The sequence below is a fragment of the Zea mays genome, chromosome 5, assembly GCF_902167145.1.
Source record: "Zea mays cultivar B73 chromosome 5, Zm-B73-REFERENCE-NAM-5.0, whole genome shotgun sequence".
NCBI classification, from domain to species: domain Eukaryota; kingdom Viridiplantae; phylum Streptophyta; class Magnoliopsida; order Poales; family Poaceae; genus Zea; species Zea mays.
In genome coordinates this window covers 67888977-67960112 of record NC_050100.1, presented here as the reverse complement: position 1 = coordinate 67960112, position 71136 = coordinate 67888977, and the positions used below count along the sequence as shown (strand labels likewise).

The 71136-nt window shown below is 46.0% G+C and overlaps 3 protein-coding genes and 2 long non-coding RNA genes across 18 annotated transcripts in view; 2 read left to right on the top strand and 3 right to left on the bottom strand.

Annotated features, from left to right (window-relative positions):
- Nucleotides 1–21103: 21103 nt before the first annotated feature.
- LOC100281652 (uncharacterized) lies at nucleotides 21104–28596 on the top strand. 14 transcript variants are annotated; one of them, XM_035968011.1, is made up of 10 exons: nucleotides 21192–21372; nucleotides 22023–22123; nucleotides 22202–23442; nucleotides 24847–25014; nucleotides 25268–25433; nucleotides 25812–25922; nucleotides 26414–26601; nucleotides 27275–27432; nucleotides 27546–27711; nucleotides 27789–28358. In XM_035968011.1, the coding sequence occupies exons 3-10, from the start codon at nucleotides 22247–22249 to the stop codon at nucleotides 28054–28056; spliced, it is 2421 nt and encodes an 806-aa protein (XP_035823904.1). In that variant the 5' UTR covers nucleotides 21192–21372; nucleotides 22023–22123; nucleotides 22202–22246; the 3' UTR covers nucleotides 28057–28358. The 14 variants fall into 14 exon arrangements, with proteins under 14 accessions (XP_020408926.1, XP_035823902.1, XP_035823904.1 ...); XM_035968008.1 differs by having other exon boundaries at nucleotides 21224–21372; nucleotides 22043–22123; XM_008645410.4 differs by lacking the exon at nucleotides 21192–21372 and adding an exon at nucleotides 21597–21743 and having other exon boundaries at nucleotides 22225–23442; nucleotides 27789–28596.
- Nucleotides 28597–29240: 644 nt separating this feature from the next.
- On the bottom strand, nucleotides 29241–48536 carry LOC103626499 (uncharacterized). Its single transcript, XM_008646912.3, has 18 exons — nucleotides 47220–48536; nucleotides 43780–43851; nucleotides 43495–43699; nucleotides 43329–43413; nucleotides 43132–43230; nucleotides 42964–43045; nucleotides 42826–42885; nucleotides 42686–42738; nucleotides 42443–42609; nucleotides 33749–33959; nucleotides 33110–33167; nucleotides 32877–32933; nucleotides 32556–32801; nucleotides 30678–30742; nucleotides 30545–30601; nucleotides 30355–30448; nucleotides 29823–29963; nucleotides 29241–29727 (listed from the first exon to the last, which is right to left on the bottom strand). Exons 1-18 carry the CDS (start codon nucleotides 48072–48074, stop codon nucleotides 29641–29643), a joined length of 2694 nt encoding a protein of 897 aa, XP_008645134.1. The 5' UTR covers nucleotides 48075–48536; the 3' UTR covers nucleotides 29241–29640.
- An 11589-nt stretch (nucleotides 48537–60125) lies between these two features.
- Nucleotides 60126–60861, bottom strand: LOC103626498 (uncharacterized). Its single transcript, XR_552977.4, has 3 exons — nucleotides 60795–60861; nucleotides 60541–60694; nucleotides 60126–60450 (listed from the first exon to the last, which is right to left on the bottom strand). It is a non-coding gene; the product is annotated as an uncharacterized lncRNA (long non-coding RNA).
- Nucleotides 60862–63482: 2621 nt separating this feature from the next.
- On the top strand, nucleotides 63483–63876 carry LOC103626496 (uncharacterized). The gene is made up of 3 exons (XR_552975.3): nucleotides 63483–63584; nucleotides 63695–63758; nucleotides 63838–63876. It is a non-coding gene; the product is annotated as an uncharacterized lncRNA (long non-coding RNA).
- A 6765-nt stretch (nucleotides 63877–70641) lies between these two features.
- Nucleotides 70642–71136, bottom strand: part of LOC103628257 (uncharacterized) — an 880-nt gene continuing 385 nt past the window's right edge. The window contains exons 2-4 of the mRNA XM_020538005.1: nucleotides 71092–71136; nucleotides 70879–71022; nucleotides 70642–70802 (exon numbers count right to left, since the gene is read on the bottom strand). The exon at nucleotides 71092–71136 is cut by the window's right edge and continues 27 nt beyond it. Of these exons, the coding sequence (XP_020393594.1) occupies nucleotides 70642–70802; nucleotides 70879–71022; nucleotides 71092–71136 (350 nt within the window). The remainder of the gene's footprint in view (nucleotides 70803–70878; nucleotides 71023–71091) is intronic.

Here is a 71136-nt window from a genome sequence, read left to right as displayed (position 1 = left end):
TGAGATACTTAGTGAGACTTATGTGCTGTGAAACCTAATTTATGGTGTTGATGATAAACGTGTTGATTCTGTGATGTGAATGATATATAATGTGATGTGAATGATATATATCTTTTGTTTGTTTGGATGGAACAACAAAAACAAATAAAAAGGGACTTCCTGGTCACTTTGCCGAGTGTAACGCTCGGCAAAGAGTATTTTGCCGAGTGCTATGACCATGGCACTCGGTAAATAAGGATACCTAGGAATCGGTAAAGCCTTCTTTGCCGAGTGCTGTGGTCAAGGCACTCGGTAAAGAAGGATACCTGGGAACCGGTAAAGCCTTATTTGCCGAGTGTTGTGGTCAAGGCACTCGGCAAAGAGGCTGGCAAAGGGGCCCACTGGAGGACTCTTTGCCGAGAGCCCGTCCACTAGACACTCGGCAAAGAAGCCTCCTTTGCCGAGTGCCTACGAGAGCTCTCGGCACAGGGACTGGCGGTGGGGCCCACTGGAGCCGTCTTTGCCGAGTGCCAAAGGAAACACTCGGCAAAGGATCTGTCACCGTCACTTGGCACTGTGACGGTGACTTTTCTTTGCCGAGTGCCCGACAAAAAGTACTCGGCAAAGAGGCTGTTGCCGATGTATAGTTCGCCGAGCGGTCTTTGCCGAGTGTTACAAAGGAGCTGTGTCCGGTAGTGAATAACGGACACCGATAAACTCTCAGGTAAATATATCAAGTGGGATCTAGTTTTCAAGGTCGTCTAAAGTTAGCTGGTCATCAAAAGTTGCCAGTTTTGGTATAGTGTCACCACGAACGCAATTATGAATCAATTTTCAATTTTGATACTCGGTTTAGTATATATTAATTTTTTAAGTCAAATAATACATGCATGCTTCTTTTTTAGGGAGAGTAGCCGGATGCACGTGGGGAAGCGCAGTTGGGCTGCTGCTCGGTGCCAATCAAAAAAAGGACATATATATATATATATATATATATATATATATATATATATATATATATATATATATATATATATATATATATGCGTGATTCGATGTTTCATTTAAAAATCAATATCTACAAGTCGGTTGCTCGTGTATTGGGATGACTCACAACAATACCCACGTAAACTATTCACCAAAAAGATCTTAATTTTTTTTATTAATTGTCTCTGCTCTTCGTATAATATTTTTTTTATTTGACTACCTGATATTGTTGTTTACTCCAACCAATATGTCTTGGTACAACACGATCAATGAAGTGAGCGATTAGAAGAGAGTTCACAACGACTGACTGAACAAACAGAGATTATAGAATAACATAATTCCACCATACAGAGACCAAATAATAAAAAAGCTTGTGAGCTCAAGTTTCTAAAATAAGTCATACGAACTCAAACTTATAAAAAAGATAGATCAAAATATGGAGTGGTTGCAAAAGTCAGGTATCGATAAAAACTGATGTGCTCCATACAAATGATGGTACTTCGTAGCTGTTGACGCCTTTTCGGACCACCAAACACTCAACAAGAACCGTGGCGGTGCTCTCTGGTCAGGCGCGGACGGTCCGCGGCATGGGGCCGGACGGTCCGCGGCATGGGGCCGGACGGTCCGCGGCCTGGTGCGAGGCTAGGGTCCTCTGCCTGATGGCCGGACGGTCCGCGCGTACGTAGGGGCGGCGGAAGGTCGCCGGCGGCGGCCTGGATCTCGCTCCCGGGAGGGACCCCGTCGGGGAGGAGAGATCCTAGGAGTTGTCTAGGCTCGGGCCGGCCGACCTAGACTCCTCTAATCGACGTAGAGTCGAAGAGAAGCGAAGAATTTGGGGATCGAGAGGCTAAACTAGAACTACTCCTAATTGTACTGGAAATAAATGTGAAATAGAAGTTGTATTGATTCGATTGATGATTACAAATCGGCAGTATACCTCTCTATTTATAGAGGAGGGGGGCTGGACCCTTTACAAACAAACTTCCCGAGCTAATTCCGAGAATCTAGCCAACAAACACAGCAAAAAAACTCGGAACCCTAATCTGTTCTGCGCACGCGCGGACCGTCCGGGCCCACAGGCGCGGACCGTCCGGACCGCAGACCATCCGGACCACGGACCGTCCGGACCGCGGACCGTCCGGACCACGGACCGTCCGCCCTCTCTTTTTGGTGTCGAACATATACCCCCCTGCCTTTTGGTGGAGCTGAGCGAACCAAAAGCAACTAACTCAATGTATCACATCGGTTTTTTTAGGCATCTTGCCACTTACTAGGATGGTACGCAGTAGCCTTGGTCCTGATGGTTGACTCAACGGACGTGACCCCTTTAGCTTTGATCGAACTGTCAGTCCCAACACCGCCGAGCGTCATACTGGTCCTGACCAATCTGTCACCTTGCTTTCCTAATTTTCTAAATGTCCTGGCGTAGCCTCGTAGTCGACCAGGTCTTCTCCTTGCAGGTCGTCTTCCTCCTTGGTGTTGGTACGTCGTTGCAGGTGTCATGGTGTATTGCGGATGTTTCGGCCTCAGGGGTCGGACGGTCCGCGTCCTGTACGGTTGGTCCGGTCTTTATAGCCGGAGTGTCTACCATACCTGCAAAGAGCTGCACAGTTGTTGTTTTATTTTCTATCTTTGTGGCCGTTTGATTTTCCTCAATGTCCTTTGGTCTCCATCTCTTTTGCGGTGGTGGATACTGCGGATGCGTGTCATTGAATATTTTTTCCACCTCCTTCTCCTGATTCTCCTTTGCTCTAAGGCGCTGTAATTTTCGCTTTTGCGATCGTGTCAATCCCGATGGGCACCATCGGGGCATGGAGTATTTCGGATCGGCTGTTTTGTCGACAGTCGTTCCTTCTTTTTTGTTTGTGTTGGCCGATTCACCAAAAATCATCGGCCCTTCGTTATTTTGTTGTACGACGACACGTACTGTTGGAGGTTGTAGCTGTATGCCCCCCTGCCGGATTAGTCAGCCTTTGGGGCCGAGTTGTTCGGTAATCTTGCTGGGCCTGTGCTCGTGGACCAGATTGAGGGGCTCTCAATAGGTCTTGTACTGGAGGTGTCAACCTATTGAACACAGATGTTTGGGGTGCCCCCAAGCGGGGTACTGTGGCATCCTAAATGGGTATGGTGGCATGCCCCACATTTGATTTGGGACATATTGTGGAGGTATGTATGTGTATGGATATGGCATAGATGGATATGGTGGTGGAGGTGTCCATGCAGGTACGTTAGGTCTTAACTGAACATTATGACCTCCCGTCCTTTCCGATTGGTGTGGTGGTCCAATCGGCCTAACCTGCCATCGCACCTGGGTGGGTAAGTGTAACGCCCTAAATTTCGAGTTGAATTTTTTTTCTCTATCGCTCGCTAAATTCGGGCGTTACCCCTCTTTCCCATTTCTTTTCACTAAAACCTCATCCGTCTTCAAAACTTTAAGTTATGTGATAATAGTAAACCCTAGAGTTATTTTCTTTGATTTGCTGCACCATGCCGAACCACACATTTTTTTGATTGATTGAAAGTGTGAAAGCATTCATCTAGAAAAAATAGATAATAGAAAAAGAAAATCTTTTATTTTCTCTCCCCTCCCTCTCCTCCCCATTTTGGCCCAGCCGCCCCCCTTGGCGCGCGGCCCAACCGGCCTTGCCCCCTCCCCCCCTCGCGCCGTGGGCCGGCGGTGCCGCGGCCCACTCCCCCCCCCCCCACGCCCCCTCCCTCGTCCCCCGCGCGCGGCGCGGCGGTTACGCCCGCCGCCGCCCCTCCCCCTGCGGGCCCCGCCTGTCATCCCTCTCCCCCCCCAAATCTCTCTCTCCACCCCTGCCCAACCCGCCCGCTCGCCGAACCGCCGCCGCCACCGCCGATCCCCACCCGCGGTGAGCCCGACCTCCCTTCCCCTCTCCCCTCCCTCCCCCTTTCCCCACGCTCGTCGGCGCCCTCCCCGCGCCGCGGGCGTGCTCGCTCGCCGGCGTCCCGCCCCGGCGCGAGCGACCCCGCCCCTCACCTCGGCGTGGCCGGCCATGGCGGCCCGGCGCCCTCCCGCGGCGCGGCGAGCCCCGCCCCGCCCGCGCGCGCTCGCCCCTCAGCCCGCCCTCGGCTCGCCGGCCCCGCCGCCCCGGTGGCGCCCTGCGGCGCACTCGCCGGCCCCGCCCGCTCCCTCCCCGTGCCCGCGGTGGCGCGGCCTCGTCCGCCCGCGCTCGGCACGGCGGCGCCCGGCCATGGCGGCCCCTGCCCGCGCCCCCGCCCGTCCCGGCCCCGGCGCCCCGTGGCGCGGCGTGCCCCGCCCGCCCGGCCTCGGCCCCGCCCCGGCCATGGCGCGGCCATGGCCGCCCGCCGTGGTGCGCGGCCCGGCGCGCTCCCCCGCCCGGCGCGGCGTCCTCGCCCCGCCCAGCGTTCCGCCCCGCCCGCCCGGCCTCGCCGGCTATGGCGCACCCGCCCCGGCGTGCTCGTCCGCCCGCCCCGGTGTGTCCTGCTCGCGTCGTGATGGCCCCGACGCGGCCTCGAGCTTGGCCCAGCGTGCCTTTGGCGCGCGGCCCCGACGTGTGCACGGCTAGTTCGCGGTGCGTGTGTGCGGCCTTGCGCGCGTGCTCGCGTAGTGCGCGGTGCTTTGCCATGGCTCGCCGTGCCCTTGTCTACCCCTAGACGTGCCCGTCTACCCCCCCCCCCCCCCCGTATATTTTATGCGCGCTAATCACGTTGTTCATGTTAATGAAATAGGAAACTCAATTTAGAAATTGGTTACGTTAGTTAATTCATATAGTTAATTGTCTATCTCATTTAATGTTGATCAACTGAAAGTGGTTATGTTTCTATTAGTGCATGTAGCTAATCCTTTTTATTGGAGCTAAGTGGAACTAGAGCACGTAAAGTCTAGCTATTCGTCTACCCGTAATACGCCTCGAGCATAGGCTTTAACCCCTGCGAAACCTTCCCCCGTTTCTTTCTAACCATGGTAAATGTAATGTCGTATGTCATATTCTATGCATGTTTAATCTACTTGTTCTCTTGTATGGTGTACTGTTTGTTTCCTAATTTGAATGGATGGATGTATGTATGTCTGCACTCGCATAGAGAACGATCCGGTTGAAGAGCCCGAAGAACTCGCAGGAGAAGCCCCTAAGCAGCAGTCGGTTGGTGGAGGCAAGTGTCCCTTGACCTATCTCTGTCCTATACATACTTTAATTCACCTCCCGCATTACACATTTATACCTAAGGATTGACTAGCTTTTGTTATCCATGTCCTTGTTTACCTATTTGGGTTGGATTATTATTGTTTAGCTTTATGCTATTGCTCAACTCTAATCAATGAACATGATGAGAATGATCAATGATACGCTATTTTCCCTCTTCTTATTATGATGTTATAATTGTGGCCTTTAAGGGGGCTCGAGCGGTTTCTCGAGTGCCTCTCCGTAAGGACCTGTTCGTTGGATGACCGCCCGGGAAAACAGTGCAACCATGAGGGTGGAATGGGGTGCCCTTAGCTGAATAATTAGAGGATCCAGGGTTTAGTTCGCTTCGCCGTCGTGCCGTCAATGGGGCTCGGTGTATGCGGCTCGCTCTGCCAAGGTTGATTTGTCCCTTGGGGAGGAGTGCGGTACATTTAGGAAACATAACGGGCGGCTACAGCCTCGGGGAATCTTTGTAAAGGCTACGTAGTGAGACTCTGCCTACTCACCTTGGGAGTGTTCAAGGGTCCGTACAACCCGAGGCAAAAAGGGAATCACGGCTCATGGGTAAAGTGTGCAACCTCTGCAGACTGTTATGAAACTGATATATCAGCCGTGCTCACGGTTATGAGCGGCCAAGGGAGCTCCAGTGATTAGTGATATTTGATCAGGGATGTTCGGATTGCAGGTGACAATGAGACTGATGGTTCTTGGTTTTGACTCTAGTAATGGTAAGTGGTACTCTTTCCGTTTGGAAAGGAGTACGTTTGGGTTAATAACATGGGTTAACTCTAAAACTTGGCTTTCTCTACTAGTAATAATAATCTGACCAACTAAAAGCAACTGCTTGACTTCCCCCCACATAAAGCTAGTCCACTACAACCAGACAGGACACTTGCTGAGTATGTTGATGTGTACTCACCCTTGCTCTACACACCAACCCCCCAGGTTGTCCGCATTGCAGCCACTGCTCAGGAGAGGTCGAAGCCGTGGAAGGAGACTTCCAGGAGTTCCAGGACTACGATGAGTTCTAGGCGTGGGTTAGCGGCAACCCCCAGTCGGCTGCCTGTGAAGGCCGCGTTTATCTACGTTTCATTTTCGCACTTTGATTTATTGTAAAGACTATGTGGATGTCTCAGACATATGATGTAATCGACTACTATTTCCCTTTTTTAATACTATTTGAGCACTGTGTGATGATGTCCATGTTATGTAACTGCTATGTACGGGGATTGCTGATCCTGGCACGTACATGGTTCGCATTCGGTTTGCCTTCTAAAACCGGGTGTGACATAAGTGGTATCAAAGACGTGCTGACTGTAGGACCGCTAACCTAGAGTAGAATGGTCGTTCTAAGGATTATAGACCTCTGTCCCTGCCTTGACTTTGGTATCCCTTCAAAAGTTGGTCATATCAACCAAACCTATGTTCTACTATATATTATACCTTGCTGAAAATTGTGTTTTATTCTAATCCTTCATTTATTTATGGTCCATTACTTGCTCGTCATACTAGTTCTGTTCTCACTCTTTTGCTTGCGGTGTCTTTTGTAGATGGCTCGCCTTAGACACACCGCACAGAAGTCTGTCATCCCCTTCTTACCCTCTCGTCTCGCGGAGCGTCCGCTTCGCCGTCCCGTGGCCGGTCAGTCCAATCACTTGGAGAGGCTGCACCACCGCCTGCATGAGGAGCAGGAACGTCGACGACAGGAGCAGCAGTGCTCTTCTTTCTCGCTCCAGCAGGAGATAGAGTCTGTGAGGAGCTGTTCCCCCGTGCTTCCTCTGGAGGCGCCCCCTGCACCACCACTAGGCGCCCCAGCCTCTGGAGTAGCTGCTGGAGGAGACCCAGACGACGGAGGTGGCGACGACAGCTCGAGCCCCGACACTGACTTTTCTGCTGACCAGGAGCCGGAAGGATGGGTTGCTCGACCCATCACTCGCGACGCTGCTCGCGGGTGTCACTTCCACGATGGGCTCGACACCCTGCTACGTCGGGCACTTAACCGGCGTACTTGGTCTATCGAGTATCGCTGTGTGGTCTACCAGCATAGTCGCGGGGTCTACCCGGACCGCTGGGAGGCGACCTGCTTGGTGCGCCGTCCGGAGAACAGTCTCCAGGGTGCTGAGGCCTGCTCAGAGCACTATTCCATCTCTGAGCGGGACTCAGCTGAGGCGGCCATGCAAGATGCCGCACGGCGTGCGCTTTCGCACTACTGCTTAGTGCTCGGTGGGGTAGCTGACGGTCTTAACCTGAAGTATTACCCCCGTCGTCCATCTGGCAGCACAGGAGGCGTGATTGTTTCACCTGTCGGTGAGGACAATCCTAGGTTGAGCAGCACAGTCAACCTAGTCGCCGTGCTAAACACGGAGCTGGACCATGCATTAGACGAGTTGAGTAGGGCTCGTGCTAAGATCGCCCAGCTGCGGGCTGAGCGCGCGGAGCGTCGTCACCTGGATGATGGTTCCCCCGCTCCCGTCGGGACTCAGCACCCATACCGCTCACCTCGGCGTGGACACCAGCCTAATGGCAATCCCGACTGCAAGACCAAGATAGATTTAGAACCATAGATCGTCAGTGTTGAGTCTTGTAATAAATGCTTAATATAGAAGTTTTAGTCTTAGTCTTAGTCTCAGTCTTAGCGTTAGTCTCGCTCTTAGTTAGTCTTAGTTAGACAGGGTAGTTTGCTATATCCTGTGCATTTATGTTTGTCATAATGAACTATGATTGATTTGGATCTTTGTAATGACTGTTACCAGAGTGTGGGTATCCCCTGCATTTTGGTTTACCTGTTATGTTAATGGAGTTAGTCATCTAGTTGGGAAGCCTTTTATTCCACTTTCCTCCTTATCTGAGAAGCTATGTTGGTCTGTGTTGGAGATCAGTGAAGATGCTCATCTGTTTAGTGTTTTGGAGAATTCTATATTCTTTTCTTATGCTGCAAGACTTGCAAGGTCAGTTCTGATGTGTGTTTGCATTCTGCAGATGTCAGAGAACAGGCGCAGAGGAGGAAGGCGTGCTCAGCAGGAGCAAGCCGCTCAGCAGGAAGAGGTACCCCAGCAACAGCAGCTGCCACCCCCGCCCCCGATGTCCATCGAGCAGATGTTCCTGATGCAGACTCAGGCAGTTCAAGCCATCGGCCAGACTCTGGCCGCCATTCAGCAGCAGCAGCAGCAACAGCCACCACCTCAACCTCAGATGCCTCAGATGCCCAGGGACAAGCATGCTGAATTCATGAGAGGTCATCCCCCAACGTTTGCTCATTCTTCTGACCCCATGGATGCTGAAGACTGGCTGCACACTGTGGAGCGAGAGTTGCATACCGCTCAGTGTGATGACAGGGAGAAAGTCCTGCATGGTCCCCGTCTGTTGAGAGGAGCAGCCCAGTCATGGTGGGAGTCTTATCTCGCCACCCATGCCAACCCCGACACCATCACCTGGGAAGAGTTCAGAGGTAGCTTTCGTCAGTACCATGTTCCCGCAGGTCTGATGACAGTGAAGAAGGAGGAGTTCCTGGCCCTCAAGCAAGGGTCATCGTTTGTTAGCGAGTACCAGGACATGTTTCTGCAGCTGTCTCGCTATGCTCCTGAAGATGTCAACACCGACGCCAATAGACAGTACCGTTTCCTGAGAGGCTTGGTTGACCCTCTTCAGTATCAGCTGGTGAATCATACCTTCCCGACATTCTAGCACCTGATTGATAGAGCAATCATGACAGAGAGGAAGCGTAAGGAGATGGAGGATCGCAAGCGCAAGATCAGTGGACCCCAGCCTGGAAGCAGCAATCGTCCTCGTTTCTCAAGCAATCAACCTCAGCAGTTCAGGCAGAACCAGCGTCCACCTCAGCATCAGCAGTTCCAAAGGCAATATCCTCAGCACCAGTATCAAAATCGTTAGAACAATCAGTCAGGAGGAGGTCAGTTTCAAAGGCAGAATCAGCAGGCACCTCGTCTTCCTGCCCCAGCAAACCAACAGAACAGTCAGGCAGCACCAGCTCAGGTTGGAAACAGAGCATGTTTCCACTGTGGAGAGCAAGGCCATTGGGTGATGCAATGTCCGAAGAAGGCAACCCAACAGCAGTCAGGCCCCAATGCCCCAGCAAAGCAGAATGTGTCTCAGCCTGGAGCAGGCAACCGCCCTCAGCCATGCTATAACCATGGGAGACTGAACCGCTTGGAGGCTGAAGCAGTTCAGGAGACCCCCGGCATGATAGTAGGTATGTTCCCAGTCGACTCCCATATTGCAGAAGTGTTATTTGATACTGGAGCAACGCATTCATTCATTACTGCATCATGGGTAGAAGCACATAATCTTCCAATTACTACCATGTAAACTCCCATTCAAATTGACTCAGCCGGTGGTAGAATTCGAGCCAATAGCATTTGTTTGAATGTAAGTGTGGAAATGAGGGGGATAGCGTTTCCCGCTAACCTCATAGTAATGGGTACTCAGGGAATAGATGTTATCCTAAGGATGAATTGGCTAGATAAGTATCAGGCAGTTATCAGTTGTGATAAGAGGACAATCAAGTTGGTGTCCCCACTAGGAGAGGAAGTGGTGACCGAGTTAGTCCCGCCTGAACCAAGGAAAGGAAGTTGTTATCAAATGGCTGTTGATAGCAGTGAAGCAGACCCAATTGAGAGTATCAAGGTGGTGTCTGAGTTCCCAGATGTGTTTCCAAAGGACTTACCGGGTATGCCACCAGAGCAGAAAGTTGAGTTCGCTATAGAGCTTCTTCCTAGAACCGCCCCCATCTTTAAGAGAGCTTACAGAATATCCGGACCAGAGTTGGTTGAACTTAAGAAGCAGATTGATGAGCTGTCAGAGAAAGGTTACATTCGGCCAAGCACCTCGCCTTGGGCCGCCCCTGTCCTATTTGTGGAGAAGAAAGATGGCACCAAAAGGATGTGTATCGATTATTGAGCTCTGAATGAAGTCACAATCAAGAACAAGTACCCTTTGCCCAGAATTGAAGATCTGTTCGACCAGTTGAGAGGAGCCAGCGTGTTCTCCAAGATTGATCTGAGGTCAGGTTATCATCAGCTCAGGATCCGACCTTCAGACATTCCGAAGACGGCATTCATTACCAAGTATGGGCTGTATGAGTTCACTGTGATGTCTTTTGGTTTGACAAATGCATCGTCCTTCTTCATGAACTTGATGAACAATGTATTCATGGATTATCTTGATAAGTTTGTGGTGGTATTTATTGATGACATTCTGATATACTCTCAAAGCGAAGAAGAGCATGCATATCATTTGAGGATGGTATTGCAGAGATTGCGAGAGCACCAGCTGTATGCAAAGTTGAGAAAGTGTGAGTTATGGATCAGTGAAGTCCTGTTCTTGGGTCATATAATCAACAAAGAAGGATTGGTTGTGGATCCGAAGAAAGTGGCAGACATTCTGAACTGGAAAGCGCCAACAGATGCCCGAGGAATCAAGAGCTTCATTGGAATGGCCGGATACTATCGGCGATTCATTGAAGGGTTTTCAAAGATTGCGAAACCAATGACAACGTTGCTAGGCAACAAGGTCGAGTTCAAGTGGACACAGAAATGTCAAGAGGCCTTCGAAGCGCTGAAAGAGAAGTTGACTACAACGCCTGTCTTAGTCTTGCCTGATGTGCACAAGCCCTTCTCGGTGTATTGCGATGCTTGTTACACAGGTTTGGGATGTGTGTTGATGCAAGAGGGAAGAGTTGTGGCTTACTCGTCCCGACAGTTGAAGGTTCATGAGAAGAATTACCCAATCCATGACCTAGAGTTGGCAGCAGTGGTTCACGCATTGAAGACATGGAGGCACTACCTGTATGGACAGAAATGTGATGTTTACACAGACCACAAGAGTCTGAAGTACATATTCACTCAGTCAGAGCTGAATATGAGGCAACGAAGATGGTTAGAGCTGATCAAAGACTACGAATTAGAGATTCATTACCATCCAAGCAAAGCGAACGTAGTGGCAGATGCTTTGAGCAGAAAGAGTCAAGTCAATCTGATGGTCGCTCGTCCGATGCCTTATGAGTTGGCCAAAGAGTTTGACAGGTTGAGTCTCAGATTTCTGAACAACACGCGAGGAGTCACAATTGAGTTGGAACCTACCCTGGAGCGGGAAATCAAAGAAGCACAGAAGAATGATGAGAAGATCGGTGAGATCCGGCGACTGATTCTGGACGGCGGAGGCAAAGATTTTCGGGAAGATGCAGAAGGTGTGATATGGTTCAAAGACCGCTTGTGTGTTCCCAATGTCCAGTCTATTCGGGAGTTGATCCTCAAGGAAGCTCATGAGACAACCTATTCGATTCACCCCGGAAGTGAGAAGATGTATCAGGATCTGAAGAAGAAATTTTGGTGGTACGGAATGAAGAGGGAAATCGCAGAGCATGTGGCTATGTGTGATAGTTGTCGATGGATCAAGGCAGAGCACCAGAGACCAGCTGGATTGTTGCAACCGTTGCAAATTCCCCAGTGGAAATGGGATAAAATCGGTATGGATTTCATAGTCGAATTGCCTCGCACTCGAGCCGGCTACGATTCCATTTGGGTGGTGGTGGACTGCTTGACCAAGTCAGCCCACTTCATACCTGTCAAGACCAACTACAGTAGTGCAGTATTGGCAGAATTGTATATGTCTCAGATCATTTGTCTTCACGGTGTGCCAAAGAAGATAGTGTCAGATAGAGGAACGTAGTTCACCTCTCATTTCTGGCAGCAGTTGCATGAAGCCTTGGGCACACACCTGAATTTCAGTTCAGCTTATCATCCGCAGACAGATAGTCAGACCGAAAGGACCAATCAAATCCTTGAAGACATGTTGAGAGCTTGTGCGTTGCAAGATCAGTCCAGATGGGACAAGCGATTGCCCTATGCAGAGTTTTCCTATAACAACAGTTCCCAGGCCAGCTTGAAGATGTCACCATTTCAGGCACTCTATGGAAGGAGTTGTAGAACTCCGTTGCAATGGGATCAGCCTGGAGAAAAGCAAGTATTCGGGCCAGACATTTTGCTTGAGGCCGAAGAGAACATCAAGATGGTCCGAGAGAATCTGAAGGTAGCGCAATCAAGGCAGCAAAGCTATGCAGACACAAGAAGAAGAGAGCTGAGTTTCGAAGTCGGAGACTTTGTCTATCTGAAAGTGTCACCGATCAGAGGAGTCAGAAGGTTCGGAGTGAAAGGCAAGCTAGCACCCCGCTACATCGGTCCGTACCAGATTCTCGCAAGGCGTGGAGAAGTGGCCTATCAGCTCAGCCTACCAGAAAATTTGTCTGCTGTGCATGATGTCTTTCATGTGTCTCAATTGAAGAAGTGCTTGCGTGTGCCAGAAGAGCAATTGCCAGTTGAAGGTCTTGAAGTCCAGGAGGACTTGACCTACGTTGAGAAGCCAACGCAAATCCTTGAGACCGCAAACAGAGTCACCCGAAGGAAGACCATCAGAATGTGCAAAGTCAGGTGGAATCATCATTCAGAGGAAGAAGTAACCTGGGAGCGTGAAGATGATCTGATGGCCAAATACCCTAAGCTCTTTGCTAGCCAACCCTGAATCTCGAGGGCGAGATTCTTTTAAGGGGGATAGGTTTGTAACGCCCCGAATTTCGAGTTGAATTTTTTTCTTCTATCGCTCGCTAAATTCGGGCGTTACCCCTCTTTCCCATTTCTTTTCGCTAAAACCTCATCCGTCTTCAAAACTTTAAGTTATGTGATAATAGTAAACCCTAGAGTTATTTTCTTTGATTTGCTGCACCATGCCGAACCACGCATTTTTTTATTGATTGAAAGTGTGAAAGCATTCATCTAGAAAAAAATAGATAATAGAAAAAAGAAAATCTTTTCTTTTCTCTCCCCTCCCTCTCCTCCCCATTTTGGCCCAGCCCCCCCCCCCTTGGCGCGCGGCCCAGCCGGCCGGCCGGCCCAACCGGCCTTGCCCCCTCCCCCTTCCCCCCCCCTCGCGCCGTGGGCCGGCGGTGCCGCGGCCCACTCCCCCCCCCCCCCCCCCCCGCGCCCCCCTCCCGCGTCCCCCGCGCGCGGCGCGGCGGTTACGCCCACCGCCTTCCCTCCCCCTGCGGGCCCCGCCTGTCATCCCTCTCCCCTCCCCCCCCCCCCAAATCTCTCTCTCCTCCCTCGCCCAACCCGCCCGCTCCCCTGCTCGCTCGCCGAACCGCCGCCGCCGCTGCCGATCCCCGCCCACGGTGAGCCCGGCCTGCCTTCCCCTCTCCTCCTCCCTCCCCCTTTCCCCACGCTCGCCGGCGCCCTCCCCGCGCCGCAGGCGCGCTCGCCCGCCGGCCCCGTCCGCCCCTGCCTCGGCTCGCCGGCGTCCCGCCCCGGCGCGAGCGACCCCGCCCCTCCCCTCGGCGAGGCCGGCCATGGCGGCCCGGCGCCCTCACGCGGCGCGGTGAGCCACGCCCCGCCCGCGCGCGCTCGCCTTCCAGCCCGCCCTCGGCTCGCCGGCCCCGCCCGCCTCGCCTTCGGCGTCCGCGGCCCCGCCACCCCGGTGGCGCCCTGCGGCGCGCTCGCCGGCCCCGCCCGATCCCGCTCCCTCCCCATGCCCGCGGTGGCGCGGCCTCGTCCGCCCGCGCTCGGCACGGCGGCGCCCGGCCCGGCCATGGCGGCCCCTGCCCGCGCCCGCGCCCCCGCCTGTCCCGGCCCCGGCGCCCTGCGGCGCGGCGTGCCCCGCCCCGGTCATGGCGCGGCCATGGCGGCCCGCCGTGGTGCGCGGCCCGGCGCGCTCCCTCGCCCGGCGCGACGTCCTCGCCCCGCCCGGCGTTCCGCCTCGCCCGCCCGGCCTCGCCGGCTATGGCGCGTGACCATGGCGTGCCCGCCCCGGCGTGTCCTGCTCGCGTCGTGATGGCCCCGGCGCGGCCTCGAGCTCGGCCCAACGTGCCTTTGGCGTGCAGCCTTGAGCTCGGCCAGCGCGCGGCCCTGACGTGTGCACGGCTAGTTCGCGGCGCGTGTGTGTGGCCTTGCGCGCGTGCTCGCGTAGTGCGCGGTGCTTTGGCACGGCTCGCTGTGCCCTTGTCTACCCCTAGACGTGCCCGTCTACCCCCCCCCCCCCCCCCCCCGTATATTTTATGCGTGCTAATCATGTTGTTCATGTTAATGAAATAGGAAACTCAATTTAGAAATTGGTTACGTTAGTTAATTCATATAGTTAATCGTCTATCTCATTTAATGTTGATCAACTGAAAGTGGTTATGTTTCTATTAGTGCATGTAGCTAATCCTTTTTATTGGAGCTAAGTGGAACTAGAGCACGTAAAGTCTAGCTATTCGTCTACCCGTAATGCGCCTCGAGCATAGGCTTTAACCCCTGCGAAACCTTCCCCCGTTTATTTCTAACCATGGTAATTGTAATGTCGTATGTCATATTCTATGCATGTTTAATCTACTTGTTCTCTTGTATGGCGTACTGTTTGTTTCCTAATTTGAATAGATGGATGTATGTATGTCTGCACTCGCATAGAGAACGATCCGGTTGAAGAGCCCGAAGAACTCGCAGGAGAAGCCCCTGAGCAGCAGTCGGTTGGTGGAGGCAAGTGTCCCTTGACCTATCTCTGTCCTATACATACTTTAATTCACCTCCCGCATTACACATTTATACCTAAGGATTGACTAGCTTTTGTTATCCATGTCCTTGTTTACCTATTTGGGTTGGATTATTATTGTTTAGCTTTATGCTATTGCTCAACTCTAATCAATGAACATGATGAGAATGATCAATGATACGCTGTTTTCCCTCTTCTTATTATGATGTTATACTTGTGGCCTTTAAGGGGGCTCGAGCGATTTCTCGAGTGCCTCTCCGTAAGGACCTGTTCGTTGGATGACCGCCCGGGAAAACAGTGCAACCATGAGGGTGGAATGGGGTGCCCTTAGCTGAATAATTAGAGGATCCGGGGTGTAGTTCGCTTCGCCGTCATGCCATCAATGAGGCTCGATGTATGCGGCTCGCTCTGCCAAGGTTGATTTGTCCCTTGGGGAGGAGTGCGGTACATTTAGGAAACCTAACGGGCGGCTACAGCCTCGGGGAATCTTTGTAAAGGCTACGTAGTGAGACCCTGCCTACTCACCTTGGGAGTGTTCAAGGGTCCGTACAACCCGAGGCAAAAAGGGAATCACGGCTCATGGGTAAAGTGCGCAACCTCTGCAGAGTGTTATGAAACTGATATATCAGCTGTGCTCACGGTTATGAGCGGCCAAGGGAGCTCCAGTGGTTAGTGATATTTGATCAGGGATGTTCGGATTGCAGGTGACAATGAGACTGATGGTTCTTGGTTTTGACTCTGGTAATGGTAAGTGGTACTCTTTCCGTTTGGAAAGGAGTATGTTTGGGTTAATAACGTGGGTTAACTCTAAAACTTGGCTTTCTCTACTAGTAATAATAATCTGACCAACTAAAAGCAACTGCTTGACTTCTCCCCACATAAAGCTAGTCCACTACAACCAGACAGGACACTTGCTGAGTATGTTGATGTGTACTCACCCTTGCTCTACACACCAAACCCCCCCAGGTTGTCCGCATTGCAGCCACTGCTCAGGAGAGGACGAAGCCATGGAAGGAGACTTCCAGGAGTTCCAGGACTACGACGAGTTCTAGGCATGGGTTAGCGGCAACCCCCAGTCGGCTGCCTGTGAAGGCCACGTTTATCTACGTTTCGTTTTCGCACTTTGATTTATTGTAAAGACTATGTGGATGTCTCAGACATATGATGTAATCGACTACTATTCCCCTTTTTTAATACTATTTGAGCACTGTGTGATGATGTCCATGTTATGTAACTGCTATGTACGTGGATTGTTGATCCTGGCACATACATGGTTCGCATTCGGTTTGTCTTCTAAAACTGGGTGTGAAAGTAAGAGAGGTCGCTTTGGTGGCCGGTCGCTGGGGCCAGCCTTCTTTTTCACATATTTAGACAATAATTGATCAAAGGTCGGGCTAGATTTTACCAATCGACCAGTTGCCTTGAACGTGTTAGTTTTCCATGTACCTATTTCTGGTCGTCGTGGTTTGAAGGTACGTGGTCGCCTTGGTTCTTCGGTGTTGCCGAACCGTCCGCTGGAACACTCCGGACCGTCTGGCGATGTCACGGACCGTCCGCGCCTGGGCACCGGACCGTCCGCGATGCGTAGTATGGGTTCTTGCGTATGTCCCCTTGTCTGCACTTGCCCTCCAGTGCCGGAGTTTGTGATGGTCACCTTCAGTGTCTCCCCTCCATCAGGAGTCTTCTCAGCCACCACTTTCCTACAAGCAATTTTGTTGTTTCCATCGGCCTCCCGTGCGTTGCCGATGATGACTTCTTTGTCTTTGCCCTTATCGGATGTGCTGGGCCGAATTAGGACCTTTTTGCCATTGAAGTCGATCATATTCATTGGAAAGGGTTCTGTGTCCTCCTGAAATTTCAATCGTCCCTCATTAATGGCCAATTGGATTTGTCGTCGGAACACATTACAATCATTAGTGGCATGGGAAAATGAGTTGTGCCACTTGCAATATGCGCGACGCTTTAGTTCGTCAGCATGTGGAACGATATAATCAATCTTAATGTTACCATTTTTTAGTAATTCATCGAATATCTTATCACATTTGCCAACATTAAATGTAAACTTAATCTCCTCCTACCGTTTCTTTTGAACTAGCTGCAAGGAGGAGCAAGCCGAAGATTTGGCCTGCTCAGGCCAAACTATTTCGGCAGTGTAAATTTCCTTTGGTTCACCGTCCGAGCTACTTTGACTGTGTTCTACTATATGGACATTATGATGAACCGTTTTGACAAGTTCTTTGCTTCAGCTTTCACAAGCCGAAGCTCTCTGATGTAATTGTGCTAGCGTAAAGAACTGGATGCCTTCTAATTTCTCTTTTAAATAATAGTGCAATCCATCAAAGGCTATTCCCGCCAATTGTTTATCTGTTAAATGAATTTGAAAGCATCGGTTTCTCGTATCCCGTAATCTCCGGATGTAATCACTAACCGATTCATCCTTTTCTTGTCGTAGGGCTACTAAGTCTACTAAATCTAGCTCATAATCGCCAGAGAAGAAATGTTCATGAAATTTGTGTTCTAGATCTCCCCACGACAAAATGGAGTTAGGAGGGAGCGTGGCATACCATGTGAATGCAGTTCCTGTTAAAGATAATGAAAATAAACGTACACGGAATGCTTCGGTGTCGGCCAATTCTCCTAACTATGCTAAGAACTGATCTATGTGCTCACACGTGCTCTTTTCTTGGTCACCCAAAAACTTTGTGAATTCAGGTATTCTGATCCCTTGTGGGTATGGGAGCCGGTCAAACTGGCTATCATAAGGTCTCCGATATGACTGCCCCCCGGGGACTATACTAACTCCGAGCTTATCTCGGAACGCCCCAGCTATTTCCTCCCTTACTATATCGATGGCAGCCGGTGGGAGACCACCGGCTCTTTGATCCAATATGGGTGAGTTTGTTTGGATGTTGGTATGTTGTTTTCCTCCCCATTGGTTTGGGTTTTGCGGCGCGTTAATGCATGCCCTATGAGGTTCATAGGACTGGCCATTCCTTTCTGGCCTTCTAGGGGCCAGAAAGTACTCACTCTCACGGGTTTGATAGATTATATTATGGTGTTGGTGTGTCATATGGTGAGATGGGGAGTCTAGCTGGGACGGATACGGAGTTGGATATCCATCCTCCTTAAAAAACTCCGTGCCGGACCGTCCGACATTATATTCGGACTGTCTGGCGCCATACGCAGACGGTCCAAATGGGCTATCTAGGGTTTGCACGGCATGTGGCGGCTTGGGTGCAGGTCTCGGTAATTCGCTTCTAAAAATGGGATCGGCCGCCGCTGACCCGGACGGTCCGCGCCCACGTGCGGACGGTCCGGACATGCGCAGATCGGCAAATTTATCGCTGATGTGCGTGGGAGGCTGTCGTTGCCTAGGGTACATGTCCATCGGCATCCCATAAAGGGGTTGTGACTGGTCGTGACAACCTGTAGCCGATGAATTATGTGTGTACTCCCTCAATTCAACCTCGTGCGAAGGAAGATTTGACATAGTAGACTTATCAAGCACACGTACTAGCCTTTCATGATCATTTTGTATATCCCCTACGATACGTTGCAACTGTTCTCGTTGTTCGTCTATGTAAGCTTTAAGAGATTGGAGTTCGTTGGTGCTACTTACATTGGGGGTAATCGTAGTAGATCGGAGCGAAGCCAGATCTGTCGCCCGTTGCCGAATGACTTTGTTGTTCCTGTCCACTTTGAAGTCGGCCAGGAACTTCGCCTTTGCTTCTTGGATCAGCTGCTCCTGGCGCTCCTCGAACAGGAGCTATTTTTCAGCCGGCAAGTTTTCCCATGTCGGTGTGATGATATTGCTGGTGGAAACTTTAGAGCTATCCTTTGAACCGGCCATTGAGGGCCGATTTGATAGGTCTAGATGTGTTGTCCCCAGCGGAATCGCCAAAAAGTATGTTGACGCCTTTTCGGAGCGCCAAACACTCAACAAGAACCGTGGCGGTGCTCTCTGGTCAGGCACGGACGGTCCGCGGCCTGGTGCGAGGCTAGGGTCCTCTGCCTGATGGTCGGACGGTCCGCGCCCTGGGGGCCGGACGGTCCGCGCGTACGCAGGGGCGGCGGAAGGTCGCCGGCGGCGGCCTGAATCTCGCTCCCGGGAGGGACCCCGTCGGGGAGGAGAGATCCTAGGAGTTGTCTAGGCTCGGGCCAGCCGACCTAGACTCCTCTAATCGACGTAGAGTCGAAGAGAAGCGGAGAATTTGGGGATCGAGAGGCTAAACTAGAACTAGACTAGAACTACTCCTAATTGTACTGGAAATAAATGTGAAATAGAAGTTGTATTGATTCGATTGATGATTACAAATCGGCCGTATACCTCTCTATTTATAGAGGAGGGGGGCTGGACCCTTTACAAACAAACTTCCCGAGCTAATTCCGAGAATCTAGCCAACAAACACAATAAAAAAACTTGGAACCCTAATTTGTTCTACGCACGCGCGGACCGTCCGGCCCACAGGCGCGGACCGTCCGGACCGCGGACCGTCCGGCCCCAGGGCCGGACCGTCCGCCCTCTCTTTTTGGTGTCGAACAATAGCGATTACTAACGTTTAAAACCAACAAATAACATTTCCTTTTACTGTTAGAGTGACAAATCATTGTTGTTCCATCTAATCTAGCAACCTCAAACACCATGGAGTCCATTGCGCCAATGTGGTCTCAGAAATGACCTAATGCATGCAAGAGCCAAGAACACAAGGGACGAGCACCCTGTGGTAGTGCCCATATGGATCTTCAAATCCTAACATATATTTTGCAAGATCAATGAGCCATCATCAGAAGAACACAAACCACGTGCAGATAATATACATATGTACAATTTATATTCAATATTCAAAACAACTGAGCATGATGTTCTAGTGATTAGACGACTTCATCCAGTGTATCTCGCCATCAGGGCGTGGCTTCGAACCCCATCTCCTGCACCGCTTTTTAACATTTTACGCCGATTTAACTAAATGGTCCGACGGGCTAACGGGCCGGCCGACACGGTCAGCAGGCGTGTCATGCCTGAGCCAGAGCTGCGGCCCGCGAGCGTTGGGCTTAGCGGGCCCGTGCCAGGCCGCCCGTTTGCCCATCTATCTATGCGCCGAGGTGTGGTTTGGGACGTGAAGGTTGGTTGCAAGGAGGGGACGGGCGTGCAGTGGGTTAATTTGAAATAGATGTGAGAGATTATTTGTAAAAAGATGATGCGGACCGGTGAAACTGGTGCTTTAATATAGTAGAGATAGAGATAAAGACTAAACTAAGTTTCAAAACTAAAAATTAATTTCACCATTGTGTTCGTCGCTTGATATATTTATCTCTAGACCAGTCATTATATTTTTTAACAGTGTCAGTCATTATATTTATCAGGATCAATCATTCTATAAATACTCAGTCATTCCATCCTTTACTCTCAGATATTTATAATAATTATTGAGATAAGCAGCTATTTTATTATGGTTATTATAGTTATTAGGATCAATCATTCTATAAATAACCAGCCATTTATAAGAAATACTGAGATAATAAGCAACGGATGAGCGAAACGGGCGTGAGATGGGCATTAAGGTAATAAACTAGCTTTGGACTCGTTAAAAACCGAGCTATAGAATTAGCTTGACTTATTTCGTTTGTCAAGCTTATTTAGTTCACGAGCCAAAAAAACAATATACATATACTATCTAACAATATATTCAATTGCTAGTTAATTTCAGACCAATTTAATATTAGAAAAAGAATAATAATGCTCATAATTTCATATTTCAACACTAAATTAATATAATTCATTACTTATTAGTTCATTCAACATTAGTGTAGGTTTTGTTTGCTCATAAATGCTAGCTTATTTGAGCTAACGAGCTTGGCTCATTAACCGATCGAGATACTAGATCAGCTAATGACAAAATTGGAACGAGTCGAAACGATAGAACCAAACTGACTACGAATCGAACGAACTGGCGAGCCACGAGTATTTTGTTCAGCCCTTGGTTCAGATCAGGCCAGTAAAGCCACACAACCGACCTAGAGCGCCAAATTTAATTCTGGCCGATCAATAATAATACAAGGAAGAAAAAGAAGATTTATTTTTCAACGATGAGCATCGCACAATAATGCATTTATTTATTATAAGATGAACATGCATGCATGCGTGCATGAATATATTCCCCCACGCTAGCTAGCTGCTACCTGCTAGCTATGTCGACGACTTTTAGTTATTTATTAATTTGACAAATGGCTGCGGTGGACACGCATGGATTTGATTCGAGATGCTCGGCGGTGACTCGATCTTTCGTTAGCTAGCTTGAAGAAGCTACGAACCCTGAGGCGCCTTGTAGCTAGCTAGAGAAGCAAAAGCTACGTACCAAAAGCTCCAGCTAACAAAGGCAGGGTAAAAGTATTCGTGACCTAGTGGAAGAAATATTTCTTTGATCTTCTTCATGTGTATCCAGAAAAGAAAAAGATAGTAAAGCATATGCTTATATATATAGTAGATGCTTATGCATGCATGTCGGAGTACATATGTACTACTTACTTATAGCAGTAGCAAGCTACAAATGCATATGGTAGCTAGGTGTTGGATGCATGGATTGCTGCTGTTCCGGCGATCTTCCGGCCAGAGCATGAGATAGATCGATCGATCGAGAGTACTACCGGCCGGCCAGAGCATCTGCTACTGTTCCGGCGATCTTCCATCAGCGGATCAGCGGAGGTATGTAATTTACATACCCGGCAACCTGTAATCTACAGTTATTTGGAAGCCCAGGATATATATATATATGGATTTGTTTTTTAGGAAAAAAAAATTCTCATGCATTTTAGATAAATACAAAATACACACATTCTAGACTACGTACGCACGTAGATTATTTTCACTTTGCTCGTAAATCAATAAACAACTTTCCCATACCATGAGAATGAAGGCAGGCCCAGCCCAGCCCAGCCCAGTCCAGTCCAGTCCAACCCAAACCTCAACCGACACTCCCCGTGGGGGGCGGTGCCGTCGCCGGCGACTCGCCAATTTTGATTTGAAGAAAAGAAACCACCAGCCACCACGCCCGCGGCCGTCAGCCGGAGGTGAAGGTGAGGCAACCAATACCCGGATGGATTCCTCTATTAGCTACGTACTAGTCTGATTCCCCCACCGTCACTCCTCGGGCCGCCCCCAGTATTTTTCGATTCCATTACCTGAGGAATAATCTCATTAGTTAATTATTTGGGTTTGAACCAGATACGCATGCAATGCATGCAGGCAGGGTGTTCTGTTTCATCATTCTTTTTTTTTCTTCTCATCTCCGGCACGGGGACGGGGATCAGATTCACGCCACTTTATTATTTATTACTATGCTCACCACTTCTCAGCACGCAATTCATTACAAAAGGGTCCCCTGCCAAGATCCAACACTCATGAATTGCAACAATACGGATCGGAGACAGCGAGCAGATCTCGCGGACTTGCAATTGTAACTCATCTAATCCCTTATTACTTTCGTCGTTGTCGTCGTCGTCGTCGTCGTCGTCGTCATCATCATTTTGTGCAGCCTGTTTTATCTTCTTGCCGCAGCCCCTGCTGAGCTGTGAGCTGTATGCATGGCATGGCCACCCCTGTGGCGCCTCTTCTCCATGATGAGCCTCAAGCTGCTGGTATCTTACTCCCAGGGACAACCCAGCATTCAGATCAAACAAACTCTGACTCTAGAGTTGGAGAGCTTATACTGCCTAATGGGGATACTTATCGTGGCGCGTTATCGGGCAACACGCCACATGGCCCAGGTTGTTATATCTGGTCCGATGGTTGTGTTTATGAGGGTGATTGGAGGAGAGGCCTCAGGCATGGCCGAGGCAAGACGCTGTGGCCAACAGGGGCCACCTACACAGGTGACTACTCCGGTGGCTACATTTATGGTCAGGGAACGTATACCGCCGGGCTTAACAGTTACAGGGGAGGCTGGAAGCTGAATCTTAAGCATGGCCACCTTGGCCTACAGACATATCCCAACGGAGACACTTTTCAAGGTTCTTGGGTGCATGGGCAAATGCAGGGGCATGGCACCTATACCTGGGCAAATGGGAACACTTATGTTGGCGCCATGAAAGATGGGGTCATGTCAGGCAAAGGAATTCTCACATGGAACAATGGAGATTCATTTGAAGGGAACTGGTTAGATGGTGCCATGCATGGCTATGGAATCTACACATGGAAGGACTCTGGCTACTATGTAGGAACCTGGACAAGGGGGGTCAAGGACGGAAAAGGCACGTTCTATCCAAAATGCCGTGGGATTCCGGTTACCGACATCGACGATTTAAGAAACAGAGGTGTACTGCCTGGTGCTGAAAGCCAGACTCATGGTTCCCGTATCCTTCACTCTGCCTCATCGGACATGGCAGACATGGTGGCTAGCAGAAATCAGGACTCTGTAGGTATTTCATCTGTTAGAAGCTTGAATTTTGAGAAAACTCGCTCCACTAATGTGCTACTGGAAAGAAGGTGGAGCCTTGGAGTGGCTATTGAAAAATTCCTCGGTCGCGAAACCAATGAAAGTTCTGCAATTGAAAGATGTGAAAACAAGGCTGATTCCAACCTTCCTATACTGGAACGGGAATATATGCAAGGTGTTCTCATCAGCGAGGTCGTGGTGGATGCAAGCTTCTCGAATCCATTAAAAAGGGTATCACGCCGCCAGAAGAAAATAGTGAAGGACATAAAGAAACCTGGGCAGACAATAATTAAAGGACATAGGAGTTATGATCTGATGCTCAGTCTGCAGCTTGGAATCAGGTAATGAATACAATGAGACACCAGGAGGAACTGATATTTGAATGTCTTCACTTTCTATTTCGCTCCTTATCAATGTTCTCCATTATATGTTGTTAAATGCTTGAAATTGTATTAACCCATATGCAAGGTTCCAGAATGTATATCATATAAGCCACCTACTGTGCATGAACTGCATATATCTACCTCCATTTACCAAAATAGTTATGAATTATTTGTCTTTGCAGTGTCAACAAAATGCGAAGGAGAACTAGGTGGCGGCTTTCTGTCATCTAAAAGTAATTGTAGAGCATAACTGACCGGTTAGGAAATGACTTTCGGCTGGAGAACTAGGTCTTTCCATTGGGTGCTCCGTAAACCCATAACTTTTACTTAAGATTAGCAGTTGTGGAGTGAGAGGTATACACATGGAATGCGAACTTGATAGTTGATCAGAAGTTATGACTTCAGACATTTTTATCACAAACTTTAACAAAGCAAGTGCTACATAATACAAACCAGTGTCAATTATCTTGTTCATGTTTGCATTACAGAATGTAGTGGAAGAGCGAGTGTCATGATGGTGATGCAAATTGTAGCAAATGTGTGCATTTGTGGTCCTCATCTGGAGCCAAAGATCTCCAGGAGTTCCTTGTAAGGTTGCTTACTGTGGACATTTGATCCTCTGTTCTTTTTGGTAGTCTTTTATGGTCCCCTTCTTTGTTTGCTGGCTGATAGTCTGGTTCTGGTTGTGTTGGTTGTGTCATTGTGTGCCTTGGCCATTGGGTGTGTTGGATCCTTGGAGGCAGGGACGAAGGCGGTGGGGTGGCCAGGCTCGAGCCCCTCCTACCACTGCCGAGCCCATGGAGCCCCACTAGAACCTCCCCTAAGATTTTTAGTGTATACATATAATGTAGAAGGGGTTCCTATATTGCAGTGGTTTAGTTTAGTCCCTCATAAAATTTTTTCTGCCTCCGTCCCTACTTGGAGGTGTGTGTGTGTGGAGGGGGGTCTTTTCTTCCTCCCCTATGTACTTTCCCTTTCTAAGGAAATGATAACGCAGATCTCCTGTGTGTTTGAGACTTTGAGTAAAAAAAAAGCAGAAGAGCACTAAATTTCTGTAGTTCTTAAAGTGCAATGCTGTTCAAAATGTGATTTTTCATATGGAGTTCATAATAGGGAATTGGAGTGATGGTTAAGCATATAGTTGGTTATAGTAAGAGCAATTAAAGCACTAAGGGAAGCTCCAAGTCTTACAAAGTTTCACTGTTATTGACATTCTTTTTTTAACACAAACTGTTATTGACATTCTGGAGTTTGTTTCTTAATGGTATAGAAAAATGTACCAGAATGTTCTAGTATATCTACTATCAACAGGGCATTGTCTTATTGAAATATCCAACTGAATGATTATACATTTATACTCAGGTATACAGTTGGAAAGATTACACCTATTCAGAGACGTGAAGTGCGAGCTTCTGATTATGGTTCCAGAGCAAGTTTCTGGATGAACTTCCCCAAAAATGGTTCACGACTTACTCCTTCACATCATGCTGATAATTTTAAATGGAAAGACTACTGCCCAATGGTGTTCAGGTTTGTTGCGTAGTATCCCATTATCGAGGTTGTGAACCTAAGCAACTTCAGTGAAAAGAACATGAGGCCCTACAGATTGTATGAGAATAACTTAGTGATCATAAACAATATAGTCTTTTGCTTAGAAAAACAATTAATGTAACTTAGAACCATAACGACGAGAATGTTACCTTGTTTTGCACCTGATTGGTGCCTCTACCTGTACTGCTTTGTATTTCAGAATTTAATAAGAACTACTTGTGTATCTGTGTAGAAATTTGAGGGAGATGTTCAAGATTGATGCAGCGGATTATATGGTTTCCATTTGTGGAAGTGACGCACTTAGGGAGCTATCTTCTCCTGGAAAGAGTGGAAGTGTCTTCTTTCTATCTCAGGATGATCGATTTATGATCAAGACTCTACGGAAGTCTGAAGTGCAGGTTTTCTATTCAGCAATGCCTTGTGCCATTTTTTCTTTTCCCAGATTAATAATACTATGTTTTGGAAAATACATCCTATTAGATTATGAGTTAGTAAATTGTATGGATCATATGGTTTTAGTAAACAGAAATGGGACCAGTCATATAAACCATCCCATCTTCTACCAAATTCCTATTTGTTGATAAAAGGTTGGATATATTCAATAGTCCAGAACTTTTAGCTTACCTAGCCATGGTGCTCAACTTGTTTCATGACAAAATATAGTATGGCCTTTTTGTTACTCAGCTTGTTGTCATGGGTAATATTTTTCGATCTTTTTTATGGTTAAATTGTTTGACAGTTCATACCAGTTCTAAACTGTCAAAAAATTCTTGCAGGTTCTTCTACGAATGCTTCCAGAGTATTATCACCATGTCCGTACCTATGAGAACACACTCATAACTAAGTTTTTTGGCCTCCACAGGGTTAAACCGTCCAGCAGTCAAAAGGTTATCATATGCATCCTTGCTACTTCACCTGATACATGAGAAATGAAGTTTTACAGTTTGTTCACACAACTATGTTTTAGAAAACCTTTGAACACTGGTGACGTAAAGACTTTGAGATTTTAACGAGAAGTGTTTTCATAATATGATAATTTTACTTTCTTTTGGATTTGCTAACATCCCTATGGCTGACAATGGGCTCTAAATTTTACACTATAAGATTTAAGGATCGAATCAAGTTAGGATCGGACCCTATTTCTATTCATTTTTAAACTAAATTTTATTTAGGGCTCTAATATTTTGTGAAGAAGCATTTTGATCATGGCCCATTATCACCCGTAAACATCCCTGATAGGTAGTAACATGAAAGGTCATTTTGGTGACCATTCCTTGTCTAGTGTCATTTTCATTTCTTAAACAGTCAGAGCAGTTTATGATATCATTTAAATTATAGTCATTTATCCCAAAATAATGCATGTTGTTCGTGTTTGCAGTTCCGGTTTGTAGTGATGGGAAACATGTTTTGCACTGAACTTAGAATTCACCGGAGGTTTGACTTGAAAGGTTCATCCTTAGGCCGCTCAACAGACAAAGTAAAAATCGACGAGAACACAACACTGAAAGACTTGGATCTAAACTATTCATTTTATCTCGAGCCTTCTTGGCGGCAGACTTTGCTTGCGTAAGCGACTCTTTATCTTTTTCTTTTTTTCTCTCGAACACGTGAGAGCTGTGCATTACAATTTAACTGGGATTCTTTACCTTTTTAGCAACTTTTAACCTAGTCATGAATGTCTATTTTATGATTCTGTCATTCAAATACGACATTGTACATGTTATATAAATATTTTTGTGTCGCAATTCAAGGAAAATTGTGCCTCAAAGTAGTTACTGTTCTACCAGTAGGTACATCCTTTGTAGCTAGCAATTTCACCGTCGTTGTACAATATTTTGCAAGCTTTATTCGAGAGATGCTAGCTGAACTATATCATGTCCATACCTATAGATGCCCAGTGCTGTGATTTTTAATCAGCTACGCTTAACAAATGTTTATTTGATAAATTTTGACACTGGTTGACCCAAAATGTCATTTGATGTAAAGTTTCTCCACAATTTCAATATTATATTGTGAAGCTGTACGATACAACTTATCCTAAGAAAACAATTCCTACTCGAAAGGAAAAGGAACCAAATTTCTAATTACTTTAGAGCAATCATATTTGTTGTCTGTATTGGTACCTTGTTTGTAGAAATTTGCTACTATTTCTTTGCATTCTACCTTGGAATTATATGTTATTGCTGCAGTATATATTGGAGTGTTTGGACCTTTAGTGTAATCATTTTTTTATCTGTAGGCAAATTGAGACCGATAGCAAATTTCTAAAGCAGCACGCAATAATGGATTATAGTTTGCTTCTTGGCGTTCATTTCCGGGCTCCTCAAAGCCTACGGACACAGGCATCCTTTCATCAAGCAATCCTACCAGATAGGCTGGCTGTTCTTTCAGAAGAAGGTACTTGATATTTTTTCATTAATAAGATGCTTAAGAAAAATTGCAGAACCCTTTTCCTCCAGTAATGTTTCTTTTACCTATTATTATTATTAACATTGTATGGAGCAATGTAGGTGCTCTGGAGGAGGATGTTTTGAACAGTCCTGAAGGACTGGTTTTGGTTCAGCGAGCTAGTGATCAAAATGATGTTGTCATTGGTTCCCATATAAGGGGGGCCCGTCTTCGATCATCAAGTGCAAGTTTTGAGGAAGTAGATCTCTTGCTTCCAGGCACCGCAAGGCAAGCTATACTGTCTTTATATGGATGTTAAATGCCAGTGCAGTGTAAGGCTGACTAGAAATTATCAATTTTATCAGGCTCCAGATCCAACTTGGGGTTAACATGCCGGCCAGGGCAAAACAGACGGTTGAGGATGATGACAGTGAAGATAATGGTCAGGTGTATGATGTGGTGCTGTACCTGGGAATAATTGATATCTTGCAGGAGTACAGCATAAGGAAGAAGATTGAGCATGCTTACAAGTGCATCCAATATAACTCATTGTCAATATCTGTCGTGGAACCCAGTCTCTACTCGGAGCGCTTCCTGAAATTCATTCAAACTATCTTTCCTGAAAATTCATAAAATAAAATCCAGTAATTCTTCACCTACAGGAGCAAAGTGAAAGAAACATTGTTCAGTGTGCATTGTGGCCCTTTGCAAGTATGCTTTTGCTACGTCCTTGATTGATTCTCTTTCTTTACACATGTTGATCATGGTAAGGATTTCCGGATTACGTATCCCAGTGGTGCTATCCACTAGTAGTGGATAACTGTACCTTGCCCTATTAATCTGAGTTGATGACGATTCTACCGTCTACTTCAAATTCACACTGTCTAAACAATGTTTTGCACATTCACTTATTCATACCAGTAAATTCAGCCTTAGGGCTGGTTTGGTTTTGTGACAAAGGGAGATTGAAGGAGAAATAAACTAATTTCTCCCTCAGTGTCATCCAATCCACCTGTGATTTCTAGTCACCAAACCAGACCTTAGTGTACCTTGAATTCCACGTCCATTGTAGTATTGTATGTGTAAAAATGTCCATTGTAGTATTGTATGTGTAAAAATGTTTTGCACAAAATGTATTCTCTGTGGGTAAATTTAGCTTTTAGATTTTTGGAAGTATTATCAGACCTATAAGCCTATTATTATTATTGTTTTATTACAGAGAGATTCCTAAAAAAACAAGAAGCTATTAAATGGTGATTCTCCTTTATTTCTACTTGCACAGGTTCAAATTTTACATAATAGAAGGTGATAACATACTCTGTCCGTCCATACTTTTGGAAGCAGCAGCAGCACCTGCTGTCATCCACGAGCTAAGCATATAGAAGCAGCAGCACCTGCCAGAGACTTATCCATCCATGTCCCTATATTCAAACTTCAATACAGTTTATAGTGCAAAATAGTGTTTCGAATAATGGATACGGTCATTTTAAGATTTGCTTGGATATTCACCTCAATCCACATACATTCAAGTGGATTGTAAATGTAAGTTTAACTTCCACCCTTAATTTACCTTAAATATTATATGGATCGAATGTAAAACTGAGGTGGATATGAGTGCAGCCAAACAAACACAAACTATTATATTTGACGATTCACTAAGCTCCACAAGCGGCAAGGAATTCGCACCAAATTAAGCATGTTATATATTATTGGGGGGGGGGGGGGGGGGGGGGGTGCAATACTTCTGTTACATTACAGCAGCTCCACTCATGATGTACGTTGGGTTTGACCTCCCCCGTCCCCTCCTAACAGCCTAGTATCACACTGCCACTGTCATAAAACAGAAAAGATGTCATCCGATACAACAGTCATGTCAGCAGTGAAAATACCACCAACACAACACAAATGCAGTCATCATCTCACACCAGCCCGAGCGTTGCCTACTCAACAAACACAGGACCCTCCACACAATAAGGTGCCTGAAATTCACTCAGCTTTGGCTTGTCTTTACATACAGCTTGTCCCTTTTATCTTACACAATCCTCTTCACCTTACCTATGGAAACAGATCAAGATGCCAATGCCAACATGCTCACCAACATTTACAAGAAAGGGATCAGGGTGCCTCTTTCCTGTCTGCATCAATCCCAGAGGCACACAAACAATGAGCTGCTTCTTAGCTTCATGTCCTTGCTCTTGCCATACAATTCTCACATAACTAGCATTCAAGTTTCGCAACCAGCTTGTGCAGGTTTGACGTCCCCTGAAACACAGTTGTTCGCCCACCCTTGAGGTATTCGCGCAGCTGCAGCACTCAGCAACATTTAAATCATTACAACCTCTAGTCCATTCGTCATCCTCAGGCATGATAGAAAGTTGAACCTAGGAACATATACAAACCTCATCCTGGCTTATCTTTGCGAACCCAAAACGCTCAGTCCAGATAGACTCCGCTTCCTCTGCAGCTGGTAGCACAAAATGTTTCACCTCCAAAGATGACAACAGACGTTCTATGCAGGAAAAAAGTGCTTGGAAATACCCCTGCTCAGTTCACAGGAAAAAAAAAAAAAGAAATATCAATGTTGTCCTCAGGTCTTGTCTCAGCAACGGCACAAAACTTTGCAACAAGGAGCCCCCAACTGTGCAGTCACATTCAAATTACTAATCCAATTACTAATTGCTATCCCAATAACTAAAACATCCCGAGTGATATCTACCAGTCCAAAACATCTTTCAAAGACTAAGCAGGCTTTTTTAAGCCGAAGGATAAGCAGTAATTACGACAATACAGTGTGCTTACAGTCCCTTATCGTATGGGGTGTCGGACCATGGAGAGCATGTTTAGTTCAGACTCCATATGCTCAAAATATCAATTCTTTATGGTCGGATGAAAACTTGAATTATAATACATCCGATAGCATGACAAACTTACCAAGCCTTGTCTATCCCTACTTGTAGCAACCAACGGCAGCTCAGCAATTTCACTACCCATGATGCGGAAAAGACCCGCAGAAACTACAATATTGCTGCATAAAATATTAAAATTAGAGCTGGGTAAACTAAAACGTTGATTGGAAATATCATTGGTTTTCAGCAAGACACAATCTGAGACGAAAACTTACTTCACAGTTAACACAGTACAATACATTCCTGTGTAATCTTGGTCCCTTGCACTCCTCCTGGAAACAAAAGTATATAATTTCCACAATTTCGATTTGTCTGCCAGAAATAAAAGAGATCTATACTTGTCCATACCCATAAACCATGGCTGGAATGAGGTCCCGTCCAGTTGAAACCTGGATAATGGGATCAAAAGTTTCCTGCAGAAAAGTGCAACAGTACATTAAAGTAAGAATCAATAAAACTGATTACAAAAACGCCTACTAAGCAGAATCCTCAATCATTTCATCTTCTATCGCAACCATTTCATCTTCTATAAGTTGGGCCTGATTTATTCTGTCAGACTTTTTCTGTTGATTTATACAGAAGCTTAATTGCTTAAATAAACTAGCAGGCCTGCAAAGTTACTCATGAAATGGGTGAATAAGATATTCAATGCAACGCCCCTACTTGGTTGAATGTAAAATTCCTCTCAATATATGAACATGAAGTTTACTCTTGAAATTTTATATGCATGTCTATTACATGTTACCATCTCATCAGCATCAGTGCATCTGTGAAGTTTTGGAGAAACTTTTTGAACTTCTAAGTATTTTGAGTGAGTTTTCACTATTCCACCGAGTTTAAACCAGATATCCTCCCATTGGGAATGTGAAAACAAGATCTTGGCTATGTTTCAACTCCTCTTATCCTGGATACAATGGTTCCCCTAGCAAAGATCTAGAGACACAAGCGAGGCACAAGGTTTTAAAGTCGTCCGACTAATCGCAATTAGTCGGCCTTATCGCTAGAGGGAGCTCGATTAGGGTCTCCGACTCGACTAGAGCGACTAGGAAGCGATTAGTCGTCCTAGTCGCCGACTAATCGCGATTAGTTTTGCCTGTTTTAGGCCACTAATCCGGTCTTTGTTACATGGGCCGACCCACCATCTGTACAGCACAAACACTGTTTTGCCCTACTTGTACCAATACGGTACACACATTATGCAGCGCACAGTCGCGCTCGCGCGTGCACCCTTCTCCAGCGCCGCCCCACCTTCTCCAGCGCCCTCCTCTCCTGCCGCCCTATTGTGCTCCCGTGGCCCTCTGCTCGAGCGTCAGCTGCACTCCCTCCATCACGCGGCGGTTGTAGTCTGTAGAGCCCCCCCCCCTCCAGCGCTGTTTTGCAAAATATAAATAGCATATAGTATATGTATGTATGCAACACTATCTCTACTCTTCAAAACTTCCTCCACGATCTTATCAGACCCATTAGTTTCTGTCTTCCGCAGCTATCCTCCCGACCCACTAGGCCACTACGGCAATGTCCCTAGGACATCTCTTGATCTTGCATACCTAGTCAAGAAATCTTGGATCGGCCACTGAATCAGTGTGCTGCTGAAACCAGTGTACTGTTGTCCTGCTATAGGACAACTAGGAGTCGACTAGACTCGACTAATCGCGATTAGTCACATTATCGGTGCTCAGGCGACTAAAGTCGACTAGCCGACTTTAAAACCTTGCGAGGCAGAGAGGAAGCATGGAGGCTAGTACTGCTCACGTGGACAGCAACAAGGGAGATGAGTGAAAGCTAGGTGACAGGAGGGATTCCCCTCTATCTTACTTGAATTCAAACGGGTGCGGGGGACCTCTAAAAGACTAAGTGACCTATCTATGGGATCTTATAGTTGCTACCATCTCTGCCTATTCTATGGATATAACCTGCCTGATTTACATGATATTATTCTAACAAATAGGTACACCAGATCGCTTTCTAATAATCCGACTCCAGAAAACCCTGGACTTGATGTGGACACGGGCAGTGGACTGGCTGCCACCTTGACGCATGGCAAGGTTTGGCTGGGTTCACTGCTGCCAGCCTGTGTGGGCTGGCCTGGCCCGGCCCATGGTCATCTATGCAAAATGAGCCACAATACCTGGCCATAGCTTATTGCAAATTCTACCAACTTTTGACAAAGAACCAATGGTCAACTGTCAGAAAAAAAACATCCAGTATGAAGCAACAGAAACTCACATGGAAAATGGCAACTGCTTTGGAGAGCACTAGTTTGCTGTCGTCTGAGCTCTTGTCCTTTAAAACTCTCCATCTAACATCAAGGTCAGCATCATCATCATTAAAACCTTTCACTTCTCGTTTCTTCTTAATGACATCTAAATCCATGGCAAGAACAGGTTCTCCACCACTGTTAAGTAAATCTTGCAGTGTCTGGTTAATCCTCACACAGTCCGTAGAACAATACCAGGCTCCCTCGGGCAATGCCTGAACAAGATCATTAGTATGGTGCTAGTTTTTGGGTACAAACTCTGCCAAGATGTCTCAGGTTAGAAAAATCACCGTCAGATCAGCCATATTATGTTCCTTGAGGCAACCAACATGATATTCTCTACCACACTGATCATCAAAAAAGACATATCAATGACTTATATTACAAATCACTGATGCCTTTTAAGAAGCAGAACACAGAAACAGCAGGAGTTACACAGTACATAAACCATGGAAGGACACTACTATCAGACTCGCAGAGGTAACCCTTGGTTTATATAATACCATATGACTGGCAAACGTACTTGGTCACAAAGCAGCACGGTTCGGGTACTGAATTTCTTTTTGCTGAAATCATGGAGCCTGCCAAATAACATGGATTATATATACTTGTGACAGGAAAGGACATTGGCAACTCCAGATCATCAAATATAAACATATATAAACAACAAAAGTTGTATACCAAAAAGTGGACCTAAAGTTATGGCACTCCAAGTTTTGAAGAAATGTCGTAGTACTTGGCAAGTTGGCATTAAACGAAAACAATATGTAACCTTTTTTGATAGAAGGTACCAATGATATGACTTCCACAAACTGGTCAATACTTAGCGCCAAACACCCATAAACAACCACGACTAATGCTAACACAGAATTAACTAGGGCAAATAAAGCTTAAAGTAAGATTAATGAAACTAACATTTATGCAAAAGTAATCAGAGAGTTCGAAATGGGTAAAGAGATTTAGCGCTCGAACATTGAGCTTCCGATTCATTAACCAGCTTATTCAACAAATATCATTACTTGATGAGAAGTTTGCCAAATTTTCTCTGCCAGCATACGAAATGTTTTAGGTAAGATTGAAAGTACATGTAATTTATTATCAGTGCAAAAGAAAAGAAGGCCAGGGTGGATATACAAGCAACATGCCATGGAAGAACACTTACTTGCACAGTGCGCAACCACCAAATCCAGTCTCAAGTGTTGTAGCAATACGTATCGACCGCGTGAATATTTGTTCCAAGGCATCAACTCCTTCAACTCTCCCAGCAGCTATTGCATTGTTGTTATATGCCAAACAACTTTCCCTCTGTTGTCTATTCTCACAATATCGGCAACACCAAGTTCCCTTTGTGGCAGAAGATAAGCCAACACATTCTACAAGAGATAAATAGGGAGAAAATACAGCACACATTAAGCTCACTTTGCCGAAGAACATCAGCTTTGGTGTTTTGCTGGAGCCAAGAGATTTAGGTCCCGTTCAAGGTGTTGGCCAATTTGTCCTAGTTGAGTGTTGCCGTGTTAGCCAGGTCTTCTTTGTGCTGTTGTTAGCAAAGTGAGGTTGGTTTTGTGCAGTGCAGTCCCTTGCTTGGTCCAAAGCAGGGGATAAAGAATCTGTATCAGACTGTTAGACTATGTAATTAGGCTGATCACGCCTGTCATATGTGCCTTGATACTTATGGCAGTTGATCACAGATTAGGCAAGGATCTCCATTGATTGTACATCTACCATCAATCCAATATCTGGCAGCTCATATTCTATCATGGTATCTAGAGACCTATGTCAAACAGGTCGCCGCCAAGGCCACTCGGGCTACCCGCCGCCCAAGAGAAGGAGCAGGCAGCCCTACTCGATGCCCTCTCCAAGGCCGTCTCCACCACTCGTGCCCATGAGCGTACTGCTGAGCTTGCATGGGAGGAGAAGGCCACCCTCGCCACCCTAGAGCGGCAATTGAAGGACGCTGAGGAGGACAACGACCACTCCATCCCCGACGTCATTGGCACCTACGAGGCCGCTGAGGTGGCCAATCTCCACGAGCAGGCAGCTGCTGTCTAGAACACCCGCTCCATCGTCACAGTTGTTCTGGATCCCTCTCCACCTACTACACGCACTGGTGCGACCTCATGTTATTGACGCTTCGTCGCTACGCCCTCGACAGAGGTCTTCTCCAACACCTTGTCCCGGTACAGGCACAACAGCATCGTCATGTCCTGCCTCTTCGGCACTGTCACCGTCGAGCTTCAGGAGATCGTCCGCGAGCTCAGGAAGACGGCACACCATGCATGGCTCACCATCGAGTCCCAGTTCCTCAGCAACACACTAGACTTGTGTTCTCCACCTCGACGCCTAGTTCCAGGTCTTCCAGCAAGGCGAGCTCAATGTCAACAACTACTGTCGCAAGATGAAGAACATGGCCAACACCCTGCACAACCTCGGCAAGGATGTTTCCGATCGTGCTCACGTCCTCAACCTTCTCCAAGGCCTGAATAAGAAGCACGACCATCTCAAGCTTCATCAAGTGCACGGTGTTGTTCCTCCTCCTTTCACGTTGTCCGCAACGACCTCCTGCTAGAAATCACCCTAGACACCTCGGGACCCGACTTGGCCTCCGCTTTCTACGGTGCCGCCTCCGGCTCTAGCAGCTCGCAGCAGCGCCCGACGCCCCCTCCAACTCTTGTTGCCCCTCTTGCTGGCGCCAGCGTCCCTAACCCCTCCGGTGGGCGCAAAGGGGCACGGCAAAGGCCGCAAGGCGGTGGCAACAACCACAATGGCAGCAACGACGACTCCAGAGGCAACACCAGCGGCCACACATCAGACGCCCCTGCCAAGGAACCCGCCTGGACCTCCTTCTACAACCCTTGGACCAGTCATATCACCATGTGGCCTAGCCCAGCAAAAAGAGAGGTTCAGCAACAGCACCCCCAGCAAGTCCTTGGGCGACCAGCGGCAGTGGATGCCTCCTCTAGCGCCTATCCCAGCAGCCTTGTGTCAGCGCCTACGCCACAGCAGCATTGGGTGCCACAACAGTCGTGGACGCCCTAGATTGGCTCTTGGGATCAGCAGTCTTGCAAAGTCCTTCGGCACGATGGCCCTTTCCCAGCCGTCTACCGCGGTAGCATATTGGGTTGACTCCGACGCCACCAACCACACTACTTTCGACACCGGTACCATATCTACCCTTCGTCCACCGCATCTTGCTCTTCCTTCCTCTATCCTTGTTGGTAACAGATTCTCTCTGTCGATCATCTTAGTAGGTGATTCAGTTCTTCTTGGTCCGCTCTACCTTAACAACATTTTACTTGCCATAATATTATCGTGAATCTCCTTTTTGCCCGGCGCTTTACTACTGATAATCACCACTCCATTGAATTTGATCTGTTTGGTGTTTCTGTGAAGGATTTTTTCCAAGAACGTGATCGTCGGTTCAATAGTGTTGGTCCGATGTACACCCTGTGCCTCCCCACGTCACTCCCTATACGTGTGCTAGCTGTTGTCTCGACCTCCACTTGGCACCGTCTATGATGCGCGGATTCTTCACAAAACTCACGTACCGGTGTCGGATACCGTATCGGATATGGATACTCCTCGGATACTTTCGGATACGTATCCGGGGCGTATCGGGAATTTCTGTGAATTTAAATAAATAAAAAATGATGGATACTCCTAGGACACCTCTCCGACACCTGCGGGATACCTTATATGGTCTCTGGTCTGTTAGAATTAGAACTTAGAACTTGTGTGGTGGACTAGTGATTATTTGCGAGTCTGCTGATACATGTTTTTGGCATGCTGGATTCATTGATTTGAGTCTAGATAAATTCTAGAAGAGGAAGTAGATGTTTACTTTAGTCAAAGTTGTTGAACATTAACTTCTAATGCCCTTAAATTGAACTGATCGGTTGTGGTCCATCTCAGACATTTCAGCATTTAATTTTGTTTATAATATATATTGTGTATCGCTGTATCAGTATTTTTTGAGAAATGGCGTATCGGGGTATCGGCGTATCGCGTATCCGTATCCCCGTTTCAGGGCAACATAGGGCACCGTTGCCTTGGTCATCCTGGCCCAGACGTTCTATCTTGTCTAGCTTGCTCGTCGGCTATCTCTTGTAATAAGGGCACGAATGTTACCCTTTGTTGCACTTGCTAGCTCGGTCATCACATACGAGTTCCATTTTCGTTGTCTTCTTCTTGTACCGCGCATCAGTTTGATCTTGTGCATTGTGACTTGTGGACATCTCCCGCCGCTAGCGTGTCTGTTTACAAATATTACTTGGTGATCTTGGATGATTTTTCACACTACTTGTGATCCATTTCATTTCAGCTAACCGAGGCATGAGTGTTGGCGTGAAGGTGCTGGTGCACGCTTCGACTACGTTGTGTCTCGTCCTCCTAGCGCCAACGTCGTCACTGGCAAGTGGACCTTCAAGCATAAGCTCCATGCCGATGGTACCCTCGAGCGGTACAAGGCATGTTGGGTTCTCCGCGGGTTCACCCAGTGGCCTGGCATCGACTACGACGAGACCTTCAATCCGGTTGTGAAGTCGACGACTGCCTGGACCGTTCTCGCACTAGCCCTCTTACGTGATTGGACAGATTATTAGCTCGACGTCAAGAACGCCTTTCTCCATGGATCTATGTCTGAGATGGTCTACTGCAGCCAGCCTATTGACTCAAGCAGGCTCCTCACCCTTGGTATGGTCAGTTTGCCTCCTTGCTGTCTATAGGGTTCACTGAAGCCAAGTCTCACGCCTCGCTATTCGTCTTTTGGTGTGGCTCTGATTTGATTTACTTGCTGCTTTATGTCAACGATATTGTGCTCACTGCCTCCAACCTGGCTCTGCTTCAACACACTATTTCAACATTGCAGCAGGATTTTTTATGAAGGACATGGGGGAGTTGCATCACTTTTTGGGGATTTCTATTCAACTTTCAACATCGATCAAGAGGCTTGTTCTTGTATCGGCGTTCCTATGCCCAAGATATTACCGAACGCGCGAGCATGGCTGATTGCAAGCCGGTCTCCACTCTATTTGATGCTCAGACCAAGATTTCTACTTGTATAGATGATACTTTTGTTCAGGATGTCACTATGTATCGCAGCCTGATCGGCGCTCTGCAGTATCTCACCTTCACCAGCCTTGATATCCCTTATGCGGTTTAGCAGTTTCGTCTTTGCATGCATTCACCGCGGGAGCCTCACTTGACTGCAATCAGACGCATCATGTGTTATCTCTAGGGGACTCTTGATCATGGTTTCCTTCCTTGGTGCTCCTCGGCTTTAGATCTGATTGTCTACACTGATGCCGACTTGGCCGGCTATCCTGGTACTCGCCAGTCCATCTTTAGGTATGCAATTTTTCTGGTGACAGTTTGGTCTCCTGGTCATCCAAACGCCAGAACACGGTTTCCCGCTCCAGTGCTAAAGTCGAGTATGAGGTTGTTGCCAAGGACAATTGGCTTGGCCAGTTGCTGATCGTGCTATATTCATTCCCCCTGAGTCGTAGTACTCTTGTCTATTGTGGCAACGTCAATGTTGTTTGCTTGTTCACCAACTTGGTTCAGCATTAGCATACCAAGTACTTGAGATCGATCTCCACTTCATACATGACAAGGTTGCCATTGGAGACATTTGTGTTCTACACGTTCCGACGACTTGTCAGTTTGCTGATATCTTCACCAAAGGCTTCTCATCTTCACTCTTCAACAATTTTCGTTCCGGTCTCAACATCTGCGATGACTAGAGTTGAGAATGTGAGGGGGTGTTAGACTATGTAATTAGGCTGACCATGTCTACCATATCTGATGATCATGTCTGCCATATGTACCTTGGTGTTTATGGTAGTTGATCATAGATTAGGCAAGGATCTTTATTGATTGGATGCTTTCTATAAATACTAGATGATCCTTCTATATATTGTGCACCCCTTGTACCTCTACCATCAATCCAATATCTGGTAGCTCCTGTTCTATAATGGACCCCCCTTGTTTTCTCTCTAATGCAAAGATACGCAGCCCTCTTGCGTATTTAAAAAAACTAAGAAATGTGACCTTGTTCAAAGGAGTTCGCCAAAAGAAATGTATGAAAGAATTCTTGATAAAACACCAGACTTAGAAATAAAAACTGCAAGGCGACAATAAGAAGTGGTTGAGCTTGAGCACGAGTATAAAAATAAAAATGCAGCATTGTAATTTAAAGAAAAAAACTCCGCCTATGTTGTCTCAGCATATGTTGGTGCAGCCACTCAAATGGACACGGAGAGTTGTGTTAGGCGTGGCGAGCCAGCTATAAAAAACTTAGCCACTCAAATGGAGATGAAACCCAATAGAAAACCGTTGGGGCGTAACCCTCTTAGTGACACGCCATATCGGAATCCGGATATGGTGTTAAATGGGCAAGGGCCGAGCCGCCACCCCCTTGGTGGCGCGCCGTGTCATGATTTGGATGCGGTGTTAAATGGGCAAGGGTCGAGCCGCCACCCCCTTGGTGGCATGCTGTGTCATGATTTGGATGCGGTGTCAAGTGAGCAAGGATCGAGTCGTCGCTTCCTTAGTGGCGCGCTACATCGACACCGAGTGTAGTGACAAATGTGCAAGGGTCATCGCATCTATCTCAACGGGTGTCAGGGGTAAGGAAGCTAGTTGAGCCGACTAGGATCCGTGTAGGTAGTTGGAACGTAGGGTCCCTTACAGGTAAGCTAAGAGAATTAGTCGATGCAGCGAGCAGGAGGCGTGTTAATATCCTTTGTGTCCAGGAGACAAAATGGAAGGGGCAAAAAGCGAAGGAGGTGGAGAACACTGGTTTCAAGCTTTGGTACTCAAGAAAAAGTGGCAAACAAAAATGGAGTAGGTATACTGATTGATAAGAGCCTGAAGGATGGAGTGGTGGATGTCAAAAGGCAGGGAAATAGGATTATCCTAGTCAAACTAGTTTTGGGGGATGTGGTCTTGAACATTATAAGTGCATATGCCCCTCAGGTTGGTCTCAATGAGAGCGAGAAGAGGAAGTTCTGGAAAGACTTAGATGGCATGGTCAGAGCAGTACCCACCAATGAGAAGCTTTTCATAGGAGGATATCACAATGGTCATGTAGGTTCAACAAATGCAGGTTATGAGCTGGCTCATGGAGGTGTTGAGTATGGTAGTAGGGATCAAGGAGAGGATATTTTGGACTTCGTTGTAGCCTACAACCTAGTGATAGCCAACACTTTCTTCAGAAAGAGAGATTCTCATTTGGTGACTTTTAGCAGTGGCCATCGTTCGAGCCAGATCGACTTCGTTCTCACAAGGAGAGAAGATAAACAAGCATGTTTGGATTGTAAAGTGATATCTAGAGAAAGTGTTGTGCCCCAACATAATCTTGTGGTGGCTGACTTCCGTTTTTGGATCTGTACCCATAGGAATAAACAAACCAAAATTGCAAGAACAAAGTGGTGGAAACTCAAAGGGGAGACATCCGAAGTTTTTAAGGAAAGATTTTTGTGGAGGGCGCTTAGTCCGAAGAAGAAGATGTAAACAACATGTGGGTGAAGATGGCAACTTGTGTTAGGAAGGTGGCGTCAAAGGTGTTTGGAATGGCCAAAGGGACCAGAGGTGAACCTAAAGATACTCGATGGTGGACCGAGGACGTTCAAAAGGCAATAAAGGAGAAGAAAGAATGTTACAGGAGCTTGTTCCATGACAGGAACGTGGTCAACATAGAGAGGTATAAGGTGGCAAAGAAAACTGCAAACGAGCTGTGAGTGAGGCAAAGGGTCGATCCTAAGTACAAAGGAAGGGGAGAAGGATGTCTATAAGATGGCTAGGGTTCGGGAAAGGAAAACGAGGGACCTCAACCAAGTTAAATGCATTAAGGATGAGATGGATCAACTCTTGGTGAAAGGACAAGACATCAAGCAGAGGTGGCAGGGGTATTTTGACAATCTTTTCAATGGTGAGAATGAGACTGTGAACACTCAATTGGTTGACTCCTTTGATGATTTAAATAGATGATTTGTACGCAGGATCCAAGAGTCAGAGGTCAAAGAAGCTTTAAACAGGATGAAAGGGGGCAACGCGATAGGACCGGATGGTATCCCAATAGAGGTGTGGAAATGCCTTGGGGATATTGCTATCGTTTGGCTAACCAAGTTGTTCAACCATATTTTTCGATCAAACAAGATGCCCAATGAGTAGAGGAGTACATTAGTACCAATCTTCAAGAACAAGGGAGATATTCAAAGGTGTACCAACTATCGAGGGATTAAGCTCATGAGCCACACTATGAAGCTATGGGAGAGAGTTATTGAGCATCGCCTAAGAGGAATGACGCATATCACCATGAACCAATTTGGATTCATGTCTGGAAGGTCAACCATGGAAGCAATTTTCTTAATAAGACAGGTCATGGAGCGGTATAAGGAGCCGAAGGACTTGCACATGGTTTTTATCGACTTGGAAAAGGCCTATGATAAAATACCTAGGAACCTCATATGGTGGGCATTGGATAAGCATAAAGCCCCAACAAAGTATGTTACGCTCATCAAGGACATGTATGACAAGGTTGTGACTAGCGTCCGAACAACTGATGGTGATACAAATGTTTTCCCGATTAACATAGGACTACATCAAGGTTCAACTTTGAGCCCTTATCTATTTGCCTTAGTGATAGATGAGGTCAGGATATACAAAGAGGTATCCTTTGGTGTATGTTTTTTGTTGTCGATGCAGTTCTAATAGATAAAAGTCGGGAATGAGTAAATAGAAAGCTAGAGTTATGGCGTCAAACCCTAGAGTCAAAAGGATTTAGAATTAGCAGGACGAAAACCGAGTACATGAGATGTGACTTTGGTACTACAATTAGTGAGGATGGAGATGTAAGCTTGGGAGACCAGGTAGTACCAAAGAATGACACCTTCCGTTATTTGGGATCGATGCTTCAGAGAGATGGTGATATTGATGAAGATGTTAGCCATAGGATCAAAGCGGTGTGGATGAAATAGTGTTAAGCATCGGGAGTCCTATGTGACAAGAGAGTGCCACAAAAGTTGAAAGGCAAGTTCTGAAGGACGGGATTAGGCCTGCTATGTTATATGGGGCTGAGTGTGCCTACTAAGAGACAACATATTTAACAACTAAGTGACGCAGAGATGCGTATGTTGCGTTGGATATGTGAGCACACAAGATTAGACCGAGTGAGAAACGACGACATACGCAATCGGCTAGGAGTAACGCTAATTGAAGAAAAGCTTATTTAACACCGGTTGAGATGGTTTGAGCATGTCCACATTAGACCCCCAGAGGCACCGGTGCACCAGAGGCATCATAAGACGGGAAAATAATGTGAAGAGAGGTAGAGGGCCGGCCAAACTTGACATAAGAGGAGGCAATCAAAAGGGACTTGAAGGAATGGAATATCTCAAAGAAATTGTGCTTGGATAGAAGTGCTTGGAAAGAAGCTATCCACGTGCTTGAACCGTGATTAGGCATTTTCCCTTTTAGTGCTTTCAAAAGCTTTTCCCCTCACCTTTCTCTCTCTTTCTCTTTTTGGTGACTTCTTGTTAGGTCTCAACTCTAGCCTACCCAACTTGCTTGGTACTAAAAGGCTATGTTGATGTTGATGATGTAATTTAAAGAAAAGATAATACAACAAGAAACCCCATTTATACTACAAATCCGACTTAGTGTTATAACATGATTTTGGTAAGTTCTATTTCTAAAACCTGGATTTTAAGCAATAGTAAAACCACTTATAAAAGTAAATTCAACTATTCCACAAAAAACACATATTTAGACAGACACATATCCAAAAAAAAAGTAGCTTAATTAAGAAGGAAGCAAAGAGGTACCATCTCATATTGACTATGCACAACATCATTACCTCTATGAAAAGCTCTTGGACAGGTATCACAAAGGAGTAGTTGCCCACCATCTGAACAAATGCTGCACAAGTCATCACTTTGTCTGTTTGACATCTTTTGACCTTTCAAGAGTGAAATTGACAGCTCATGTAGTGAAACGCCGTTTGACATATATATGTTGTGGTAACTACAATAGTGTTTGTAGAAGGTATTAGAGCTTGAATTGTACTCTTTACAAAAAAAAGAAGCTAGAATAAACTCACGGTTTGCGTCGAGCAGCTCGACCAGCATGACCTTCAAACTGTGAAGGACTAACCTATTCATTTTAAACGGACTGAATTAGACTAGGCAGGCTTAACAGTTGAGTTGTGTCACATTCCATTGAAAGGGACTACCAACTTACCACTGTGCTGCAGCAATGACAGTAGATCCCAAGTTCCTTTATATATCCATCCAGTAACCTCTAGAGATTTACTTAAGTGTCAATAAAAAAACATTTGTACTGGCTGAAAATAGCAATTTGAGAAAATAAGAAAATGACCTTTCCACCAACATAGTAACCAACATCAGTGCCCTCTGGTAAAATGCCACTCATGAAAACGACCTTATGCATACCCTTATCCCTTTTTCATAAAAACAACAAAAAAGGGATAAATGAGAGGTGAGAAATTCAAGGAAAAGGATGCTTATCATTAACGATAATACCTACTTTCTTGTAAGCCTTCCTACACTTGAAGACTTTGCTCCTGGTGATGCACTCTTATATACCTTGGCAGATGAAGTTTGACTTCGCCCAACTTTGGATGAACTAAAATAAAAGCAGCCAAGCAACCAATGGTCTAGAACCCCAGGAAAATATTTCAATGTGATAAAAAATGGAATGGGCACATCTGTTACAAAGGTTACCTGATATTATTCTTAGCTCCCTTGGACTCAAGACACGAATCACAAAACAAAGCAAATTTCCCACTGCGGAGTGTACTGAATGAACCTGAATGAAATACTATATATATCAACACCTGAGCAATTAAGAAAGCCGAGCAAGATAGGGATGAGGGGAGGAATAACAAACTTTTGCATGATTTGCATCTGAATATTCTCTCCTGAGGTGCTGGGCCTATTGCCTTTCGTATTGCAGGCTCCAACATGTCTAATGTAGCATTTGTACATGCCCTCAACACATCATGCAGATTATTTCCATTTTCCAGGAAAATGTAGTCTGATGGATGCTTTTTGGTACTCCCAGCATGCACCTCAAAGTAGTAAGGTGAAACAACCTGCAGCACATGTTCTATTGCTTCAATTCTCAAAGCTCGGATAAATAGGTGGTGACTTTGGAGAAAAGGAGAGAACTCACTTTTCGGCCTTTGCATGAAGAGCATGAACACAATATGCCAATGCGTTTGATAACTCCCCGGAGTACCGCTCGCTGAGAAAAGATGAGAAATAGATCCCTGGTCAAAATTACAATACGCGCGATACTGATCACAGAATAAGACATGGAAAATGCAAGTGCATGGTATGATTAAAGCCATTGATAAAGTCCGGAGGGCTTTCCTTTGGAAAGGGAGGAAGGAGGTTAATGGAAGTAGCTGTTTGGTGGCTTGGGATAAGGTGACTAGGCCTCTCAGCCTTGGAGGCCTTGGTGTCCCGAATCTTCAATATATGGGATGGGCTTTACAGCTTAGATGGCTTTGGTTTCAAAAAACAGACCCCTCTAGGCCCTGGAACGGATTGAAGTTTCCTGTCCAGAAGCAAGTTCGTGATTTCTTTTCAATCTCAGTGGTGACCTTGGCTGGTAATGGGCAGAACACGATTTTCTGAAAAGATCGATGGCTCAATGGGGGCACTATTGCTGATATGGCTCCAGAGGTGGTTGCTGCCGTTGCTCCTAAGGTGGCGTGCTCTAAAACAGTTGTTCAATGCCTCCCTAACAGAGGCTGGGTCAGTGACATCAAGCCGGTGCTCTCCATATCTGGTATCCAACAGTATCTCCTTTGGGATTTATTGGAGAATGTGCTCCTCACTAACGAAGAAGATCAGCATCTTTGGAGGCACACTTCAAATGGGACCTTTTCTTCCAATTCTTGTTATCGTGCCTTTTTCAGAGGGGGGGGTCTATCACTTTTGAACCCTGGAAAAGACTTTGGAAGTCTTGAGCCCCACAGAAATGCAAGTTTTTCCTTTGGTTAGCATTGAGAAACAAATGCTGGACAGCTGATAATCTCTACTACTTATTAAGACGGTAAGGAGTAGGCTGCCATTCCGTGTTCTGCCATTCTCATTCCCCTCCCCGCAAAGCCTATTCCCATTCCTGGTGTTCGTCTTTCTCATTCTCCCCTCCCCGCAAATCTCATTCCTATTCCCACGTGCATCCCACGCCTAGCTAAAATTTAATTAAAAAAACACAAATGTGGCCCCAATGGGATTCGAACCTGCGACCTCTCAAGCAAATGTGTTCGTAGCTACCACTACACCACATGTGTGTTTATGTCAATATCTGTTACAGTAAAAATATCTACTACATCTCTCCCAAAGCCTACCTGCTACTTTTGCACAATGTGTAGTAGTAGATAATTATCAACCAGATTCCTGAATTATATTTTTGGATGGAGGGAGTAGTATTTAAAGAAGAGTCTTGCATGCAATTTCTTTTTGTTTGAATAATGTTTTCAACTTAAATTCTTTTTTATATGTGTGACATTTATTCTCCGTAATATTTTTCCATGGATTTGACTTGTGGGTCATTTTCATAAACCAACGCTAAAGATGAATCCATGTTTCTTACTTGGAAACCCCGAACAAACACCACTGGCAGGAGGCGCTCGCGTTGGCATCGCTCATCGACGACGAAAAAAACTTGGCGACTGCCAGTTCGACCTCTGGAAGCAGTACTACGTGGCCACATGCGTCGCTGTGTTCGGCAAGCTCCGTCGCAGCCGCCGCTTGGACGCGGTCCAGAGCGGCTGCACCGCGTTGTCCATCTCAAACAGGGGGACCTCATGGTCATCACCAATGCCGGCGACTCTTAGGTTGTTCTGGGCACCGCATCCGACAACGGTGTCGTCACACCGTCCAGCTCATCATCACCTGAAGCTCAACCTGCCACGTAAGTCACTACTGACCAGCCATGAGTTCTTGTGCGCTGGGACGACGGTCGTTGCTGACATTGTGTGAGTGTCCTCGAACAAGATGTATATAGAGGAGTAGCACATCCGGTGGTGCAACGGCTAGATGTATTACCTCGCTGATGAGTCCGGGGTGCACTTCGTTTGGCGGCCCAACCAAGATTCATCGGTACTCGCCATGTCGTGCGCGTTCGACGACTACTATATCAAGGACTATGGCGTCATCTTGGCGCCAGAGGTGACGCAGAGGAGAACCGACAACAATGACCACTCGTCATCGTCGGGGTAGCTTTTGTGTCGGCCTGCCTTTAATTTTATTCGCAAACACATACACTTGCTTTTTTTGATTAAGCAAGCGTGTATGGTGGTGCCTACCTGATGACTGATAATGTACGAGGGAACTTCTACCGGCAGGTGTGGCACGTGCTCTTCAATGATGAGACCATACAAATCGTGGCATATATCGAAGTCTGCATGATACTGATGGTTGTAATGTAGTAGTGAAACAGCTAAATTAAAATAACAAAATTTATGTATGGCTAGGATTACAAATGGATTATGAAACATTTTCTTATAACAATATAGACACATTTTGTATATAAGTTATTATGTTATTATATATCCCCGTTGCAACGCACGGGTACTCATCTAGTCTAGGGAAAAGAGGGCTACCGTACCGGGATAGTTGCCCCTTGTGCGACCAGGAGAGTGAAACGGTGCAGCACATCCTCACTAGCTGTGTCTTCGCCCGGCAATTCTGGTTTCACCTCTTTTCTTCTCTAGGGATGGGTCACCTCTCCCCTAGGGCTGAAGATGATTCGTTTGAGGAATGGTGGAGGAGGACCAGCAACCGCGTAAGGAAAGAACAGCGAAAAGGGATCAATAGTGCCATCATTTTGGGTGCTGGTGCCTATGGCTGCAGAGGAATAGAACTGTTTTTTTATGGGGATCTTCCCTCCATCCAGAAGGTACAGCAGCAGTTCAATGATGAACTTGCTTGCTGGATCATGGCTGGCGCCAAAGGTTTGGGTCAGCTTGGGCTAGATTGCTTCATGAGAAGTGTCGGATCGAGCCCTTTTGCTCTCCTGTAATCCTTTTCCTTTCTTCTCTTTTGTTTGTTTGTTTTCTTCTCTTTTTTTCTTTTCTTTTGTTTGGGTTGTGACCCCGTTGTATGGTTCTCTCTCTCTAATATAAAGATGCGCGGGTCTCCTGCGCGTTCTAGAAAAGATATTGTAGCATCCAAAGCAGCAAATAGATATCACATCTTGCATTCACCATAATGTGTCACGTTTTTCGTTCTTTCTTTTTGCCGAGAAGGCCATGCTCATGTCAGAGGTGACAAAGCACTTATTGTTTTATTGGTTTTGTTACTTTATACACCCTCCGTTCCAAATTGCAAAAACTATGTATCTATAAAAGCAGGAATGGCTTACATTTTGGAATGAAGAGAGTACTAACCTATCCAGCAATGTCTTATTACTTGGATGCACCTGACGCCTTGACAGTGTATGAAATGAAATCATTGCCAAACGTGCATTCCATTTTAGATTATTTTTTTCGTTGGATATTATTTTTGCTGGCGTCTCTTATAGTAAGAAAGAAGAGTGAAGGGAACAGATTTGCGATTTAACAGTGGGTCAGTAAATAGAGAGTATGGCGACATACATACCTTGCCTTTCCTCATGATGTACTTGACGGGCTGACCTTCGAGCATGCCGGTGGCGAGCAGCTCCCTGAGGTTGGTGGGAATCTTGTTTGTATTCTTATTCCCCTTGTTGCTGCTCCTGCTGGTACTTGTGGTGTTGGTTTTGGGCGAAGGGGAGGAGGCATTGCTGGCGGTGGTGGTGCCTGAGAGGTCGTCGTCGTTGCTGTCCTTGTCCTTGACCAGTAGTGATCTGGTGAAGCGCCTCAACGCTGGAACCGGCTTGCCATCCTCCTCTTCCGGCGGTTCCAGTTTTGGTTTGAGCGGTGCCGCATTGTCAGGAGAACGAGCGGCGGTAGGAAGGCGAGACTTGGGCTGGAGCATGGAGCGCGTGATGCGCCTGGGCGACGACTCCGGCGGAATGATGATGTTGGCGAGGTGTGCGGGATCCGCATCCGCGTCGGCATGGGGTTGCGGAGTCAAAGGCGTCGGCGGAGGGCTGGGCCCAGCAGCAGCCATCAAGGCGAGCACGGGGCCGACAGCGGCCCCGTCATGGTCTTCTCCGGGGGCAGGGGCATAGTCTGGTGGAGGGGGGAAGGGAGGGGGAGGGGGAGGATCTGGTGGGCGCGGGCGCTTGGCTTTTGGCTTTGTGTCGGGGGTTGAGGAGGAGGATGTCGAGACGGCGGCGCCGGCGACGGAGGGGGTCGAAGCGGCCGATGGGTTGAGGATGCGGGATGAGCGGCGGGTGCGGCCCAGGGGTGCGTATGAGGACGAAAGGACGGCCTGCGAGGCGATGGCGAAGGCGAATTCGCGCTTGAGGCCCGCGCGGACGCCGGAGCGCAGCACGAAGGATTCGCCGCCGCCGTCCGCCTCGTCCTCCATGGCTCGAATTCTTCCTTTCCCTGACCTTTCCTAGGAGCACGAGTAGTATGCCGTCATCCTCAACTCATTCCACGACGGCCTCCTCTGCTGCCGAGGAGTAACAATATGTGGAACTGAGATTGGACCGAGATGGAAGCTAGGGTTCGGCACGGCCAGAATCAAATCAAATCAAATAACCAATCGAAATTTCTCGATTTTCCGGAGCTGGGAATGGAATTGATGAGCTGCATCGACAGAACCAAGGTTCACGAACTAGATGACGGTGGATAAAGCCGTATCATCAATTTACTCATTTAATTTTGAGATATTTTATAAATTTTGAAGAAAAAAATGATGACAGTTTTTATACAAATACTATGGGCTACTTTAAGATTTTCACTAAAACTAAATTTGAAAATATGCAATAGAGTTTAAACTAAAAATGAAACAAGTTTCGAAAAAATAAAAAAAAATCCGACGATTTTGTTGATTAGTATTAATCGGTCCCGGATAGAGATAAAATGGGGGCTCTGATAGCTAGGTTTCACGGATTTTCTTCCTTTAAATTTTAAATCTTTTTAGCATTGGTAGTTTGGTACTACTACTTGTAATAATATTTAATATTATTACTATTTTTAGGGATGTTGGATCGGATCGATCCGGTTTAGAAATATAGGAACAATATATATCTCGAATTTAAGTCCAAGTATTGTAAGAAACAGTAAAATGGGTGTTGTTACACGTTTCAAGCAACACCTTCCAAGGAAGGGGAGCAGTGACATGTATGAGACAGGTGATGGCTCCTCCCAAGGGGATGTTCGTGCCATGTTTAGGAGAACACTTTCTAGAAAGGAGAAGACACTACATAAAAGCAAAGATCACGACACACCTGGGGAGCGTAGGACCACGTTCACGGGATGGGACATGACGGCCTACGGTAAGCATATTGTACCCCTGGTTATAGCAATGAAAGACAATATTCATCTTCACCCTTCTTCTGCATGTGAATTATTCGGTCGGTGAAGTGACTCGAAAATCGATGAGGTGGGTGTCCCAATGGGAGGAGCCTAAGTACTACCAAATGTTGGTGGGCTCGTGGAGTACACTTCTACGTGGATCTGGTAGACTTGGGCGAAGTAAAGGCGTAGTTGATGCGTGAGCAAAGTATTAGTATAATACGACACATGATCAGTGGAATGCACACCTGTGGAAATAATCTTCATCGGAAGATGTATTGTATCTTTGATGGTATTTGTGAACTATAAAACTATGACATGTAATGTATTTGAACCATGAAATTGTGCCATGTAATGCATTTTGGACCGCTAAATGTTGTTATTGGACTTAGGATAATGTAGCATCCCAAAATTTCAAATCTTGAAATTTTCTCGAACTCGCTCTAAATTCAAAATGAATTTCAAATTTCATTTCAGAATGTTTGTTTGCGAGTTGATATCAACAAATAAAATATAGTGGTCTATATTCTCTCCAAAATCCTCCTCAAATATCCTACAAATATTTCCCCAGTGATCCCCCCTCAAATTGTTTCGAGAAATACTACCCAGATATTTCCCCAGTGGCCCCCTCAAATTCTTTCCAGAAATACTGCCAGAATATTCCACCGATATATCTCCAAGTATTTTCTTCCTAAGAAATACCTTCAAAATCATTTTTCAAGTCCCTACAAATATTTTCTTCATAACTTTCCTCATGCTCATACGTATACGTATGCCTCCAGTGTCATACGATGAGCTCTACAAGCTAATTACACTCATATAAGACAAATCCATGCTAATCTCCCACTAATCCTCTCATCCTCCCACTAATCCTCTCATCCCTCCCCCTAATCCCCCCATCATGGCTATAAATAGAGGGGCAAGGGCCTCCTCTCATCCCACCCCAAGCCATTTCATGGCAACTCTCTTCCCCCCCCCCCCCCCCCCCACACACACCCACTCCATGTTCCACACAAGCACACACTAGCACAAGGATCGTTCGGTCGTTCTTCGATCGTTCGTCCCCCTGTTCTTAGTTTGTTCGTTCGTTCGTCCGATCGTTCATGGTTCGTTCGTTCGATCGTTCGATCGTTCATCCGTTCGTTCGTCCAAATAATCTTTTTCCTGTCGTTATGCTGCCGAAAGTCCGATCGTTCGATCATTCGATCGTTCATCGTTCGTTCATAGTTCCTATTCATCGTTCTTCCAGATAATCTTTGTCCTGCCGTTATGCTGCTGAAATTCCGATCGTTCGTTCGTCCGATCATTCGATCGTTCGTCCGTTTGTTCATAGTTCCTATTCATCGTTCATCGTCACTATTCATCGTTCATCGTTCGTTCATACGAACTATTCACTATCACTATTTACCATTACTATTCATCGTTACTATTCACGTTACTATTCAGCATCGTTACTATTCGTCTTTACTATTCATCGATGATATCTATGGCAGTCTTTTCGTCGTCACTATTCATCGATCATCCGATCACCCCAAATTTCAACTACTCATCTGTCATATTGTCCAGTCCACCTAAGACCAGCCAGACCAATATTTCAGTCATACGAACTCTGGTGACTGTGATTTTCCTTCCAGTGGGAACTTCCCATCTGGTCACCCATCCCAGGTTTCTCCAAGTTGAGCACGCTTAGCTTTGAGATTCCTTCGAACCAGGCTTCCAAACTCAGATTCCAATAATTCTCGTTTCTAAATTCTTATCAAACTATTCCCTATCCAACCATGTCATCCCTTAAGCATGGTTCATATTCCAGAAAACTCCTAAAATACTCTTATCCCATATTCTGCCTATAATCTCCATGTTCAGACTAAGTCAATTCATTCGTCACTATTCTCACCAACAGTGAACTTCACCGTGCTACACCACATACACTCAGCTATAAATACACCCAGCTACCCTCTCCCTCTCCACACACACTCAACACCCTCAGCCAAGGCAAACACCCCACCCACTCAATTACTCCGCTCTGCCGGCTACACGCATAGTGTCGCTTCGCCTCCAGCCCACCCTCCTGGTAAGCACCTCCGCTCCACCACCAGTAATATCACAACACCACATGACACAGATTCTACTCAAGACTCTACCCATCCATATATCGCTATTCTGACCACTATACTAAATATTTGTTGGTATACTTGCTGGTTTGTATGTTTGCTTGTTCATGTTGCATAGTTATCGGAGCGTTCGTGCCGTCTCGTGGAGGTCAGATCTGCAAGTCTACGCCAGGCGGTGGAGCTAGAAGCCAGTTCCGCGAGCTCTCCTTCCCCCTTCGCCGGATAAGCACGGCAAGCTCACTGGATCCCTTTGATGCATAAATTACCTATGATTTTTTTTCAACCACAACCCTCAGCCTGTTATTTTATGCATGATATGATTTCTGAGACAAGTTATTATGGCCACCCAAGCCACTTGCCGCAATCAATCCTTGATATATTTGTTACAAATGATTTGAGAAAAGGTGTGAGTTTTCAAAAGAAAATGCTTTTTCAAAATGTGTATGATGAAGGGTTTTCACCCTTATCACCTTTGAGTAGGGATGATCAGGGACTCCCTGGTTTAGGGGAGGGCCTAAGGTGATGGCTCAGCTGGTTTAGGCATGAGCGGAAGGATTGTCCCCTCATATAAGGACCAGTTTGTCATCCTTCACTACCTGTACTCATGATAAGTACAACCACTCGAGACTGTGTGGGCAGTCACTCAATCTGAACTCGTACGGTCCAACCCCAAGGTCATGAAGGCTGGGGAGCATCGGGAGGATAAGGAGGGGGAATGTTTTGTCCGGTTTGGACATGGCGGTGGCCTGACTCCTTCCGGTATAATCATTAAGGTAGGGACGTGCGAGGAAAGAAAGAGATTCGGTGTCGGATCTCATGGCAATGAGATCGTAGAGCCGGACTAGTGGGTAAAGTGTACCCCTCTGCACAGAGTTCAAACCTATTCGAATAGTCTGTGTCCATAGGAATGGACGAGTCTGGTGTGGTATGGCAATTAGTGTTTTGTTTTTAAAAAAAGTGCTTTTGAAAAGTGGTTTTAAAAAGGTCCGGCGGTTGAGCCGTGAGCTATGGTGGACAAGAAGTCCAGTGGCTGTTGTTGAAAATGAAAACCAGTGGGAAACTGCTGAGATACCTGGATGGTTTAGTCCAGGGGATTTTGTTCTATACTGAAAAACTTCTAGCTCCTTTTGGAGAGGATGCGCTTTGCAAAATACAAAATGTTTTTTCAAAACAACCCTGCATAAAATATTGTTGTTTCTGCAAAATATCCTGAGCTCCACATATTCCATGCATTATATCTGATTTCCCCATTCCGCGGGTGAAGGTGGGCTGCTGAGTACGTTTGTACTCACCCTTGCTTATTTGTTGTTTTTCAGAAAAAGGAGATAGGGTACTGTTCCCAACCTTGCTTGTGGCTGTTGGACCGCTGATTTGCTTCGCTGCGTATATCGGGCTGCTTCAACCCCACTCTGATGATACGTCCCGAGTTGTGGACCAACTGTTAAAGTTGATCGCGACCTTTATAGGTTTGTCTTGTTTAAGCAGATCTGAAATCATCTGATGTATAAATGTGTTTACTAGCCTCCTGGAAAGCTCCTTGTTGGGGCCCTCAGCAGATGGTAAGATTCACGCTTTTCCCTTCGTTTTTTAAACTTTCCAGGTTTCAGTGACCCTCATGTGATTTCTCATTTTGTTAGCAAGGGTGCTAGTGATCTTTCACGCGCGAAGGACCAACAGTAGGCTCTCGACGCCGAGCACTCCAGTTTGTGTGCGACATTGATCTCGTACGTGATCGTCTCGAGATTTCAAGATCGGGGGATTCGTCTACCCCGACCTCCCTAATAACACTCATCGTTGGTCGCATTTAGGAACGGGAGGCCAACACGCTCCGTCCCAGGGTTCACTACACCCTGGTCGTGACCGGGTCTCGACTTGACGACTGGTCCTGTGGGATCGAGAATTCCTCGGCCATGCTAACGAATGGTGAGCCGACAAGACCAGAACACTCGGGAGCATCAGCCAAACCCTTCGTCTGACGCCTAGCAGAGAGTCGTATTTTGTGTTTCCTAATAAGAAATAATGATGATTAATTTTTTCCCCAAAGAATTTGTAAGGATGAGAATAAATTAACGATTGTTGTTAGGGTTTCACGCTCCTTTTCCCTCTTCATTCTTGTTAGCGTTCGTTCATTCGGGGCAGGTATCTGCGACTTCAGGACCTAAGATTGCACTGGCGACCATCGTCGTAACCTTCGAGGCATACGCATTCACAATCTTGACTAGCTTCCTCAATGGACCCCTCCGTTCGCGTCATTTGTCCCTTAGGTCGGTTCTAACAAGGACGAGGGTAGGGTCGACCTGCACGTCTCCCATCCTTAGGGTTCGTTTGCAGAAGCTCTAGGTCACATTGTCCTAGCCCCCCTCCCCGTCGAGGGTCCCACAGGAGAGAGACATGATGCAGCGACGCGTTTTGCTGAGCACGCTTTCAACGTAAGATAAGAAAGTTTGAAATGATTAGTTTTGGAAGAGAAGAGCAATGTAGCTAGTTTATCTGTGGGGGTTCCCACACATCATTTCATTGACTCCTTTGTTATTCGCCTTGCTCATCCGGTGCACTGGACGTCGTGTCGCCTACCTTATGAGTTATAGAGAGGAGGCAAGAAAAGAAAATGAAGAGAGAAGGATCGAGACAGATTGAGCCAGGTCTAAGCTAGTTTTGTCCCCTTCTTCCTCATGTCTGACACTGGGAATGGCTCTAGAATCACTTTTTATTGATAAACACCAAGGAATTACAAGCGGGACATGAACCCGTTCCTGCCGAGAACTACGGGGGGTTCAAGGCAGAGACATCATGCTTGGCGATTTCTCTGGCTTCTGCCTCGCATAGTACTCCAATATTGCATGTGCTATAAATGTCACTTGTCCTTCTAGAGGGACAAGGGTCGCGAGGGTCTGGCGTCCTTCATTCTCCCCGCCATTGGGAGGTTCGCCCTTGCTGCTCATCGAAGAGCCAGGGTTCGAGCCTGAGTCCGAGCAAAGGGTATAAAAATGAGGTCTCCATCGCCCTCGACCATCCAGATGAAGTCCAAGTCATCGGCGGTGGGGAGGTGGCCCTAGGTGACGAGGGCCATGATCACCCTTGGTGCGTGGTGTAGGTGAGGTGGGAACACTCGAGGACTACCAATAAAGCTGTCGCGGTGAGGCAGCCTTTCCTCATCGTACCATGCAGAAAGTTCTACATAGGATGAGAAGAAGGCCCACAGATCATCATACGAGGGGTCGGGACCCATGTGGATTGTGATCTGTCGCCTTATCTCGTCGACCTTGGATGGCAAGGACGATCCTTGCCCAACAACTTGCCTCCATGGGGGTTAGGCTGAGACCACCGAGTTCTTCTGCAACGATGTTTGGGTTTGCGGGTAGAGAAGGTTGGGCGAGCGGCACTTAGACCATCTAACGGCCATTGTTTATGACGAAGTCGAGGCTCTTGAAGCGAGCGATTGCTCCAGGGTTGCGAACGATATGGGCCCGCCATGGGCCATCATGGTTGAATTGAGAGTCCTAAGCGAAAGGGTCAGGCCTTCGGGGCCCAGACCATTTCCTCTTCGCTGTCGAGGATGAAGTTAAGGTTCCTAAAACAGGTCATTGCTTGGAGGATCCGATCGACATTGCAGCTGGCCATCTGAGCCTAGAGGGTTCATCAATAATGCACAAGGCCCCTATCTGGCGCACAAACTGTCGATGTTTTGAACCTCCGCTCTAACAAGTAAATTTCTGTGTGCACGTTCTAGGCTCTGGACGGTGTGTGCTCGGTGGACGCATGGTTCGTAGTTGTCCGGAGAGAACATTCCTACATCTAGTTTTCGGTGGCTCGCGCTACCAGCATCTCTGTTGCTCCATGCTCGCAGTAGGGTTTACAAGCAGGTTACAAGCAGGCAAGAGAGGGGGAGGGGCTCCCAAGTCTCTATGTGGGGTGGCCCTAAGACTACGGAACTAGAGTCCTACACTAAGCCTTGCCACCGGCCTCTAGGTCTTCAGGTCTCACCATGTGCGTGGTCGCCTTCCATCGAGTGTCTTATGTCTCGTTGAGAGCACCTAGAGGGGGGGTGAATAGGTGATCCTGTAAAATTCAACAACTAATAGCCAATAAAACTTGGTTAAGTGTTAGTATGGCTAAGTAGCGAGCTCTTGCGAACACACAAGTAATCACAGAAAAGCAATCACAAGAGACACGCGAGTTATCCCGTGGTTCGGCCAAGTATAACACTTGCCTACTTCCATGTTGTAGCGTCCCAATGGACGAGGGTTGCACTCAACCCCTTTCAAGTGATCCAATGATCAACTTGAATACCACTGTGTTCTTCTTTCTTATCTCTTTTTCCGTTCGCGAGGAATCTCCACAAGTTGGAGTCTCTCACCCTTACAATAAAGATCATGGTGAAAGCACAAGAGTAAGGATGGGAAGCAACACACACAAATCCGCAGCAATACACACGCACACAAGCCAAGACTTGAACTCAAAATGAAGCACAACTAGTTCACTACAAGAACGGAGCTCAAATCACTAACACGGTCGATCAAGTGCGCGAAAACGGAGTGTGGAAGACTTAGAATGCTCAAAGTATGCTTGGGTAGTTCCTTCATGCGCCTAGGGGTCCCTTTTATAGCCCCAAGGCAGCTAGGAGCCGTTGGAGGCATTCTTGGAAGGCTAATCTTGCCTTCTGTCGGGTGGCGCACCGGACAGTCTGGTGCGCCACCGGACAGTCCCTGTAGCTGTCCGGTGTGCGATCTCCTTCCTTTTCTGGCGCATACGACCGTTGCAGATTTGTGGCAGTTGGCACACCAGACACTGTCCGGTGCACACCGGACAGTCCGGTGAATTATAGTCGTACACCGCCGAAGTTTTCCCGAGAGTGGCCAGTTCGCCGGAGACCAGCCTGGCGCACCAGACACTGTCCGGTGCACCACCGAACAGTCCGGTGTGCCAGACTGTGCTGAGTCTTGGCTGCACACAGGCACTCTCTTCCAATCTTTTTCTTTTCTTGTTTCTAGCACTTAGGTAACTTCATTAGTACCCAAAACAAATGTACTAAGTCTAGAAACATACCTTCTTGTTGATTTGCACTTCATTCATCATTTGACATATAATAACCTACTTAATATGTGTTGGACACTTAATCGCCAAAATATACTAGAAATGGCCCAAGGGCACATTTCCCTTTCAATCTCCCCCTTTTTGGTGATTTATGCCAACACATCAAAAAGCAAGAAATAGAAGTGCAACATCAATGCAATTGAGAACACAAATAGTCTTTGACAAGATTTGACATATTTGGATCGTTCTTTGCCACCACTTGGTTTGTTTTTGCAAATCATATTCATTTTCCTATCTCTAAATCAAACACACTTGTTTGGGCACAAAGAGAGATAATCCAAGAGTAAAAATGATTAAGAGCCAAAAACTCCCCCTTTTCCCATAATCAAACATTCTCCCCACAAGAGACCAAATTTTGACAATAAGAGTATTTTGACAAATCAAAAGTTTTAACTCTACTATTTTCAAAAATTCTCAAGTGGTAGCTGATCCATTTGCTTTGGCCTTAATTTCTCCCCCTTTGGCATTAAGCACCAAAATGGGATCATTATTGGCCCCTTTAACCCCATTGCCTCACCAAAATTGTCAATTAAGAGCAAAAAGGCAATAAGAGCATAGATATGAACTTGGAGTTAATACCGGAGTGCAGTGGAAGTCTTTGCATGGTCCAAGTTCACCTTTCCCTTTCAATTCACCTTTGAGGCTACATTAAGTAAACTCAACACAAATGTTAGTCTCAAAGGATCAAGTTGTAGCACTTCTCCCCCTAAATATGTGCATTACTCACACATGAACTTGTGAGGTCCGAGGATCCCTTGCACAACTTGAGCACCAGAAGTAAACAACAAATCTCATAAATGCATAAAGTAACTTGATCAAAGGCATAAAACACATGTATGCTATAAATCAATCCAAGTTACGCGAATCTAAGACATTTAGCTCACTACGCGGCCTGCAAAAGGTTTTCTCATCTAACGGCTTGGTAAAGATATCGGCTAGCTAGTTCTCGGTGCTAATATAGAACACTTCGATATCTCCCTTTTGCTAGTGGTCTCTCAAAAAGTGATGTCGGATGTCTATGTGCTTAGTGCGGCTGTGTTCAACAGGATTATCCGCCATGCGGATTGCACTCTTATTGTCACATAGGGGTGGGACTTTGCTCAGATTGTAGCCAAAGTCCCGGAGGGTTTGCCTCATCCTAAGTAGTTGCGTGCAACACTGTCCTGCGGCAACATACTCGGCCTCAGCGGTGGATAGGGCAACAGAGGTTTGTTTCTTAGAGCTCCAAGACACCAGGGACCTTCCTAGGAATTGGCACGTCCCTGATGTACTCTTCCTATCAACCTTGCATCCAGCATAATCAGAGTCTGAGTATCCAATCAAGTCAAAGGTAGACCCCTTTGGATACCAGATCTCGAAGCAAGGCGTAGCAACTAAATATCTAAGAATTCGCTTAACGGCTACAAGGTGACACTCCCTTGGATCAGATTGAAATCTAGCACACATGCATACGCTAAGCATAATATCCGGTCTACTAGCACATAAATAAAGCAAAGAACCTATCATAGACCGGTATGCCTTTTGATCAACGAACTTACCTCCTTTGTTGAGGTCGACATGTCCGTCAGTGCCCATTGGTGTCTTCGCGGGCTTGGCGTCCTTCATCCCAAACCGCTTGATCAAGTCTTGTGTGTACTTCATTTGGGAGATGAAGGTGCCGTCCTTGAGTTGCTTCACTTGGAACCCAAGGAAGTAGTTCAACTCGCCCATCATCGACATCTCAAATTTCTGTGTCATCACCCTGCTAAACTCCTCACAAGACTTTTGGTTAGTAGAATCGAATATTATGTCATCGACATAAATTTGGCACACAAATAGGTCACCATCACAAGTCTTAGTGAAAAGAGTTGGCTCGACTTTCCCAACCTTGAAAGCATTAGCAATTAAGAAATCTCTAAGGCATTCATACCATGCTCTTGGGGCTTGCTTAAGTCCATAGAGCGCCTTAGAGAGCTTACACACATGGTCGGGGTACCGTTCATCCTCAAAGCTAGGGGGTTGCTCCACGTACACCTCCTCCTTGATTGGCCCGTTGAGGAAAGCGCTCTTCACATCCATTTGGAACAACCTGAAAGAGTGATGAGCGGCATAGGCTAATAGAATGCGAATAGACTCTAGCCTAGCCACAGGAGCAAAAGTCTCCTCGAAATCCAAACCTGCGACTTGGGCATAACCTTTTGCCACAAGTCGAGCCTTGTTTTGTGTCACCACCCCGTGCTCGTCTTGCTTGTTGCGGAACACCCACTTGGTTCCCACAACGTTTTGCTTGGGACGTGGCACCAGGGTCCAAACTTCATTTCGCTTGAAGTTGTTGAGCTCTTCCTACATGGCCAACACCCAGTCCAGATCTTGCAAGGCCTCTTCTACCCTGAAAGGCTCAATAGAAGAGACAAACGAGTAATGCTCACAAAAATTAGCTAATCGTGAGCGAGTAGTTACTCCCTTGCATATGTCGCCCAGAATCTGATCGACGGGGTGATTCCTTTGAATTGTCGCTCGGACTTGACTTGGAGGGGCCCATGGTGCTTCTTCCTCCATAACTTGATCTTCTTGTGCTCCCCCTTGATCACACGCCTCCTCTTGAGGAACCTGTTCATAATCTTGAGTTGGGGGGTGCACCATTGTTGAGGAAGAAGGTTGATCTTGCTCTTGTTGTTCCTGTGGTCGCACATCTCCAATTGCCATGGTGCGCATTGCGGCCGTCGAAACATCATCTTCATCTATATCATCAATATCAACTTGCTCTCTTGGAGAGCCATTAGTCTCATCAAATACAACATCGCTAGAGACTTCAACCAAACCCGATGATTTGTTGAAGACTCTATACACCTTTGTATTTGAGTCATAACCTAGTAAAAACCCTTCTACACCTTTGGGAGCAAATTTAGAATTTATACCTTTCTTTACTAGAATGTAACACTTACTCCCAAATACATGAAAGTATGAAACGTTGGGTTTGTTACCAGTTAGAAGTTCATACGATGTCTTCTTGAGGAGGCAATGAAGGTAGACCCGGTTTATGGCGTGGCAAGCTGTGTTCACAGCTTCCGACCAAAACCGCTCGGGCGTCTTAAATTCTCCAAGCATCGTCCTCGCCATGTCTATAAGCGTCCTGTTCTTCCTCTCTACTACACCGTTTTGCTGTGGTGTGTAGGGAGCGGAGAACTCGTGCTTGATTCCTTCCTCCTCAAGGTACTCCTCCACTTGTAAGTTCTTGAACTCAGACCCGTTGTTGCTTCTTATCTTTTTCACCTTGAGCTCAAATTCATTTTGAGCTCTCCTTAGAAAGCGCTTTAGGGTCCCTTGGGTTTCTGATTTATCCTGCAAAAAGAACACCCAAGTGAAGCGGGAAAAATCATCAACAATAACAAGACCATACTTACTTCCCCCAATGCTGAGGTAGGCAACGGGTTCGAAGAGGTCCATATGAAGTAGCTCCAGAGGTCTTGATGTGGTCATCACATTCTTGCTATGATGAGTACTTCCCACCTGTTTGCCTGCTTGACATGCTGCACAAGGTCTATCTTTTTCGAAACATACATTGGTTAGACCTAACACATGTTCTCCCTTTAGAAGTTTATGAAGGTTCTTCATCCCAACATGTGCTAGACAGCGATGCCACAGCCAAAACATGCTAGTCTTAGCAATTAAGCATGCATCTAGACCGACCTCCTCCTTCGAAAAATCAACTAAACTAGGTGAGTGCCCGTGCGTTGCAATGGAGATCTATAATACCACTATAATTATGTACAAATAGGTTTATGCCCGTGCGATGCTACAAGGAAACACATGGAATCGTTATGATTATTGCCGAAGTACCCAATGACCAGTCAGGAGACGCTTCAATGCCAAGAACTATTAGTTCCAATAGAGTCACTAACTATTAGTTCTAGTACATTCAAATACCCCCATAATCATAATCTGTCCCCTTTATATTTCTATATATGCATTAGCCATCGATCTGGTATCGACAATGGGAATTCGAAGGCAACTGACACGTACTCATGAGCCATGATAGAGCTGTTCCAAGAACATTCATTTACATATCATAAAAAGGACAAGGGGACTTGTACATTAGGTGGAACCTGTCTTGCAGAAATCAGCCACACACAAAAAGAAAGTGTGCGAGAGACAATTTCCAGTCCTGGGCCAAATACCTTGGACAACATTGAGGTAATTGTTAGTGCCAGCGTTCATATGTAAAATTTCTGGGAAGTCAACGTATGTACAGAAATCCTAGGAAGAACAAATAAAGTTGCCACAATTCAGGTGATGTGACCATAGTTGAACTAAGCATACCGAGCATTAGAAGTAAATCAGGAAAACCTGTTCAAAATGTTAGTAGTCCACCCTAGCCAGATGCAGATGCTGGGGTTCCATTTGCCTGTTGGGATGTCTCTGTGAGCTTCTGACCGCGAGGTCGCTTACTTTTTCCATTGGCTGAAGTATCCTGCACGGTCTCATTTGGCTTCGGAGGCACCTAGCCATACCAACGTGCCATTGAATGCAATCAGTTCATGCCCCCCAAAAAGAAGTCCTTGCAAGATGAATGGAACTTGCAAACAAACATAAAATCAAACCTGGAACATCTGCTGGTACATCACTGGCATCATAACATTTCCAAAAGCATGTGGGTCAACACCACTCTGAAAATTTAACCAGCAACAGTCAGTAGCATATTCCTACACAATAAAACCTGCCTCAAAAGTAAAAAAATAATAAAGAAAAAAACTTGAAAATAAAGAACAATTATCAATTAACATTATAAACTCGAATTGAAGAACCAACAAGATAATATCAGGGTGTGATGAGTGCATCCCTCCATGCGCCAGCTACCGACCCGTACAATGACAGCCACAGCACATTCCGATCTACGCAACCCAATCCACAAAATTCACAGCAACCTGGCCACCGCAGTGCTAGAGAGGACCCTCCACCATCAGCAAAAGAAAGAGTAAGCCTAATACATAAGCATTCAATTAAGAGGCCACCACGACATGTGTTAGGGCGAATGAGGATGGATGGATGCGCGCACCTTCAATTCGATCGCGTATATGAAGAGCACGATCGAGCCGAGCGGGCCGGACCACCACCACCGCGCCGGGGGAGCACAACGTTAACATCAAGAGGATGGACACGGCGACAACATCAAGAGGCCGAAGAAGCGTGGAGGCGGGAGGTGCCTAGAGCCATGTGTGCTTGCCGGCAGGGGCGCCACACGAGAAGCGGTTGTTGCAATGCCAAGGAGTTGTGGGGCGATAACTCGACGAAAAGGGCGAAGCGGTGGGGCATGGACTCCATCTCCATCCTCCTCGTCGATGAGGTTTGGGGGATTTTGGTGAGAGACAAGCAGTCGAGCCGGCTTAACTGCTTGTTCCTCTTCCTCCCCCGCTTCCCCCTCCCACACGACGGAGAGAGTAGGCGCCGAGGCCAATAAGGACGGGGGCGGAAGGGGAGTCGCCGAGGACGGGGGGCAACGTGGGGCGTCAGGCGGGGGCAGGCATGGAGCGAGGCGTCGATGACGGGGAGAACGAGGCCACGCGGTGCGGCGAGCAGAGGATGGGGGCTGGATCGAAACTTCTGGGGTCGCGATGAATTCGGGCCGAGGAGGCGGGATCGGGGCACACGATTGGGGGCGTGGGATAAGACTGGATCGAACGGCTGAGATTGCAAAACGACATAACGGACGTCTGAGATTGCATAACGGCAGAACGACAGGCTACCCTTACAGCCTTAATAAGTAGTAGAGATTTTGGAAACAGGCAGTCAGCCTCTGTAATATTTCCTCACCAGCGTATTTAGGATCATTTAAGTTGGACATATGAAAATGTGCTTGTTTGATTTCTGAAGTACTAAATATTGTAACATTAATATTTCTACAAATACTATAGTAGAAATAAGTTTTTGAAGTTGTTGTTTGAAAATTCCAACTATATTATAATATTAAAAAACAAAAAATAACTTCAAAAAGTAATACACAATCAAGGAGTCCAATTAACAACTGAATTCCAATGTAAAATTTACCTGAGAAGAGGAAGCTAATGCTTGTGGATGTACATTAGGCTCCACCAGTCCATATAGCTGGGCCTCATTGGTTGTATGAATATTAGGATCTTTATGACCATAAGCCTGCATATATTCACGTTTTGCATGTCATGGACGATGCCAAAAGACTCTGGAAATGAGAATTGCATTTTCACTATCTAACTAATAATCTGGCAAAGAAAATGTCAAATAAAAACTCCTCAACACATGTGAAGCATCAACAAAGATACCCACGGATAAGCCAACTATAGAAATATTCCTCATTACCGAAAAAGCAGTCAAAGTCGAGGTGATCTGGGTACTGTCACCATCTGCTGCTCCAACTGGAGTGTCACTCTGAACTAAGCCCAACCCATCATCATTCTCTACTTGCCCACTCATTCGATCACTATCCTCAGATGGGGGCAAGGAAATCTCAGCTGTTGATGAGGACAGGTGTTGTGAAGATCTAGCTTGCTCATCCATGTCATCATTTCCATCATCCAAACTATCGCCTTCACTGACCTGTTGAACTGGTTCTTGTACACTACATATAATAAAGGGATTGTCCCAAAGAAAAGTTGAAATGGATAGCTGCTCCACTGGTACACTTTCTTTTGTTTCCTATATGTGCATGCCTTATATGCTTTGGTTGCTGTTTTTTTTGCAGAAGAGAAGGATTACTGAGGATTCAAACATGTGCCATCAGTGCCAGATGAATGATAGCGGAAGAGTTGTACGGTGCCAAGGTTGTGTCGTCCAAAAAAGAAAATATAGATATTGTGTGAAGTGCATTAAACGCTGGTTTGTGCCCTTCTAAAAGCCACCTGAGATTGCATTTGACACCCTGCTTTTGGATAGTGATGATTTATGGTTTCTCTCATCTCTAATTTTGCTAGTGTGTTACTTTTAGTTACTATATTAGTGCTTATTTCAACTTGTTTTTATGGTTTCCTCTTAGTATTTCCACTGTTTGGCATGATTGAATCAGGTATCCACATTTATCAGAGGATGATTTTGCGAACAATTGCCTAGTTTGTCAAAATAATTGCAATTGTAAGGCTTGTCTGCGGGGAGACATAACCTGAGCCAACTCGAGGAACAAAAAGAAGTTACTGCAAATAAATGTGTGCCTTCGTCTTGCTTCATTTCTCCTGTCTACTGGGCCAATGTGTTTATTGTTTACCTATTTGCTCATATTTCTTTTCCACAGTCTGGAGGATATAGTGTATCTGAACAAGATAAAATTAAATTCTCAATGTGTATCATGCACTTTTTGCTTCCTTGGCTGAAACAATTCCATCAAGAGCAGATGCAAGAGAAAAGTGCCGAGGCTGCAACTAAAGGTAGTATGATTGCAATGCCAACATTTGGATTTCTAGTTCACGTGCATGGCTGCTACTCATAGTCATTAATGTTTTTGGTTCTCCTCTTTCTAATTTTGCTATATCCGCAGGTATTGATGCAGACAAACTGGAGGTCCCTCTAACCATTTGTGGAAAAAAGGAACGGATATACTGGTCAGTGTGACTTTACTTACAAATTATATGCAATTTATTGGTTTTATAAGCGTCTAATTCCTTGTTATATCTGTAACAGCAACAACTGCAGGACATCTATTGTTAACTTCCACAGAACATACCAGCCCTACCAGACATAAATTAGGATTCCAAAGCTCTATTTAACCATAGACTACTCTTCTCAAAAGAAAAGTATCATCAAATTAAATGAAGCAATCAACCAGTAGCGACAGGGCTAGCGAGATACCTGATTAAAAATTGCCTTTACTTCTGATATCTTCAACCTCATTGATATTACAGGTTCAACAAAATTGTCTGCAATTGAGACAACCACATATCCCACCAGTGGCCACGAGATTGCTGTACACATAGGAAGAGAAATTGGTAATGGGATCAGATTATGATGAATCAAAAGCTTGGCTATGGTCAAAACTAACACCTAATCCAACAAGTACTAACACCCGCGATATCAACATGATGACCCTAAAAAAAGCTAGACGTTGGCTTACCCCCTTGCGGTGGGACGGGCGTAGATATTAAAAAAAATAAATCTAGCATTATTACAAAAATGAGAGATATCCTACCGAATTAAGCATCTCTAGTGTATATCATAAGCAGCATTACAATTTTAGCATCTTAATTAGCATTAGTAAAAAACTAACCTGGAGTCGTGATGTCCCTCCATTATTACAAAAATGAGAGATATCTTACCGAATTAAGCATCTCTAGTGTATATCATAAGCAACATTACAATTTTAGCATCTTAATTAGCAGTAGTAAAAAAACTAACCTGGAGTCGTGATGTCCCTCCACATCTTCAGAACGTGCGGGGGTAAGGACCTCCTTATAAACGAGATTTGCATACTGAACATTGTTCTTCTATTTAAGTGAGATGCAGTTATCTATATCTAGTTAAGTTGGGTCCAAAGACCCAAGACTATTTACTAAACAATACATGAAACATAATAAAAAGAGACCGATAACATCTATTCAATGCTCATCTGCTTTCTTTGTTGTATCAACCAAATGACCACTAAAGAATATGAAGCTAAAAAAGGAGCCAAAATAGATAAATAAAAGGAAAAAATACATCTTCACCTAAAAACCAAAATAATTAAGTGCATTACAAGTTGTTAATTGCCATGTATTCATCAATCTTAGCTACGACGTAAGGACCTCCTTATAAACGATATTCTTTGTGTATGTTGCGCCATTTATCGCTGAGTTCCTTTCAACCCCCTTCTTCTTCTTCTCATCAGTGACTGGAATGACAAGTATCTTCACTTTCGATCGAGCGGTGGCCCTTGATAGAGCAACATTAAGCTGGCCATGAGAGAACACTGGTTCTGGCAAGTACACACCAACATTAGGAATCGTCTGGCCCTGGGCCTTGTTAACCGTCATGGCAAAACTTATTCTTATCGGAAACTGCTTCCTTTTAAACTGGAAAGGGAACATCTCATCATCAGAGGGGCACAGAGGTATACGAGGCAAGAAAATTCGCATTCCAGCATACTGGCCAAGGACAATTTCAGCATCAATACTATTTTTTTGGAAACCACGAACCACCAACCTCGTGTCGTTGCAAAGTCCATTAGCAGGGTCTATATTCCTAAGCAACATGATTGGGCATCCAACTTTGAGCTTTAGAACGTGCGGGGGTAGTCCATTAGGAGTCAGCATGTTTAGAAACTCTGATGGGTAATAGTTATTAGGATCATCCACCGCGGTGTCAAAACTATGGTACATCATCTGCTCCCCTTGGAAACGATCGATCATCCTCATATTTATCATATCCACCCAGTCATTCCGTGTAGACAATATTGCTCTTGAAGTGATGTAGCTTGTGTTAGACATATTTTCATTTAGATTGGGGTAAATGTCATCTATCAGTCTATCAAGGTCGCGGTCATTACCAGTATATGGCACACACACCTCATCTGGAAGACGAATATCACCATCGTTGTTTGCTTCCTCAGTTCCACCACCGACGCGCAACAAATATTCTGCAAACCATGGGTCGCTCTGTGCCCTCATGTTTTGAACAAGCTTTAGGTGGCACATGGATTCCCAGAGGTAAGAACTCCGTAGAGAGGCAACAACTATCTGAGCCCTTGACCCCTTGCGTACAACAGGGAGTACTTGTCTGAAATCACCCCCGAACACAACATTCTTCCCACCAAAGGGCAGCCCAAGCCGTCCCATTATATCACGCATGCTATTGTCTAGCGCCTCAATTGCTTGTCTCTTAGTCATTGATGCCTCGTCCCAGATAATGAGCGATGTTTTTTGTAGCAACTTTGCTGTCCCGCTTTGTTTCGTGAAGCTACATACAGCACCTTCATCAATAGTAAGTGGTATCTTGAAGCGCGAATGGGCAGTCCTCCCCCCAGGCAATATGGAAGCCGCAACACTAGATGTAGCTGTTGCAACTGCAATCTTGTCCTGACTGCGTAGTTCCACAAGCAGTGCCTTATACAGATAGGTCTTTCCAGTCCCACCAGGCCCATCCACAAAGAACACTCCACCGTTATTGGTGTCAACGACAGATAGGATCTTATCATAGGCAGACCTCTACTCCTCGTTTAGGGTTTCTTTCATAGCAACGTCTTCTGTCGTCGGCTTGATACTTTCCTCCTCGTAAATCTCTCTATCAGTACCATGTGAATCGTCATATCTGTCAATGATAGTAGGGAGAGGGAATGTCTTTATGTCTTTACCCATTGACTGCAAAATGTTTCTAATGTCAATCAAGACCATCTGCTGCACATGGGTTTTGCTTTGAGTACTACGGTGGTAGTCCTCTGACATTGAGTCAAGGTGTCTCTGCCATAATTCTGCCACATCATTCGGCTTGCAGTATAACAGTATTGTTGCAAACAACCTTCGTAGTGCTGACGACATTTGGTAAATAGCGGCTTCGTTGAGACACTCATCTATTGTGTCATCTGCTTCAAGCAGTCCCCTCCTTTGTGCTGCCTCACGAAAAGATGGTAGTGTGTCACCATCTACTGTCCTTAGATCCGCATAGGAGGTAGCACCTGTCACATGGTTTAAGAGAAGTCGAAGATAAAAGCGCTCCCCCTCAGCTGGATGAGCAGAGACTATTCTACCAACCTGTCCACCCGTGTTTCGTTTCCTCCTTTGCCACACTTTGCCCTGCTGCAAAGTGTACCACTCAGGAAAATCACGGTAAAGGATGCCCCGAGCCTCCTCGTGTAGCCTATTTGCCTCAAAATATGCCGTAAGCATTGACCTATCGACACCTGGATGTTGGACAACATGATTTACTTTAGCACGCTCGTGAAATGACACCATATGCATGTTTTCAAGATGGAGCTGCAGTTGCATCACTGGTGGAGAGTTTTGACTTCGATCAAAGCTGAATATCCTCCAAAGGGCTTCTGGAGGGGTCACCCACCTAGCATCTCTATACTGCTTGATCTCATCAACGTCACCATCAGCCTTGTTTGCATCTGTCACAGCCACAGACGCACGATCGTGGCCTTTGTATATGTATTTGAACAAGTATTTGACAGCCTTGATGCTCCCGCACGCCTCAACATTGACGTGACAGTTGAAGAGCCGGAGGAGGTAAGGGTTGTAAGGGACGACCCATCTGTTGTCCAATTCACAACCTCGAACCGTTTTCTTACGCCCATCATCACGACGCCTATAAATAGGATATGAATCCTTTCCTTGAGACGTTGCATTGCTAAAAGCTCTAGGATAATGGTTTTTGCATGAAGCACGACCCTTAGTGCATTGGCATTTAGGATTTAACAACCCACACGGTCCATGCATCATATGCTTGATAACCATCTTGTACAGCTGAGGGTACTTCTTCTTATCAGGGATCTCAGCGGAGATCAGGAGATCATACTGCTCAGGACATGTTAGCTTGTACTTTCTCTGCATGATGAGTAGAAAATGGGCATGGGCCAAACCTCGCTTCTGGAACTCCACGACATAGACATAAGCACGGATCTTTCCAAGAATATGTTGCTTAGTCAATCTCTTCTTCAATTCCTCTAGTTTCGCACGGAATATGCGAACAACAAGGTCTGGACGATCCTGTGGCGACTGCATAGGATGAAGCTCCCTTGTTATTTCATCCCAATTGGGGTTGCACGTCATAGTAAGGAATATATCTGGTTTCCCAAACTTCCGCACAAGGGCCATAGCATCCATATACTGGCGTCTCATGTCACGAGGACCGCCGATAAATGATGTAGACAACATAGTTCGCTTTCCAATTTTGTCTGCTCTGTTCTCGCCTTCATGCAAGCTATCTACCAAACCCTTGTATAGATCTGCCCTTAATCTGTCTTGGTTTCTACGTATGAAATCCAAACGAGAGCTCTCAACCTTGATGTAGCTGTCGACAGCGAACTGTTGGAAAAGACGCTTCCCATGAAGTATTGGATTGAATATACCTGGGCGAATTTGGAATCTGTAGCAGTAATAGTCACGTACAGACACACATAGATGGCTGGGTCGTTCTGCAAGATGCAAGTTGTAGTAATTAGTGTTGCTAAAAACATACTTAACAAAGGATTATATAAGACTCACAAAGAAACAACTAACCTGTATCGTCATCGTTTGCATCCCTTGTCCTGTGTTGGTCACGATACGCCTCTACTTCATCCATGGAAACATTGAACTTCAGAATATTTGCATGCCATCCAAGTTCACCTTTAGGGAAGAACAATGGGTATGATAGTGCATCATAGCATCCATGATATGAACGGATGCCGTGGCTTGACCTATCCTTCCCATGCAACATAACACTATTATTGAATTGACCTCGACGTTCACTTCCCTCAATCCAAACTGCAGCGACCTCCGAAGTGATGGGTGCATTATATAACTTCTGGTTCAATGTTTGGTCAAGGTTCAAGGCAATATGGTAGTCTTCAATGTTATCAACGTGCCCCATACTCCTAAGGTGCTCAGAGTATGGGTTTCCCTTAAGTATCTCAACTAACTGTTTAATAACTGCCTTGTCTTTATCAAGTTGCTCTTGACGACATTTACGATATCTATGCTCGAGGCTAGGATCATCATCGTAGAAGTAAAGCTCAAGGTGCTTCTGTTCCGCCCCAGCTTCCCTACCGAACGACCTTACGTTGTGGTACATCATGCCATGTGCACGGAACGTGTAGATACCACGATCCATATTAGTAGTCATATTGTCAAGGCAACAGTACAGAGAAGTGAACGAGAAATGGCCGTTAAAAAATCGAATGTTATCACAGAAGTTCCTCACATCAGCATCTGCACACTCCCACAGCCTCCTAAGCTGAGATGGTGTCTCGAATGGGGCTAGATCAATCTGTCCATTACGACAACAAAATCCAGGTGGTTCATATTGAAACTTCTTTGCCTTGCAGTAGTCACAGTCAGCAACATTGTTCAACAAATATGTTTCTTCAGGTATGTTACTATACACCTTGTCGTACGGGTCAGGTACGTCAGGGATAACAGTAAAGGCATCTTGTGTTTCATCAATATCGATATCCTCACCAGATTCACCATCTAAATTTGTGTTCGAAGAACAATGGATAAGACGTACAGGTCTATAAACTTTCAAAGTCTATATTAAAAACATTACGCAAGTACCTTGCCCAGCGAATAAGTATCCTTTGTCTTCGTCATCTTCAAAAAGTACAGCTTCATCATCATCCTCTGTAAAGAGCACATCTTCAACATCATCTATTGTTTCACATGAATTTAGCCACTAAGAATATTTAGGGAATTAATAGTGGAATGGGCTTGTAATTACCATTAGTGGTGACATTCGGGGCTGCCTGGTGTTGCATCCCAATGTCTGCTCCTTCAGTCATATTGTTACTCTCCGTGTGAGGGAATGGACACAGACCGGTACTTTCTATTGATGGAAAGTTGTGTTAAGTCAGTTTACCACTATAATTAATGTGTCAAATTAATTAAGGATGGATTAGTAATTACCATTGTTGTTGATCTCTGAAACAGTCTGATGATCAATTTCATTATCCCCATCATTCTCCATTACACAATCCCTAGTTGCAGTAGCGAAGTTTGTTCCAATGGCTAAATGAAATTTCTGATTTTGACGAGACACCAAGGTCTGTCTTTGGCCGGACGACACATGACGTTTATGTCTTTGTCGTCTAGGAGACTCTGTCTTACTGTCTTTCTCGACATCCTCGGTCTGTGATGGATTAGGAACGAAAGGTGTTGGGCTTAACTCAGGGATAGCCATGCCCTCGGAGCTACATAGAGACCCATGAGGCGCTTCAGCATCTGTTGAACTCCACACAAGCTCCGGGGTAAACTTCGGGTCCTCAATGCCGATTAAGTCCTGGAGTTTAATTTCCCGTTGTCTTCTTTTATAGTTTTTCCTTGCCATCTTATTACATGATTCCCTATTACGCAATGCCCTTTGTTCTTTTGTTTGAGATGCAAATCGAGTTCTTTCTCGTATTCTCTTACGTTCCCTTGGATCTAAAACTTCTGAACTTTGATTGGAATCATGTTGATGACTCGTCTGACCCAATGCGACTTTAAAGTTGAAAATAGCAAAGGTCTTAGGTGTACATATAGGTTGAATGATGAGAGCTCAACCAACTAATGGTGCATGTTATCTAGAGTGTTACAACATGATATAGTTAAATAACATAACAGATAAATGTAATTACCTAAAGTGTTATCACAATGTACAGTCGGATTTTTGATGCTTCTATCGCTTACAAACACCTGTGGACATTCATCTACACAATGTAAACATTGATTTAATAGATAGTTGCAATAACAGTCATTATAACAGAATTTTAGTAGATATTTATATCAAAAATGATTATGAAACATAATAAATCTAACTACTTCTAAATAAAACATCATCTCAACCAGCACCTGACAAATGTGTGGAAAGTTTTTCACTGCCAAGTCTTCTATGCACCTCAAATGAGTTATTCTTATGCAACCGATAAGAATCATCATCAACATCCTCAATTTCATTGTTTTGATGATTATTGTTGTCCTTGTTTGCAGGGATGTTGCAAACTGCAAAGTAAACCCGAGAGAACATAAGAAAAGTATTACTTTAAAGATGAGTGACAGACGAGCATAGTTAATATACCTTCTGAATACTCATGGTGCATAACATTTCCCTTTTTTCGTGACTCACGACGCTTCTTCAATTCATTTTTCTTTTCAACACTCATTGTAACATATCGTACTCTTTCTCTTTCCCTCCTACGTTGTCTTGCATCATCACGTCCTCCTAACACGTCATATACATTTCCATTAATAAACTTTGTTGTTCATTAACATATCAGAGAAATTTAATTACCTGGAGTGGTATCACACGGTATAGTACAATCAATGATGCTTGCGT

Bases quoted from the DNA above. Each gene is read 5' to 3' on its own strand.
- LOC100281652 (XM_008645410.4), top strand. From the start codon at position 22,247: ATGCATGGCATGGCCACCCCTGTGGCGCCTCTTCTCCATGATGAGCCT. The intron at 25,923-26,413 runs GTTATCATATGC...TCGTGTTTGCAG, and splicing joins AACCGTCCAGCAGTCAAAAG to TTCCGGTTTGTAGTGATGGG. The intron at 27,712-27,788 runs GCAAGCTATACT...CAATTTTATCAG, and splicing joins TTGCTTCCAGGCACCGCAAG to GCTCCAGATCCAACTTGGGG.
- LOC103626499 (XM_008646912.3), bottom strand. From the start codon at position 48,074: ATGGAGGACGAGGCGGACGGCGGCGGCGAATCCTTCGTGCTGCGCTCC. The intron at 33,960-42,442 runs GTAATGATGTTG...TATCTCTTGTAG, and splicing joins TCCAAGAGCTTTTCATAGAG to AATGTGTTGGCTTATCTTCT. The intron at 30,743-32,555 runs GTGAGTTTCTGT...ACTTTTCTGCAG, and splicing joins AAGCAGTTGCCATTTTCCAT to GAAACTTTTGATCCCATTAT.